The 72,089-nt window shown below is 42.6% G+C and overlaps 1 protein-coding gene across 1 annotated transcript; it reads right to left on the reverse strand.

Annotated features, from left to right (window-relative positions):
* Window positions 1-2,234: 2,234 nt before the first annotated feature.
* LOC149287686 (uncharacterized) lies at window positions 2,235-58,329 on the reverse strand. Its single transcript, XM_089492550.1, has 4 exons — window positions 58,162-58,329; window positions 55,306-55,871; window positions 29,924-29,934; window positions 2,235-3,146 (listed from the first exon to the last, which is right to left on the reverse strand). The coding sequence occupies exons 1-4, from the start codon at window positions 58,327-58,329 to the stop codon at window positions 2,338-2,340; spliced, it is 1,554 nt and encodes a 517-aa protein (XP_089348676.1). The 3' UTR covers window positions 2,235-2,337.
* Between the last annotated feature and the right edge of the window lie 13,760 nt (window positions 58,330-72,089).

Below are 72,089 nucleotides of genomic sequence, written 5' to 3' on the forward strand. Positions count from 1 at the left end.
TTTGGATGCTTCCATGAATCCTTTGCCAGAATCCTTTAGCTTTAATGCATGTCCACCAATATGAAAGAAGCTTCCCTCGGGTTCCCCGCATTTCCAGTACTTACTATTGCCAGTTTTGTATATCTGGTGGATTTTGGGGGGTCAGATACCACCTGTATAACATTTTGATGTAATTTTCTTTATAGTTTAGGCACAGAGTGAATTTATTTGGTCCTTTCCATGATTTTTCCCATTCCTCTATAGTTATAGTCTTATTTATATCACGTGCCCATCTTATCATGCTGTGTTTAATAATTTCACCCTCTAGATCTCTTTCTTTTAATAGTTTATAATATTTGGAAATGTGTTTACCTCTTTGGTCCATCATAATTTTATCTATTTCATTGTTATCCATCGTTAACTCAGGAGCTTTATTATCTGCCTTAAAACGATTGTTTAATTGGTTCTATAAAAACCAATCCTTCATGTTTCCTCTTTCATTACGTTCTTCCATAGATTTCATATTGTATTTTCCTTCTGGTGTTTGGTTTATTAAATCTCCGTAACTTAGCCATGGAGTATCTTTGTCCTTTCTTCTATTGTAATAGGCTTCTTGCAATGACACCCAAAATTGATGTCTCATTTTATACCATACTTTAAGCAATGATCTTCTTATAACATGATGTTTAAAAGTATTATCTTTTGATTTTGTATACCACATATATGCATGCATACAAAGATTCAGGTTAGCTTTTTCTATATTCAATAAAGTCTTGTTTTCTAATTTGAATCATTCTTCTAGCCATTTGAGACAAGCTGCATAATAATACAGCTTAAAGTTTGGTAAATTACATCCCCCCCCCCCCCGAAGCAAAAATCATTTACTAAGGCAACCATAACAGTTTCGACTCTGTATCCCATCCTGAAGCCAGTTTGAAATGGGTCAAGATAATTTGTCTCATCCAAGACTGCTTGGAGATGAAGAGCAACTGTCCTCAAAATTATGTTCGTTAGAAATTGAAGACAGGAGACCGGTCTGTAATTGTTCATGTCCAAGGGATCTAGGGAGGGCTTTTCCATGAACGGCCGTAACACCGCTTCTTTTAAACATGATGGAAAATAGCCCTAACTAAGAGATGCATCTATGATATATTTCAGGTGATATGAAAAGGGCAAGGGTTGGGAGGGCAAGTTCTCCTCTTCACACTTACAAGGAGCTTGGTCACATCCTCAGTACTCAGATTCAAACTGATCCAGTATGATCTTACTCATGGACACCTCACTTATAGCCTCCGCAATAATGCTGACGTCCAATTTGGCTATTATCTGAGAGACATTATCTGTGAAATAGTCATTTAATGCATCATAGTTAGCTGTGGAAGGCTCTAATAATGGGTTCCAGGAGGAAGGTGCCTGAAACAGGTCCCAAATCCCCCCCCCCCCCCCGGACTTCAGCAGTCCCTTTATGCTTCTCTTCCCTTGGCACTTTCATTCCTTTCAGATGCCCCAAAGACCCCTTCTCAGCATGCGCAGGGATCGTAAGGCCTTTGCTGCTGCTGCTGTTTATTCCATTGTCGGCCTTTGGAAGAAGGGAAGGACTACGGCCTTTTTTCCTTCCTTCCAGAATGGAGCCCAAGCTGCGGAGCTGGACTCAGGAGGGAAAGGCTGGGAAGTCTCTGCTTTGTACATATAGTTCTGTCTCTCTGAGTATATATGTGTGTTTGCCTCTGTTTTTATGTCTGGGAATGGAGCTGAGGGCTGAGGAGAGAAGAAAGGGTACATTTTGTGCAAATGCAGAATTTCTGTACATCAATGAGTCCAGTGTGTTGAAACAACAAAAACTTTATTTCAAACACATAATCAGAAATTCAGTGTTTAAGTCAGAGCTGCCCTCCCCAAACCAAACATTAAAACCCCAAAACCTAAAACATCACACTCGTCCAAACCTGCCCCTCCCTCCAATTCCCACAGTCTATGTCCCACAGATAACAAGGCCCCCTTTGCCCTTCCCAGAAAATAGCCCTTTCTGTTAATACCTGTCCCCAACTTTCTTCAGCCAACATCGAACAAATTCCAAATGCTATCATTCCCATAACTATTCTAACCAGCTGCAGCCAATCCCACCCCTCTGTTTAACTAACCTATTCCACCACTATGATCCCCACTCAAATTTATAAACGAAAGCAATAATCTATAATAAAGGCAATTAAAACCTCAAAATAACAAAATATAATTGAAAAACATAAACAGGCATATGGACACACAAACCTAACACACGAAATCACAAGGGCTTTTTCTTATCACCACAAGATTTAAAATATATTCTTTGTTTTGCTTCTTGATAAATATAATGTTAGTTCATTTCTGGAATTTGTGTGGCTTCTCTCCTGTGTGGATTCTCTGATGATTCACTAGGTTTGACTTCTGAGAAAAACATTTCCCACAACGCTGGCATTTGTATGGCTTCTGTCCTGTGTGGACTCTCTGATGATTCACTAGGTTTGACTTCTGAGAAAAACATTTCCCACAACGCTGGCATTTGTATGGCTTCTCTCCTGTGTGGACTCTCTGATGTGCCAATAGGTATGACTTTGAAGAAAAACATTTCCCACAATGCTGGCATTTGTATGGCTTCTCTCCTGTGTGGACTCTCTTATGTGCCAATAGGTCTGACTTCCGAGAAAAACATTTCCCACAATGCTGGCATTTGTATGGCTTCTCTCCTGTGTGGACTCTTCGATGCATGACAAGGACTGACTTGTAGGCAAAACACTTCCCACAATGTTGGCATTTGTATGGCTTCTCTCCTGTGTGGACTCTCTGATGTATCACTAGGTGTGCCTTTGAAGAAAAACATTTTCCACAATGCTGGCATTTGTATGGCTTCTCTCCTGTGTGGACTCTCTGATGTATCACTAGGTATGACTTCCAAGAAAAACATTTCCCACAATGCTGGCATTTGTATGGCTTCTCTCCTGTGTGGATTCTGTGATGTGCCAAAAGGTGTGACATCTGAGAAAAACCTTTCCCACAATGCTGGCATTTGTATGGCTTCTCTCCTGTGTGGACTCTTCGATGCATGACAAGGACTGACTTGTAGGCAAAACACTTCCCACAATGTTGGCATTTGTATGGCTTCTCTCCTGTGTGGACTCTCTGATGTATCACTAGGTGTGCCTTTGAAGAAAAATATTTTCCACAATGCTGGCATTTGTATGTCTTCTCTCCTGTGTGGACTCTCTCGTGAGTGACAAATTCTTCTGTAAAGGAGGACAATGACAGACAAGACTGAATGTCAGTGTTAAGAGAGGAAAGGGTTACGCCAAGATTTAGCCCCACGTTTATCCCTCCCTATTTGAGATTAAATTAATAATGTTGCTGTGAGTGACCTAAGCATGACCCTGTTCTAGATGTCCCCAAATCTATATAATGACTGTATCCTTACTCAGAGCTACCAAAGAAGAAATTGAAGGGGAACTGTCATGAGGAAATCAGTAGAAGCAGATGGTCAGGCATTTGAAAAATATTCCAATATATATATGTAAAAATACTTTGATTGAAAAGTGGCATCATTTCCTGTGAGACTCCCATAGAGTGTTGCAAGCTAACTGCAGAGGAAGCTTCATGCTGTGTGGCACCAGGAGATGACTCACAACCAATACAGTACACAGCTCACATGTGGATTGATGTGGGTTGGAGTTGTGTGTACAAGAGATTGTGAAGTTGATGAAAGTCAGAGAAGAGAGCTGGTACATATTTGTTTTCTATTGCAACGCAAGCTACAGAACCTCCAAGGACTTGGAGGAAATCAACTGTGTCTGTGAGTTATTTTTAAGTGTGGAAAGTGGTTAATGCATTGCCAATGCCTATATCTGGAGATTTGCTACTGTACTCTGCTATGTTATTATTGAACTCTGGGAGTGTTGCCTTCAGACTGTGCTATACATTGGCTTTGAATGGGACCAGAATTCAGAGCCAAGAAGGAGCTGAGAGCCGGTGTGATAATCCTTTTTGGCTGAAGTATTTCCACCAAGCACCCATTTAATTTAATTCAGTTTCAGACAATTCTTTCCCCACCCAAGAAACATGCTAAAGCAATTCCAAGTTATGGAACAACTTGCCGGAGGAGATCCGTCTTAACACCACCTTGGATGCTTTCAAGAAAGGACTTAAGACGGATCCCTTCCGGCAGGCTTACCCAGCTGACCTCTTGTAAAGAACTTAAGGAAAAATCCCACTTCTGATCACAACTGTGCATTTTAAATGATGTTTTTATTTGTCCCAAATTGAGTTTTAAGCGTTTTGTTGTTTTACTGTGTGTAAATTGGATGCTATTGTTGTTTTGTGGCTATTTTACGGTTGTAATACTGCCTCGCTCCATTGAGAGAGGCGGGTAAATACAAATAAAACATTATTATTATCAGTATAATCTGTGAGGTTGGTGGCTGCCTCCCAATCCCCAAGGCCCCTCTCCTGGTCCTTCCCAGAGGTCCCTTTCTCTCCGCACAGAGCTAGGCAATCCTGGCTTTGCTCCTGCCTCCCCCTCCTGGCTCCCATAGGCCTAGAATCATAGAGATGGAAGAGACTACAAGGGCTATTCAGTCCAACCACATTCTGCCATGTAAGAATCAAAGCATCCCTGACAGATGGCCATCCAGCCTCTGTTTGAAGATCTCTAAGAAAGGAGACTCCACCAAAATCTCAGAGGGAGTTTGTTCCATTGTCGAACAGACCTTACTGTCAGGAAGTTCCTTCTTATGTTGAAGTGGAATCTCTTTTACTGCAGTTTGCATCCGTTGTTCAGTGTTCTAGTCTCTGGAGCAGCAGAAAACAAGCTTGACATTACTTCAAATATTTAAACAGGGCTATCATATAACCTCTTAACCTTCTCTTCTCCAGGCTAAACATCCCTAGTTACCCAAGTCGTTCCTCATAGTTTCCAAATCCTGCACCATTTTAGTCGCCCTCCTTTGGACATGCTCCAGTTTCTCCACATCCTTTTTGAATTGTGGTGCCCAGAACTCGACACAATATTCCAGGTGAGGCCTGACCAAAGCAGAATACCATGGCACTATTACTTCCCTTGATCCTGACACTATACTTCTATTGATGCAACCTAAAATCGCATTGGCCTTGTTAGCTGCCACATCACACTGTTGACGCATGTTCAACTTGTGGTTTACTTGGACTCCTAGATCCCTTTCACACGTAGTGTCATTCAGCCAGGTGTCCCCCATCTTATATCTGTGCATTTCATCTCCCTCTTAAGCCTGATCCCCTTCCCTTTCTCCCTCCGCTCTCCAACCTTCCTTCTTGCCCATCTGCACTGCTTCAGTATTTCACCTTCACCATCTCTTTCCTGCCTTTCTGTTTTTCACATTCGCTCTTTCTCTCTATCACAGACACACACCAACAGAGTGTGATGCATAAAAGGGACACTTTGAGGCTCATTTGTTGAGAAAGGCAGGATAATCCATATGCAAATTACTCATTGGGAAAGGCAAAGCAAGGGGGCTGGGTCCTGGACTTCTGTTTTGGTGAGGATCAAGCACCAGGGAGCAGTATTAAGACATCTCTAAGACAGGGATGGGCTACTGTTGGGGATTGGGGGCGTCACATTGGCCCCCAGGGGATCTCAGGGGCAACCACACATTGTATTGCCTTAAAATAGGAATAATGTTTTGGGCCTCAGTATCCCATTGCATCCCTTTGGGGAAGTGAAGCAGAACCTCAAAAGGCTGGAAGAGGGCCAAAAAAGGAAACATACTCAGAGATGTGCTACCATTTCAATGAGAAATGCATTACTAGTAATCTCCATGCTGTCTTCCTACAAAATCCTAGCATTGGTGAGATATCTGGGGGCGGAACTTAGTTTCAGAATTAAAAAGTCCTTTGCTTCCACCAAAAGGTTTATTGAGAAACTCAGGCAGAAGGGTCCATTAATAAGTCTAAGCTGTCTCTGAAGTGTCTAAACCTTTTCCCTCTGTCATTAACTACCTTCACACTCCTCCCTTTTCCTCCCCTTCAGCCCCTAACCAGCCTGGCTGCCAAGGTACCGCTTGCCTTCTTCTTTCACCGTTCACATACGACTCTCCCCCTGGGGGCATGTCTTCCACCCAAAACTCACAAACCAGTCAGCTAAGAGCCTCCACAACTGCTTCCTTTCCCCAAGCCATTCTAGGCCCCATTATACTTACCAACTACTTAAAACTACTAGCATTTAAACTACTAACAATCCCCCCTAAACCCTAATACCATTCTGGATGAACCACAGAACCTGCTTCTGACAATTGGCAGTTTACAATACAGTATTTAGAATCCTTATAAAGTGGAGAGCAATAGTGCCTCACTAAACTACTAATTCAAATATTCTACAGGATGTTGCTATCACAATTAAACTACGCTTCAGAGGGATCTAGGACTCCTAGTAGACCACAAGTTGAACTTGGACCAACAGTGTGATGCGGCAGCTAAAAAGGCCAATGTGATTCTAGGCTGCATCAATACCAGTATAGTTTCTAGATCAAGGTAAGTAATAGTGAAGCTCTATTCAGCTTTGGTCAGGGTTTACTTGGAATAATCCTGTGTCCAGTTCTGGCCTCCGAAATTCAAAAAGGATGTTGACAGGTTGGAACATGCCCAGAGGAGGGTAACCAAAATGGTGAAGGATCTGGAAACCATAAAGCCCTATGAGGAGTGGCTTAGAGAACTGGGTATGTTTACCCTGGAGAAAAGAAAATTAACAGCGGATATGATATCCATGTTTAAATGTTGGAAAGGGTTGTATTGAGGATGGAGCAAGCTTGCTTTTTGCTGCTACAGAGAAAAAGAGACACCACAATGGATGCAAACGACAGAGAAAGAGGTTCCACCTAAACATTAGGAGGAACTTTGGGACAGTAAGAGCTCTTCGACAGTGGAATATACTTCCTTAGAGTTTGGTGGAGTTCTCTTCTTTAAACCAAGGCTGGATGGTGCTTGGAATGTGTATTCCTGCATGGCAGAAATGGACTGAACTGGATGGCCCTTGTTGTCTATTCGAACTCTGTGATTCTATAATGCTAGTGGATTCCGGTTCCTTACCCACAGAGGCCACATTCTGATAATTCTCCATCATTATATAATTGTACATAAGTCTCTGCTTCTTCGTCAACAGTTTCCATTCATCCTCAGTGAAATATACTGCCACATCCGCAAAGGTCACCTGCAACAGAAAATAGCCCTCATCCAGAGAGTGACTAAGCTAAAGGGGAGGAAAGCACACGGTGCATCCAAATAGTATTTGATCACTTTAGAATTCAGTCCAGGAAATAAACTTTACATTCTGTCAGCAAAATAAAAGCTACTGCTTTTGAGATCCAGTTTGTCTCGAATCTTTTTAATATTAATACACAATATAATTTAGACCATGGCTGGGATATTGATGATAGATTAGGATACTGACTATCCCAACACATACAGTACATTTACCCGACAATGAATTATGGTGCATTTAGACATTTCTTGACACATTTCAGAAGCAAACATCATTTTTAATAACAGTTCTGGGGAGCACTCTGGGCTTGAGGGCCATTGGGCCCACCCCATATTAAGATCCAGAGATGTTCTCCCATAGCCCCCAATATTTCACAGATTGTAAAAGCAAGACACATGTGGACAAGCAACCCAGAAGGCAGTAAAGATGGCCAAAGTTGTTTATGAGGAAGATCACACAAGCTAGGAAGGGCACAGCAGTTTGCCTTTGCATCAGCCTCCTGGGAAGGGCCATATCCTGCCTCCTTCTTTCCTCTCCTCTCCCCACTTTTGAGTTGGTGAGGTGCAAACTCAATTGCACTCAGGAACTGAAGAGAGCTGAGAACGGGAAAATTGGTAGGAGGAGAGGGCAACCGGGAAATTTTTAAAAGCCCCTGAAGTAGTGGGGTGACACAGGATTAAGCAGGACTTTCCCTGCCAAACTGGGACAGTATCGTATCTGCTTCCTTTCATAAACTGGCCCAGCAATGACACAGATGAAGCTAATAGGATAGTGACTCACCAAAGAGCTGTTGTACCTCGGCATCCTCTTTCTGTTGGAGCCCAACTCCCTCCACTTGGCCTCTGTGTCAGCCATCAGGTGGGCAGGGGGTCCTGGTGGCCCTGCACTTGGTCACTTACAGCAAGAGAGGCCCCAAAGCCGGGTCCAAGGGGTCCAAGATGAAGTTCCTGAGAAAAGAGACCAGGGTTAGGATTGGCTTGGCAAGAAACACTGCAGCACTCAAAGACACAGAGAACAGCATCCTACTGGTGACATACGCAGGTGACATATGCCTCCTTTGGGTCAATGCAGAGGTGGGCATCCCCTTCCTCCCTCTGTACCAAATAACACCATCTGGACCTAGCACAGATTCACTGCAGCTCTCATACACAACAGATACTCCATGCCTTCTTAGAGTGATGGGGGATTAAGGGATGAGGAATTGAAGAGGGCCCTGTTAATGTCCCATAGCTAGATGTGAAATGAGTGGCCATGGAGGGCAGAAGGTGACAATGCCTAGGAAGCTCCTCTGAGTCCCAGCCCTAGGAATGAGTGGCAGGAGTTAGTCCAGGGGGTTGAGGGGGCCTCCTTTCGCAAAGGGGGAGGCAAGGACTGGTGGGACCCTCCCCAGCTAGGGCCCAAAGGGAGGGTCTCTTTCCCACCTCTCTCTCCCAGCCCCCAAAGCCCAGCCTCCCCACTGGCCCTGGGTCCCCTGCCTCCCCTTCCTCAGAGCCTCACAGGCCCCTCCCTCCCTCCCTCCCTCTCCCCAAAATGGAGGATCAGAGGCACAAAGGGACACACAGTCCTCTTTTTGGCTCAAGGAACCTGGCCTCCTTCTCGCTCTGGAGCCTCAGAGAGAGAAAGAGGAACCTCTGTTCTGTTGGGGTGTGTGGAAAGACGCACTGTGTCCACCACGACCACCTGCAGAGTTGAACCACATCGACAGGATGCCAGGGAGAAGGAATCTGTGGAGATGTCTGCAAAGGTATTCTGGTCAAGAAGGAAATATTCCTTCACCACTGCAAACGGACATGAGCTCCAGGCTTGAGAAATAACCACAGAACAAGCCTTCACTCTTCATGAGGACTTTAACCTTCGTTTGCAATATTTACAATATATATATACACAGTGTATTGGACAACCATCTCTAATACACACTATTTACACAACCAACAATAATAACACAACCTGTGACGCAGCCACAGTAACACCATCCACAGAGAGGCAGTTGCTCTCACACACCAACTGTCTCACTCTGTCTCTCAGTGACAGTTAGGAAGGACAGTTGACAGTTGCATCAACATTGTGATGATGCACTGTTCGAATGGTGACACATATAACTGCCACTAGAGCTGTATATAACTTGCACAACAGCTCCACCTAGTGGCCACATCCATGTCATTTCCTGACATGTTCAACTGAGGCTTCAGAGAATGTTCCGGAACATAGATTCATAGAATTGGAAGAGACCACAAGGGCCATCCAGTCCAACCCCTGCCATGCAGGAAATCTCAATCATAGCATTATTCCCCACAGTCACAAGCAGCACAAAATGTCCACCAGAACACAAAATGGCTGACAGAAGCAAAAACGTCCACCGGGACACAAAATGGCCGCCAGGACACAAAATGGCTCCCTCTGCCTCAGTGCTTGGCAGTTGGAAGTTTGAGGCCTTCAGAGAACTCAAAATGCAGGATGAAAGGGCCCCAAAGTCGGAAGGGACCCCAAACAGGATTTCCAAACTTAACAACACCTAAAAATTAACCTGATGCTTCCATTGAAGTAGAAACCTGATCCCTCTCCCTCATTACAATCAACAGTGAAAGATATTAATATTAATATTAAGAATGCCCATTGTCCACAACTCAGCTGAGGTCTTGACCGGTCAGGGAGGCCAGTCCAGCTGCAGGTGGCCTCCGTCCGTCCTCCTTTCCTTCTGCATTCCTCCTCTTTTCCCCAGCATCAGGCCCTTTCCCAAGAAGGCTGCATCCGCACTATAGAAATAAGGCACTTTGACAACGCTCTCAGTGCTAGGGAATCCTGGGATTTTACCTTTGGGACACTTAGCGTTCTCTGCCAGAGAGCTCTTGTGCCACAACGAACTACAAATCCCAGGATCCCATAGGATGGAACCAGGAGAGTTAACACACTTTAGAACTGGATTATTTCTGCAGTGCACATACCGCCTGAGTCGGTTTCAAATAGGTAGAAGCACCTATGTCTTGTTTTTACCCTCCTAATAATGGTTTACCTTTAAAAAAATAAGTAGTTTGTTTTAGTCTCTAATCCTTATTTTTGTTGTTCTTGTTTGCTTCTATATTTGTTTGTTTCATTCTTGGTGATATGAGTTATTCTGGTCTGTCTCCTTCCTTCTTCCCTGAAAATCTATTAATAAGGAAACTGGGGAGGCTTTTAAAACCTCCCAAAGGAGCCACTTTTGGCCTTTTTTGGGGAACTAGCCTCCTCTTAGAAGCCAAAGCCCAATGTTTGTGAAGAATAATAATAAGGCTTGTATTAAAACTATCCTCCCATTTCTGATCCCTTTTAAAACCCATGTTCCCCAGAAGGAGCAGAGCTGCATAATACGAAAACCCTCTCAGAAAAGAGACACACTTCCTTCCTTTTGGCCCAAGGAGCCTGGTCTCCTTCTCTCTCTGGAGCCTCAGGAGAGAAAGAGAAGCCTCTGTTCAACTGAGGCCTCAGAGAAGGTTCCGGAACATTATTCCCCACAGTCACAAACAGCACAAAATGGCCTCTGGAACACAAAATGGCCACCTCTGTCTCAGCGCTTGGCAGTTGGAGGCCTTCAGGGAACCCAAAATGGAGGATGAAAGGGGCCCAAAGTCAGAATGGACCCCAAACAGGATTTCCAAACCTTGGCAACACCTGAAATGCCAAACTAAAAGTACATTCCCAGAGTTCCAGAACACTGAGCCATGGCAATTGCAGTGGTGCAAAACAGGAATGCCCAGGGAGGTGGCATTGATGATGATTAAGGGGTGGTGGCAGCCTGATAATATCATCATCACCATCACCATCACCACTTCCATTGCTCCAGTGTGAGAGCCACCATTAAAAGCATTAAAAACCCACTTGGGGATCCGATTCACACTCTCCCTCCTTCAGAGAGAGTGGCCCATGCCTGGAAGGCCTGCTGGGCCTCCTTCCTCCCCTCCATGGGGGCAGTGGCCAAAGCAAAGTAGACCCAAGCCAGGCCCAGCCAGCCCTCAGCACAGCAGTGAATCCTACCGCTTCCAGGCCTTGTCACTCTGCTGCCACTCTACTCTACTCTACTCTACTCTACTCTACTCTACTCTACTCCCTCGCTCTCTTCCTTCCTTCCTTCCTTCCTTCCTTCCTTCCTTCTCTCTCTCTGTCCCCTTCTCTGCTCCTCGTTCATTCTTCCGCACGCAAACCTAAATAGAGAGGCAGAAGCTCCTCCCCTTCTTCATTCTGGCCAATGGGGGAAGAGGAGCTGGAAGACCCCGCCCCCTGCCCCACCCTCACAGGCTCCTCCTGCAGTTAATATGGAAGGCAGGCAGTGTCGCCAACAAGCCTCGAAGATAATTCCCCGAACGTTTGGCCAAAACTCACCAAATCCCCCCAATATCTCACCAAATACTTATTTCAACTCTCAAAAGTACCATTAAAACCAACCACCAAAATCACACCAAAGGCTCTGAAAAGTACCCATTTTGGTGTGAAAGTCACCAGATTGGCAACACTGAGGGACCCTGGAGCCCCAGCCACACGGACACTGGCCAAAGGCACACATTCCCAAAGCCTAAGACCTATGAGATGGCAACACTATGCAGGGTTTTGTGTATCTTTTCAGAGAGGGTTTTCTTATTACAAAGCTCTGCTCTTTCTGGGGAACATGGGTTTTAAAAGGGATCAGAAATGGGGAGGATAGTTTTAATACAAGCCTTATTCTTATTCTTCACAAACATTGGGCTTTGGCTTCTAAGAGGACGATTGCCCCCCAAACAAGGCCAAAAGTGGTTCCTTTGGGAGGTTTTAAAAGTCTCCTCAGTTTTCTTATTAAGACATTTTTATGCATGAAGGAAGTTGACAAACTAGACCATCTCATATTACCAAGAATGAATCAAACAACAACAAAAATAAGGATTAGACAGAAAAACAAAGTGCTTATTTTTTGACAAGTAAAACCTTTATTAAGAGGGGAAAAACCAGACTTGGGTGCTTCAACCCTTTTACAACCAACTCAGGCTGTATCTGCACTGCAGAAATATTCCAGTTCGAAACTGCGTTAACTCTCCTGGTTCCATGCTGTGGAATCCTGGGATTTGTAGTTTGTTGCAGCACCAGAGATCCAGAGCCACCCCAAAATAAGCCTCTCCGGGGCTCTCCTGGCCCTCCTTTGCTTGAGAATACTATCTCAGGGAGTCTCTATATTAGAGCATCAGGAAAACCTTTAGGTATTGTGAAGGTTGGGAAATCCTGTTTGGGGTCACTCCCGACTTTAGGGACCTTACAATCTTCATTATGGGTTTCCTGAAGGCCTCAAACTGCCAACTGCCAAGTGCTGAGCAGAGGAAGCCATTTTGTGTTCTGGCAGACATTTTGTGTTCCAGCGGCCATTTTGAGACTGGCCCATTGTGACTTTATTCTGATGCTCCTTACTTGAAGCATGTATACTGTCCCATTGTGATCTCAGGCTGATGCTTCTTGCCTGAAGGATTGACTATGGCCCATTGGGACTTCAGGCTGATGCTTTATGGACTGAGACTGGCTAATAGACAGGACTGTTGTGATTCAAGGCTTGTGCTACTTACCTGAAGGATTAAGACTGGAATGAGACTGGCCCATTGTGACTTCAGCCTGAAGCACCTTCCCTGAAGGATTGAGAATGGCCCATTGTGACCTAAGGCTGATGCTCCTTCCCTCTTGCATTGAGTCTGTCCATTTTGATTTCAGGCTGGTGCTCCTTACCTGAAGCATTGAGACTGCCCCATTGGGATCTCAGAATCATAGAATCATAAGTTGGAAGAGACCACTGGGGCCATCCAGCCCAACCCTGCCATGCAGGAACTCTCAATCAAAGCATCCTCAACAGATGACCATCCAGTGTCTGTTTAAAGACCTCTAAGGAAAGAGACTCCATTGCACTCTGAGGAAGGAGTCTGTTCCACCGTCGAACAACAAACTGTCAGTTAGATCCTCCTAATGTTGAGGCAGAATCTCTTTTCCTGGATCTTGCATCCATGGTTCAGGGTCCTGGTCTCTGGAGCAGCAGAAAAAAAGCTTGCTCACTCTTCAATACGACATCCCTTCAAGTATTTAAAAGGGCTATCATATCATCTCTTAACCTTCTTTTCTCCAGGATAAACATCCCCAGTTCCCTAAGACATTCCTTATAGGACATGGTTTCCAGACCCTTCACTATTTTAGTCGTCCTTCTTTGGACATGCTCCAGTTTCTCAACACCCTTTTTAAATTGTGGGGCCCAGAACGGGACACAATATTCCAGGTGGGGCCTGACCAAGGCAGAATAGAGTGGCACTATTACTTCCCTTGATCTAGACACTATACTTCTATTGATGCAGCCTAAAATAGCATTGGCCTTTTTAGCTACCGCATTGCACTGTTGACTCCTGTTGAACTTGTGTCTACTTGATTCTTAGATCCCTTTCACACGTATTTTCATTCATCCAGGTGTCCCCATCCTATATCTGTGCATTTCATTTTTCTGCCCTAAATGCAGTACCTTACATTTCTCGGTGTTGAATTTGATTTTGTTAGCTTGGGCCCAGCTTTCTTGTCTGTTCAGGTCATTTTGAATTTTGATGCTGTCCTCTGGGGTATTAGCTACTCTTCCTAATTTGGTGTCATCTGCAAATTTGATAAGTATGCCCTCATTTCTGTCGTTCAAGTCATTGATAAAGATGTTGAATAGAACTGGGCCCAGGACAGAGTTGGACACCCCACTGGTCACTTCTCTCCAGGATGAAAAGGAGCCATTGCTGAGCATCCTTTGGGTTCGGCCAGTCAACCAGTTACAAATCCATGTAACAGTTACCTTATCTAGCTTGTTTCATGTTTTTGTTTTATATACTGTTTAATTTGGTCAACTGCTATTAAGGAACATAGCTATGAGATTCTATGATATGAAACCTTTTGATAAATGAACAGGTATTGCAATCCTATATATACGTATTATCAGACATAACTCCCGAGAATGTTAGCCTTTTGGATGCCAGAAGGTTCCTCTCATTCTTCAGAGCAAGAAGCAACACCTCAGCTGCCTTCTAGAAGATAAAGCAAAGAGTCTTCCAAAAGAACTGAAGCCTTGGGCAAGTCACACTCTCTCAGCCTCAGAGGATGGCCATGGAAACCCACTCTGAAGAAACCTGCCTAGAAAACCCCTTCAGAGACTCCCATAAGGTCACCATAAGACCTGGAAACAACTGGAAGGCAGACCCCAAGAACAACATTGGGAAATAGGTGCAAGCCTTGCCTTGGGCAAATGTAGTGACTGGGCTCGAGTCAATGGAGGTCTTCTTCAGGCAGTAAAGGGAGGTTTATGCAAATGCAGAATGACATCACTGCTACGGAAGGCTCTCTTGACCAATCAGAGAGCAAGATAAAGGTTCTTCTGGAAGCTTCCGTGAGAAGGAGATATAAGGCCTGAGAGACCAAGAGACATTTGGGGGAATTGTGTCGGTTGGAGATCGAGAGAGAGAGTTAAAGAGCGGATCTTGGAAGTTAGTCTCAGAATTGGACACTTAGGTTTATTTATTTGTTTAATAGCTAGTATGAATTGAACATTATATACTTACAAATATTGTAACTGCAAGATTCTTAATATCTTGAATGACTTATATTTCAGTTATATTTTGTTATTTATAGTAAATATCTACTACTGAACACTCCTTTTATACGTGTCTTGGATCGGCTGATGCTTGGGAAGATCAGTAAAGAAGGAGAAATAAGGTTCCTCAACTGGTCCCAGTGTGGGTTAAGGGAAACCCTTTTATAATTCTCTGGATGATGGCAGCGTGATTTCAGGAATTTAAGGGTCTTCTGGGCTAAGAGCCATAATGTCTAAATGTCTAATTAACAATTTGTAAGACACTTTGATAGCCTTTTGGCTGAAGAGAGGGGTATAAAACTATTATTATTATTATTATTATTATTATTATTATTATTATTATTACAGGGCCGCAGTTTGGCTGCTTGGACCACCGGAGATCATCACAGTGAGTCAGTTGGAAAAGCAAATCTCACTCCAGAAAATAAAGGTATTTCAGGAGTTTGCACTTTACGTCTTTCTGTAATAATAGCTACAAAACTGATAATAGCATTTGGGATATTTAGTTTTTTAATAAAATACTGCAGATTTAAATGTTGCTTTAAAACCTCTTTCCATCTGCCACCTTTGTGCTGGTTTTGGGGGGAAATGAGAAAGTGTTGGGAGGGAGGGACTGCCAACAGAATTAGGAGATGCATTGCAGGCTATAGACAATTTGTGGCCAAGAAAGGTCCAAAAGACACGGCAGCAATAGTCCAGTTTCAGAACGCTTTAACTGCCCTGGCCCAGTGCTAGGGAATCCTGGAACTGGAGTTTATTGTGGCCCCAGAACTCTCTGACAGAGAAGGCTCAATGTCTCACAAAACTACATTTCCCAGAATTCTCTAGCACTGAGCCAGGGCAGTTAAAGCGGTCTCAAATTGGATTATTGCTGCACTGTGTTTTGGACTTAGGTGACCCTTGGCAAGTCACACTCTCTCAGCCTCAGAAGATGGCAATGGCAAACCCTCTCTGAAGAAATCTGCCAAGGAAACCCCATGATAAGGTTGCCTTAGGGTTGCCATAAATTAGAAATGACTTGAAGACACACATGAAGAACAGGAAAAAAGTCTGCACTTATTTCTCAGGTTGTACATGGGAATGGGAGGCAGTGTGGTGCAGTGGTCTGAGTGTTGAGTTACAACTCTGGAGACCAGGGTCCATTGCCCCTGTCCACCATGAAACCAGCTGGGTCACTTGGGCAAGAAGTCACACTCTCTCAGCCTCAGGGAAGGCAATGGCAAACCTCCTCTGAACAACTCTTGCCAAGAAAACCCCAGGAGAGGTTCGCCAGAAGTCGGCAATGACTTGGAGCCACACCACAAAAAACTACAAAGCCTCAAGAAAGAGACAGTGTGGCTTAGTGGCTGGAGCATTGGACTATGACCCTGGAGACCAGGGTTCAAATGTATTCTTAGCCACAGAAACCCACTGAGTGACCTTAGGCAATTCACACTCTCTCAGCCTCAGAGGGAGGCACTTGCAAAACCACGTCTGGACAAATCTTGCCAAGAAAAGCCTGCGAAGGGCTTCCCTTATGGTCACCATAAGTCAGAAACAACTTGGAGGAGGCACACAATGACAAAAAGAGCAGTAATACCACTGACACAAGGCAGCTAGGAGAAGAAAGAAAGAAAGAAAGAAAGAAAGAAAGAAAGAAAGAAAGAAAGAAAGAATATGTGGGAGTTGTAGACCTCAGTTCATAGGGATTGGAGGGGCCTTACTGCAGGGCAGGGCTCCCTCCTCTTTCTGGCCATGTGGATGCTGGGAGATCCAGCCCAGGAAATACACTGTAAATCCCATTGGCAGTTTGCCCCAAATCCTTTATGAGGCCAAAAACCCCTTTGTTAGGAAGCGAACACTGAGAAGTTTATCGCACCGGGTTCTCGGCCCGGCCCGGCAGGAAACGGAAATGAGTGGGGGACGGATTTTACCGCACACATCCATCCCTCACTCGTTCCGTTCCCCCTCTCTTCCCTGCCCCTTCCGTTTTAGAGGGGACGCTTTTTGAGAACTGTTCAGAACAGTTCTCAAAAATTTCCCCCTCTGGAACGGATTAAGAACGGAAGAGAGGGGGAACGGAACGAATGAGGGACGGATGCGTGCGGTAAAATCCGTCCCCCACTCGTTCTGCACTCATCCCTACTCCTTCTGTTCCGTTCTCAGAACGCGTGGAAGGAACGCAGTGCGATAAAGTTCTGAATATCCCAGGAAGGCTCTATATCTCCCTCCAGGACCTCCTTCCACTCTTCCCCTCAGTCTCTCTCTCTCCCCTGAAGGCCTCAAACTGCCAACTGCCAAATGCTCAGGAAGAGGCAACCATTTTGTGTTCCAGCAGCCACTTTGTATTCTGGTGGCCTTTTGTGTTCCAGTGACCATTTTGTGTTCTGGCGGCCATTTTGTGTGCTGCTTGTGCCTGTGGGGAATAATGGTCCGGAACCTTCTCTGAGGCTTCAGTTGAACAGCCTCTCTCCTGAAGCTCCAGAGTCAGAAGGAGGCCAGGCTCCTTGGGCCAAAACGAAGGAAGTGCGTCTCTTTGTGTGTCTTTTGTGTCTCTTTTCTGAGAGGGTTTTCTTATTACACAACTCTGCTCCTTCTGGGGAACATGGGTTTTAAAAGGGATCAGAAATGGGGAGGAGAGTTTTAACACAAGCCTTCTTCTTCTTCACAAACATTGGGCTTTGGCTTCTAAGAGGAGGACTGTCCCCCAAAGAAGGCCAAAAGTGGCTCCTTTGGGAGGTTTTAAAAGTCTCCCCAGTTTCCTTATTAATAGATTTTCAGGCAAGAAAGAAGGAGACAGACCAGAATAACTCATATTACCAAGAATGAAACAAACAAACATACAAACAAACAAGAACAACAAAAATAAGGATTAGAGACTAAAGCAAACTGCTCATTTTTTAAAAAGTAAAACCATGATTAGGAGGGTAAAAACAAGACATGGGTGCTTCTACCCTTTTTCAACAGACTTAGGCTGTATCTGCACTGCAGAAATAATCCAGTTCTAAAGTGTGTTAACTCTTCTAGTTCCATCCTGTGGAATCCCGGGATTTGTAGTTTGCTGTGGCATGAGAGCTCTCTGGCAGAGAAGGCTAAGTGTCCAAAGGTAAAATCCCAGGATTCCATAGCACTGAGTGGTTAAAGCAGTGTCAAACTGTCTTATTTCTATAGTGCGGATGCAGCCTTCTTGGGAAAGGGGCTGATGCTAGGGAAAAGCACTTGGGACCTCTGGAGGTTTCAGCAGTTGATTTATTGCTGCAGGGTTTCTTGCCAAGCCAATCCTAACCCTGGTCCCTTTTCTCAGGAACGTCATCTTGACCTCCTTGGATACGGCGTTGGGGCCTCTGTTGCTGGAAGTGACCCAAGTGCAGGGCCACCAGGAACCCCCTGCCCACCTGATGGCCAACACAGAGGCCAAGCGGAGGGAGTTGGGCTCCAACAGAAAGAGGCTGCCGAGGTACAACAGCTCTTTGATGAGTCACTATCCTAATAGCTTCATCTGTGCCACTGCTGGGCCAATTTATGAAAGGAAACAAATAAAATACTGTCTGAGTTTGGCAGAGACAGTCCTGGTTAATCCTCTGTCACCTCATTATTTCAGGGGCTTTTAAAAATATCCCGGTTTCTCTCTCCTCCTCCCACTTTCCCCCTTCTCTGCTCACTTCAGTTCCTGAGTGCAATTGAGTTTGCAGCCTATTAACTCAAAAGTGGGGAGAGGAGAGGAAAGAAGGAGAAAGGATATGGCCCTTCCCAGGAAGCTGAGGCAAAAACAAACTGTTGTGCCCTTCCTAGCTTGTGAGAACTTCCTCTTAAACAACTTTGACCATATTCAGTGCCTTCTGGGTTGCTTGTGTCTTGCTTTTCCAATCTGCGAAATGTTGTGGGATATGGGAGAATATTTATGGATCTAAATATGGGGTGGGCCCAGTCGCCCTCAATCCCACAGTGCTCCCCAGAACTGTTATTAAAAATGACGTTAGCCTCTGAAATGTAGTAAGAAATGTCTAAATGCACCATAATTCTTTTGTGGCTAAATGTACTGTATGTGTTGGGTTAGTATCCTAATCCATCATCAATATCCCAGCCATGGCCTAAATTATATTGTTTATTTTTTTGTAATTTAGCTTTATTAATTATTTCATTTTCATTTCTAACATGTATTTCCCAAACAGTTCTAAAAACAAGTTCAATTACAGTCACAATTTCCAACATACAATACTCTCTTATCTTCTTTTCTTCTTTTTCTTCTTCACTTCCCAATCTGCTGTCTTTTGTGTGATATTTACCGTAGTCTTTCTGCTTCTTGCTAATATTACATACATTCCGTCTATTAATCAACAAATATTTTCCATATCCTCTCTCATGTTACTCCTGATTAACTTATAACAGTTTTTTCTCAGGAAGAGGGGAACAAATGAGGGAATGTATGTCCACATGTATATCTCCAAATTATATTTAACAAAAAAGCGTCCTCTCTAACTTTGATTTCCTTGAATATATTCTTTCCCCTGGTTCCTATTTATAATGCCCTTCTCCTTTTCCTACTATATTCTTTATTAATGTTAAACCTGGTCTTTACTGATACCCCATCTCTTTTCCCAGTATTTCGTAATTTGCTTCCAATCCTTTTCTATATTATCTCCTTTCTTATTCCCTAACATATAGGAGAGTTTATATATCTCTTTGATCTCACTGATTTTTAATAACCAGTCATCTATCCATAAATCTTCTTCTGGTTTCCACTTTTGGGCTATCATCGTCCTTGCCAATGTAATCAAATATAACATTATCCGCCAAAGTTTTTTCTCATCCTCACTTTTCAAGAAGTATGTCATATTTAACAGGTACAATTCTGTTTTTTTCTTAAATTTGATACCATATATTTGTTGAATTATTTTGTGTATTTCATCCCAAAACTTTCTCACTTTTTCACACTTCCACCACATGTGGATCATCGTAACCTTTTCTTTATGGCAATTCCAACATTTATCCGTTTCCCCTTCAAAGAGCTTTTTTATTCTAACCGGAGTATAATACCACCTATTACTACTTTTTAGGAAATTTTCTTTTAAGTCTTGGGATCTGGTAAAAGCATTTGTCCTTTTCCAGGCTTTTTCCCATGCCTCCAATGGAATTTCATGTCCCACGTCCTTTGCCCAATCGAGCATATATTGTTTTATTGGTTCGTTTTCCAATTCGCTCTCTCTAAATAGTTTATAATATTTACCTATTTTCTTTTCTTCCGTTTTCATTGTCAGTTCATCTAATTCCATTAATTTTATCTCAATTCCCACTGTCCTAATATCCTAATTGAACATCCTTTTTATTTGGTAATAACTATACCAATTTATTTCATTTTTTTCACCGGTCAATTCTTCTCTGGATTTCATAGTCATTTCTTGTTTTCCTTTTCCTTTTCCTTTTACTAAATCTATATATCTGCGCCAATATTTCCCAGAGTCCCATCTATTAGCAAACGCCTCTTGCGTTGACACCCAAACAGGTATTTTGAAATAGAAAATTGCTTTTATTTTCCTCCAAGTCTCCAACAAGGCTCTGCGAATCGGGTTATTATGAAAGTCTCTGTTAACAGTAATTTTGTTATACCATAGGTATGCGTGCCACCCGAATCACAGATCTGGACCTTCCAAATTTAATGTTTGTGTATTATTTAGCCTAATCCAATCCTCTAACCAGAACATATTACATGCCCATCTATATAGCTTTATATCTGGTATGGCACATCCTCCTCTCTCTTTTGTTTCTTTTAAATTTGTCCATCTAATTCTGGCTTTTCCCCCATTCTAAATAATTTTTTTAAAATTCCTTGTTCCATTGCTCCATAATCTTTGCTGATATGCTAATTGGTAAATTAATAAAAAGAAATAAAATCTTGGGTAAAATTACCATTTTTATGGCAGCTATTCTGCCGAGGATCGGTAAGTTTAACTTTGACCATCTGCACATTTCTTCACTAACCTTTTCCCACCTTGTCTTTTAGTTGTTGTCAGATAAGTTCATGTTATTATTGGACAGCCAGATTCCTAGATATTTAACTTTATAGGCCACATCACATCCTGTTTTTTGTTTCAGTACTCCTTCTTCCTGTTTGCTCATATTTTTTGATTTTATCACTGATTTTCCTTTATTAATCTTAAATCTTGTAAGTTTACCAAACCATTTTAAATCACCCATAACATCTTCTATATTATTTAGCGGATCCTCCAATATTACAACTAAATCATCTGCGTAGGCTCTAACTTTCACTTCCTCTTTCTTTATTTTTATTCCCTCAATCCTTGGATTATTTCTAATTTTGTTCATTAAGAATTCTAATACAGTTATAAATAATAACGGCGATAGCGGGCATCCTTGCCTTGTCCCCCTTTGTATACCAAATTCTTTTGTTAATTCTCCATTAATTTTTAAACAGGCTGTCTGGTTTTTATAGATTTCTTTCCCATTATTAACAAAAGCTTCTCCCATATTCATTTGTTTTAATAATTCAAACATAAAATTCCAGCTAATGCTGTCAAAAGCTTTTCCGCGTCGACAAATAATAAAGCAGCCTAAATTATATTGTTTATAATATTGCATATTATATTGAAAATATTTGAGACAAACTGGATCTCAAAGGCAGTAGCTTTTTTCTTGCTGACAGAATTTAAAGTTTATTTCCTGGACTGAATTCTAAAGTGATCAAATAGTATTTCTGATGCACCATGTGCTTTCCTCCCCTTTTGCTTAGTCACTCTCTGGATGAGGGCTATTTTCTATTGCAGGTGACCTTTGCGGATGTGGCTGTATATTTCACTGAGGACGAATGGAAACTCTTGACAAAGAAGCAGAAACTTATGTATAATCATATAATGATGGAGAATTATGAGAACGTGGCCTCTGTGGGTAAGGAACCGGAATTCACTAGCACTATAGAATCATAGAGTTGGAATAGATCACAAGGGCCATCCAGTTCAACCCACTTCTGCCATACACATTCCAAGCACCATCCAGCCTTTGTTTAAAGACCTCCAAAGAAGAGGACTCCACCAAACTCTAAGGGAATATATTCCACTGTACACCCAACTCCAACCCACATCAATCCGCATGCAAGCTTTATACTGTACTGGTTGTGAGTCATCTCCTGGTGCCACACAGCATGAAGCATCCTCTGCAGTTAGCTTGCATCATGCCATGTGCTCTGACTCAAGACTCTATGGCAGTCTCACAGGAAATGATGCCACTTTTCAATTAAAATAGTTTTACATATATTTAATGGAATATTTTTCAATGGCCTCACTATCTGCTTCTACTGATTTCCTCATGGCAGTTCCCCTTCAATCTCTCCTTTAGTATCTCCTATAACAATACAGTCATTATATGGATTTGGGGGCATCCAGAACAGAATCATGCTCAGGTCACTCACACCAATTTTATTAATTTAATATCAAATAGGAAGGGGTGAACGTGGTGCTAAATCTTGGGGTAACACTTTCCTCTCTTAACACTGAGATTCAGTCTTGTCTGTCATTGTCCTCTTTTACAGAAGAATTTGTTAGTCACAAGAGAGTCCACACAAGAAAGAAGTCACATAAATGCCAGCATTGTGGGAAATGTTTTTCTTCAAAGTCACACCTAGTGAGACATCAGAGAATCCACACAGGAGAGAAGCCATGCAAATGCCAGCATTGTGGGAAATGTTTTTCTTCAAAGTCATACCTATTTACACATCAGAGAGTCCACACAGGAGAGAAGCCATGCAAATGCCAGCATTGTGGGAAATGTTTTTCTTCAAAGTCATACCTATTTACACATCAGAGAGTCCAAACAGGAGAGAAGCCATACAAATGCCAGCATTGTGGGAAATGTTTTTCTTCAAAGTCATACCTATTTACACATCAGAGAGTCCACACAGGAGAGAAGCCATACAGATGCCAGCATTGTGGGAAATGTTTTTCTTCAAAGTCATACCTATTTACACATCAGAGAGTCCACACAGGAGAGAAGCCATACAAATGCCAGCATTGTGGGAAAGGTTTTTCTTCAAAGTCAGACCTAGTAAAACATCAGAGAGTCCACACAGGAGAGAAGCCATACAAATGCCAGCATTGTGGGAAGTGTTTTTCTTTGAAGTCAAACCTAGTGATACATCAGAGAGTCCACACAGGAGAGAAGCCATACAAATGCCAGCATTGTGGGAAAGGTTTTTCACTGAAGTCATACCTAGAGAGACATCAGAGCATCCACACAGGAGAGAAGCCAAACAAATGCCAGCATTGAACTAATATTTTTTTCAAGAAGGATTGCAGAAAATTTATTTTCAATCCAGTGGTGAAAAGGCCGTTACGATTTGGATTGTAATGTTTGACTGTCCGTATGTCTGTGGTTTATCTGTGCATATGTCTGTTTATCTTTTAAAGTTACATTTTGTTAAGTTTAGGTTTTAATTGTCTTTACATTCTGCCCTTGGCTTAGGTGGGAGATCCATTCCGGAACACCCCCCCCCCGCCAGATAAGCAAAATACCGCACATGCAGCCATATTCAAGTGAATGGGGCTTGTGCATCTGGTGGTGCCATGGCGCCCATGCGCCATGGGCCCGCACCTCCATCATCCGAATGAGACGCCCCGCCACTTGTGCTCCCATGTGGCTTTCACCATATACTGAATGCCGCATATGAAGCAGGTGTACTGTAATATAGATAACTGTTTTGGATTATAAACTTGGCTGGGGATTATGATTTGTGGTATAGCTTACCTAGATGGGGGGGGGGGGGGCTGGGATGTTTTACAGCTGGCTAGAATAGTTATGGGAATGATTAAGAGAAAGGAGTTAGTTTCTGAGAATGGCAAAGGGGGCCTGGTTAACTGTGGGGCATAGTCTCTGGGAATGGGAGGTGGGGGCTAGGTTTGGAAGAGGGTGGGATTTTAGGTTTTGGGGTTTCAATGTTTTCTTTGGCTTGGGGAGGGTGATTCTGGCTTAAATGCTGGATTTCTGATTATGTGTTCTCAATAAAATTATTTGTTGTTTCAACACGTTGGACTCTTTGATGCACAGAAGTTCTGAATTTGGACAAAACACACTTTCTTCTCTTCTCAGTCCTCAACTCAGTTCCCAGCCATAAGAAGAACAGAGGCAAACACATCCTCCAAGTCTCCTCAAAGGAAGAAAGTGTATGAAAGTGTATGAGAAAAGGGGGCAGGGGGCCCTTGAGGAGAGGCATGGCCATGGGGGGAGGGGCAGGGTCATTTAGATGAAAAGGGGGCTTTGAGGAGCCCCTCTCTCCTGGAAAGTAGGGCAGAGGACAGACCCTCCTCCCTTCCTCTTCATTTGGGAGGAGATGAGGGCTGGCAAGCCCCTTTCTTTGGTCTTCCAATGGGGCACCCTCTTCATCTCTGGGGGGCTGGGATGGGGTTCAGAAGCAGGGAGGCTCCCAGTCAAAAGACTTTTGTGACAAACAAAAAGCATCAGACAGCATAGGCTTCAATAGCATTGGAAACAACAGTTTTCTGGGGGGAAGGGGTTTTCTCTGGGGGAAGGGGACTCTGTCTGTGGGGCAGAGAAGAGCCCAGATTTAGGCCAAAGCCAAGAGCTGGCAGACGGAGGGAGCTCAAATCCCCTTCTGGGGAGAGGGACACCCCCCTGGCAACTAGGCTTAGAGGCCTACAGGATCTGGATTACCCCCCCCACACACACACACACACATCCTTTACTTACCCTTCACAACAACCCTGCAGAGGAGGGCCAGCAGAGAGATCAATGGTCCTCCTCCTGGGAACATACAGAAAGGGCATGAAAGCCATTGTTAGTTCTTTGCCTGAAAGATCCCTTCCTTGAAGGGATGGAGGTTAAAGGAAGGAAAGTGCCAAGGAAAGAGAAGGCATAAAGGGGGCATCTAGATAGGAATCCCTCGGTAGCCATTTGGGGGAAAGGGGCTCTGCCTCTGGACAGAGAGACGGAGAATGTGCTCATTTGGGAAAACGTTAGGGTGCCTATATTGGGCCACCATCCCCTCTGCCTGGAGCCTTCTTCTGCAAGCCCCATAGACAGGGAAGATCTAGATCGTGCCCTCCCCAGGAAAGGAAGCCCCCACCCTTTGCAGCCCCATAGACGGAGGGGAGATGATATTATAAGCGCCAATATTATAATGAAGATTACTATGTATTGTAGGAAAGAAATGGCAATATCTGGGGAAATATATACAAATGGCAAGAATAAGAAGGGATCCCAAATCCTGAGAGCAGCCCCCAAGCAGCCCTCTCCTGCCTTCCCCCAAATGCACCTGAGAGGTCCGTGGGACAGCAACCAGGGCCTCCCCAGAAGATCCCAAAACCAGGACAGGTTTCATGCAGGAAAGTAGAGGAAGATCGGTTGCAAAATACGTATCTGGCACATTTTTTGAAGGAGGAAGAACTAGAGTATCTCAGATGACAGCCTGCTCCATTGTGGCTGAGGAAGACCTTTTGTCTTGAAAGGTCCTCCATCAATTCCCAAAGACAGGGATAATGCCACTTATTTAGTTTCAGTTCATCTATTTTAGCAGGTCACCTGGAGCAGAGATATTGGAGGCAGTTTGTGTCTTGTAATTGTTCCTTTTGTTGTTTTGTTGTAGTCCATTCTTATCGATGTGTATTGTCATTGTATTGAAGCCTTTGTGTACCTGTACTCACAATTGCCCTTGTTTATATTATTTTTTGTAGATATTATTCTGTATTACCTAGATTAGTAGGTGATTCATAGTAATAAACTTAAGTTAGCTCCTACATTATCATTTTTTAGATGTTATTCTGCATGATATCAGTATGTTATTCAGACTAGGTAAATTGAAGCTGATTTGTGTATTATAATTGCTCTTTGTACATAGACCTTTTCTTCTCATTACATAGCATTACCTTGTCATTACTTGTTTCATCTTCACTTGGGGACCAATAAACCTATTTGGACCTAGTCCTCCCCAACTTGGTTTGGTTTCCCCCCAATAACACCCTCCCCCCCAAAAGGAAAGGAGACCCTAAAAGGGAGGTGTGGGTTTCTGATCTCTCTTTCCTTCCTTTGTTCTTCATTAATTTATAATTAATTCTTAAAATGTCATTGAAAACTGGTCTCTTTCAGCAGCAGGCCTGTCCTGGCAGTTTTCTAAAACTGTAAACTTTGATCAGTTTAAAAGGTAGATGGTTTAATACATCTGTGTCTTCTTTTTCTTTTCGATGGATGGATGTTTGAACTGAAGTTGTCTTCTTAACTGATATTGTGTATTGTTTGGTCTGTCATTGTTCCCTGCCTCCATCCATGGAGAAATGCAGATAAGAAATAATAATAATAACAATAATAATTCTTTCTTTCTTTCTGAAAAGCTCTCCTTTGGCCCTGAAAGAAGATCCCAGGTAAAGATGGGGCAGGAAGGAAGGAAGGAAGGAAGGAAGGAAGGAAGGAAGACAAGTTCCCATAAAATCAATACAAGCAACCTCCTCTTTTTCTGTTGGAGCACTAGTATGTTTTTCCTTTTTGCCCCATTGAAAAGGCGTCTCTGGTTTCCACTGGTTTCCAGTATTGAATGTTCTTCTCCATGGACAAATCCTTGAACATTTTCAAAGGCATTAAACCCCTGTCATCTCTCTTCTTGTGTTGGAATAGCATTGGGCTGGGAGGGAGGCAGAGATGGGGGAGCTTTGCAGTCAAATGTGGGGGAATATGTTTGTGCATCAGGACACCCCCCTCCCTCAGCAAAACAGGGAGGGAATAGGAGACCCTTTGTTTTATTCACCCAAATCCTCCTCCTCCTCAAAAAAGCCCCCCCCCTCCAAGCCCCCCACATGCCACCGCTTTCTGCAGCCTTCAACCCACACTTTTGCTGCCCCAACATGGTGACTTCAGGGAATTTACTGTCAGGAAGTTCTTTCTAATTTTGAGCTGGAACCTTTTTTCCTGGAGTTTGCATCCATTGCTCCATTTTGCTGTTCTCTGGAGGAACAGAAAACAAGCTTGCTCCCTCCTCAATATGATGCTCAAATATGTTCAACAGGGCTTTCATATCCCCTCTTAACTGTCTCTCTCATCCAGGCTAAACATACCCAGCTCCCTAAGTCTCTTCTCATAGGGTTTTATGGTTTCAAGACCCTTCACCATTTTGGTTGCCCTCATCTGAACACACTCCAGCTTCTCAACATCCTTTCCGAATTGTAGTGCCCAGAACTGGACACAGGATTATGCCAGGTGAGGCCTGACCAAACCAGTGTCCTATATCTGTGCATGGCATTTCATCTCCCTAAGTGCAGTGCCTTACATTCTCCCTGCTGAAATTGATTTTGTTCATTTCGGCCCAGCTTTCTAATCTATTAAGGTTACTATGGATATTGATCCTCTCCTCTGGGGTATTAGCTACTCCTCCTAATTGGGCCTCATCTGTCAATTTGAGAAGCAGGCTCTCTGTTCCTTCATCCAAGTCCTTGATAAAGATGTTGAAAAGCTCTGGGCCCAGGACAGAAACCGGTGTCACCTCTGTGGCCCAGAACAGCACATAGATGTAGAATGCCTTAATATTTAATAGTAAGGAGCAATGTGCCAGCATGGTGTAATGGACTCTGGGAGACCTGGGTTCGAGTCCTCACTTTGCCATAGAAACTTATTGGCTAGCCTTGGGCAAGTCACACTCTCTCAGCCTCAGAGGAAGACAAGAGCAAACCCGCTCTGAACAAATCTTGTCAAGAAAACCGTGTGATAGGTTCACCTTAGGGTTGCCATACGTTGGCAACACCGAGAAGGCACACAACAACAACAACAAAATGACAAACAAATACCTCTTGTTCTTGGAAGAGATTTCCAACGATGCCTTGCTTTCCAGCTGGGAAAAAGAGAAAAATTCCAGAGGTTCCCATTTCCACTAAGATTAGGAGCTCCCTAATTTCCATGGAAGAGGTTTCCTAAGGCATGTGCCAGGACAGAGGGTGGGGGGGGGAGGTGGGTTCATCGTGGGCAAATTACCGTTTGTCAGCTGAACTTGGGGCTCAGGGTCCCTAAGAAGAGGAGGTGCCCAGGACCCCCAGAATCCCCTCTGAGCCTCCAGGAGAGCAAGACTCAGGGAAGGGCCAGTCTGCGAGGGGCTGAGAGCCGCTTGGACAAAACCTTGAGGGCACCTTATTTATTTATTTATGGTATTTATACCCTGTCCTTCAGCCCTAAAAGCTATCAGAGAAGCTTACAATTATTATTTTTAATTAGACTCTTCCCTGCCTTCAGGCTTACAATCTAAAAGACACAACACAAAAGGAGAAGGGAATGGTGGAGGGAAACGAGATGAGGTCCAGTGGTTCTTCTCTCCCTCTGAGGCCTGGACCAAGGCAGATGGACTGGAGGGAGGACTCTTCTTCTTCAGGCTAGCCCTGATGGAGCTGGGCCTGCCTGGTCAACTCCCTCTCACACCGGAGGATGGCAGTTATGGATGGAGGATTCTCTTCCTTCAGGTTAGCCGTGATGGAGCTGGGCCTGCCAGGTCAACTCCCTCGCAGGCTGGAGGATGGCAGCTATGGAGGGATGACTCTCTTCTTCCAGGCTAGCCCTGATGGAGCTGGCCAGGATTGGTTTCAGGGTCTGGCAGGAAGAGAAAGGGACAGACCTCTCAGCCGCTTGAGGTTATTGGCTGTGTTTGCAGAGTACTCCAACAGGAATGTGGATTTCAACAGGTCCTGTGAAATGGTTCCTTTGGTCTGATGCCCAGAGAATTACACCACAAGGATTCTACTTTAACTGATATGACAACACTGTAGGGAATCCCGCAGGCTTTGAACATTTGGAAGGGATACTTGGAGTTTTCTGCAAGAACGTTCTAGTGCCGACTACACTACAAATCCTAGGATCCCGAAAGATGTAGTCTGAACAGATAAAGCGGAATCAAAGGGTTCTTTCAAACTACACTGTTACAGCACTATTTCATTTTTGAGTTTTAATGCCTACATGCTATGAAATGGTGGGATGTGTAGTTTGGGAGGCACTAGGTCTCTCTGGCTTGGATTTCTAAATGCCTCTCTCTATGCTGCAAATCCCGCATGGATTGGGGTTAGCTCATCCCCACATGAAAGAGCCAGCCTTTGGGGACTGGAAAGTACAGAATGGCCTCTTTGGTCTGTCTCCTTTCCCATCCTAAGATGGGTTTCTGAGGACAAACCAGTCTTTATTTTTTGCCTCTGAAGAACATCATAAGCCGATTCTCCTCCTTCTGCCATAAGCTCACCTTGCGCTAGCCCTACTAAGCAGCCAAATAAGCCAAGGTTCTAGAAAAAGTCCAGCGAGCCCTGTCATTGTTCTCTTTGCAGCCCAGCTTTCCTTCCTTTCTGGGTCCTGTGCTGCTAGATTGACCCAAGCTTTCTTTTAGAGCTGTAGCTTTTGGTATAAAGTTATCAAAGGGGAGTTTAAGACGCTTCAGTTGATTCCCAGTTTTTTGTCTAAAAGTTCATACACTGAGATAACAGTATGGGTTGTTGAAAGGCATTCTTTGGCCACAAAGTCTGGAGAGCATGGTTGCTGTTCAATATGTTGTTTCTTCTCAGCAATGAGTAAATCCTCAAGGACAGGCTCCTCTGCCCCATTTGGCTCCAAGGATGGAAATTCCCCTGCGATGGCTCCAGGCAAAGAGACGGCGCTGTTGCCGGACGCTCTAGCTTTCCTTAAGCCGCGCGTCTTGTCTCTCCACTTACGGTACGCCGCTTCCAGCTTCGTTTGCAAGGCGTTTCTGAGCGTCCAGGAGACTAGGAGCGGTTTGGACACAGTTTAGAAGCGGTTTAGTCGTCGTTAGGCAGAAACCCTTGAAGTGTTTGTGCAATGACTGGGCTCCAATCAATGGAGGTCTTCTTCAGGCAGTAAAGGGAGGTTTATGCAAATGCAGAATGACATCACTGCTATGGAAGGCTCTCTTGACCAATCAGAGAGCAAGATAAAGGATCTTCTGGAAGCTTCCGTGAGAAGGAGATATAAGGCCTGAGAGACCAAGAGACAGTTGGGGGAATTGTGTCGGTTGGAGAGCGAGAGAGAGAGTTAAAGAGCGGATCTTGGAAGTTAGTCTCAGAATTGGACGCTTAGTTTTATTTATTGTTTTAATAGCTTGTATGAATTAAATATTATATACTTACAAATATTGTACCTGCAAGACTCTTAATATCTTGTATGACTTATATTTCAGTTATATTTTGCTATTTATAATAAATACCTCCTTGGAGTATCTACTACTTGACGCTCCTTTTACACGCGTTTTGGCTTGGTTGATGCTTGGGAAGATCAGTAAAGAAGGAGAAATAAGGTTCCTTAACCGGTCCCAGTGTAGGTTAAGGGAAACCCTTTTATAATTCACTGGATGATGGCAGCGGGATTTAAGGAATTTAAGCGTTTGCTGGACTAAAAGCCATGATGTCTAAATGTCTAATTAACAATTTGTAAGCCACTCTGATAGCCTTTTGGCTGAATAGAAAGGTATAAAATTATTATTATTATTATTATTATTATTATTATTATTATTATTATTATTACAGGGCCGCAGTTTGGCTGCTTGGACCACCGGAGATCATCACAGTGAGTCAGTTGGAAAAGCCCATCTCACTCCAGAAAATAAAGGTACTTGAGGAGTTTGCATTCTACGTCTTTCTGTAATAATAGCTACAAAACTGATCATAGCATTTGGGACATTTAGTTTTTTAAAAACAAATATGGCAGATTTAAATGCTGCTTTAAAACCTCTTTCCATCTGCCAGCTTTGTGCTGGTTTTGGGGGGAAATGAGAAAGTGTTGGGAGGGAGGGACTGCCAACAGAATTAGGAGATGCATTGCAGGCTATGGACAATTTGAGGTCAAGTAAGGTCCAAAACACACGGCAGCAATAGTCCAGTTTGAGAGCGCTTTAACTGTCCTGGCCCAGTGCTAGGGAATCCTGGGAATTGGAGTTTATTGTGGCACCAGAGCCCTCTGACAGAGAAGACTCAATGTCCCACAAAACTACATCTCCCACAATACCCTAGCACTGAGCCAGGGCAGTTAAAGCAATCTCAGATTGGATTATTGCTGCAGTGTGTTTTGGACTTAGGTGACCCTTGGCAAGTCACACTCTCTCAGCCTCAGAGGATGGCAATGGCATCCCCTCTCTGAATAAACCTGCCAAGGAAACCCCATGATAAGTTTGCCTTAGGGTTGCCATAAATTGGATTAGACTTGAAGACACACATGAAGAACAGAAAAAAGTCTGCTATTATTTCTCAGGTTGTACATGGGAATGGGAGGCAGTGTGGTACAGTGGTTTGAGTGTTGGGTTACAACTCTGGAGTCCAGGCTCCAGTGCCCCACTCCTCCATGAAACCAGCTGGGTCCCTTGGGCAAGAAGTCACACTCTCTCAGCCTCAGAGAAAGGCAATGGCAAACCTCCTCTGAACAACTCTTGCCAAGAAAACCCCAGGGAAGGCTCCCCAGAAGTCGGCAATGACTTAGAGCCACTTCACAAAAAACTACAAAGCCTCAAGAAAGAGCCAGTGTGATTTAGTGGCTGGACCATTAGACTATGACCCTGGAGCCCAGGGTCCGAATGCCCTCTTGGCCACGGAAATCCACTGAGTGACCTTAGGCAAGAAGTCACACTCTCTCAGCCTCAGAGGGAGGCACTTACTAAACCACTTCTGGACAAATTTTGCCAAGAAAAGCCTTCAATGGACTTCCCTTAGGGTCACCATAAGTCAGAAACAACTTAGAAGCACACAACGACAACAAGAGCAGTAACAGCACTAACACAAGGCAGCTTGGGAGAAAAGAAGGAAGGAAGGAAGAAGGAAAGTAACAAAGAAAGAAAGAAAGAAAGAAGACTTGGGAGTTGTAGTCCTCGGTTGAGAGGGATTGGAGTGGCCTTACTGCAGGGCAGGACCAGTGTTGGGAAGAAGCCTTGAACTTATTTCCTGGCATGTTTTACCAAAATCCATGGAATCCACCCCATATTACACGGAATATTCAGTCAAAATCCCTTGAAAGTTCCCGTAATGTTAATAATAACAATAATAATAATAATAATAATAATAGGATTTATTTATATTTTTATTAATATGGTGGATCTTTAGCAAATAAATGTAAACCTAATTGAATAAAAATAATTGTAACTTATTTCAACTCTCAAAATTACCATTGGACCAAACAAAGAATCTTTCAGTCCTTCTAATACATTTAAGATACTTATTTGGACATGAAGGGGGGACAGGAAGATTTATGCAAAATAGAAACGTGTTCAGCTGCAACCGCACTGCAGAAATAATCCAGTTTGACACCCCTTTAATTGCCCAGGCTCGGTGCTATGGAATCCTGGGAATTCTAGTTCTGTGAGACATTGAACCTTCTCTCTCAGCAAACTCTGGTATGATAACAAACTACAATTACTGGGACTTCATAGCACTGGGCCATGGCAGTTAAAACGGTATGAAACTGGATTGTCTCTGGAGTGAAGATGGAGCCTGAGTTGGTTCTAAGACACACTGCAGAAATAATCCAGTTCAAGACCACTTTAGCTGCCCTGGCTCAGTGCTAGGGAACCCTGGGAATTGTAGTTTTGTGAGAGAGAGCTCTGGTGCCACAATAAACTACTATTCCCATACATCTGAGGAAGTACGCTTAAGTCTAGGAAAGCTCATGCTGCCAACTTTTCTTTTAGTGAGTCTCAAAGGTGCTACACGATCTATCTATCTATCTATCTATCTATCTATCTATCTATCTATCTATCTATCATCATCATCATCATCACCATTATTATTATCATTATTAAATTCAAATGCAGCTGAAAAAGTGGACTTAAATTGGCAATGCTGATATACTGTAGAGACTCTTTCTCTGGGGCTGTGATCTGGAAGCATGGAGGCAATTCCCTTGTCAAATCAGGGAATCCTGGGAATTGTAGTTTGTTGTGACACGTATGTATATATACAGTATATGTATGTGTATATATGTCTGTGTGTGTGTGTGTGTGTGTGTGTATATATATATATATATATATATAATGTGTGTATATGTGTGTCTGTATGTCTCTGTGTGTGTGTGTGTGTGTGTGTGTATATATATATATATATAATGTGTGTATATGTGTGTCTGTATGTCTCTGTGTGTGTGTGTGTGTGTGTGTATCTGTGTGTTCAACTGAGGACTCAGAGAAGGTTCTAGAACATACTCCATAGTCACAAACAGCACACAAAATGGCTGCCAGAACACAAAATGGCCGCCAGTGTGGCTGGGGCTCCAGGGTCCCTCAGTCCCTCCTGCCTTGTTCCATATTAACTGCAGGAGGAGCCTGTGAGGGTGGGGCAGGGGGCGGGGCCTTCCAGCTCCTCTGCTCCCATTGGCCAGATTAAAGAAGGGGAGGAGCTTCTGCCTCTCTATTTAGCTCTGCGCGCGGAAGAGTGAGTGAGAAGGGGACAGAGAGAGGGAAGGAAGGAAAGAGAGAGAGAGAGAGAGAGAGAGAGAGAGAGAGAGAGAAAGAAAAGGAGGAAGGAAGGAGGCAGAGAGAGAGGGGAGAGGGAGCAGAGGGACAAGGCCTGGAAGTGGTAGGTTTCACTACTGCACTGAGGCCTCCAAGTGCTGAGCCAGAGGTGGCCATTTTGTGTTCTGGCAGCCATTTTGTGTTCTGGCAGCCATTTTGTGTTCTGGCAGCCATTTTGTGTTCTGGCAGCCATTTTTGCTGCTTGTGACTGTGGGGAATAATATTCCGGAACCTTCTCTGAGGCCTGACTTGAACAGAGGCCTCTCTTTCTCTCCTGAGGCTCCAGAATCAGAAGGAGGCCAGGCTCCTTGGGCCAAAAGGAAGGAAGTGTGTCTCTTTGTGTGTCTTTTGTGGCTCTTTTCTGAGAGGGTTTTCTTATTACACAGCTCTGCTCCTTCTGGGGAACATGGGTTTAAAAAGGGATCAGAAATGGGGTGGAGAGTTTTAATACAAGCCTTCTTCTTCTTCTTCCTCTTCTTCTTCTTCTTCTTCTTCTTCTTCTTCTTCACAAACATTGGGTTTTGGCTTCTAAGAGGAGGCTAGTCCCCCAAACAAGGCCAAAAGTGGCTCCTTTGGGAGGTTTTAAAAGTCTCCCCAGTTTCCTTATTTATAGATTTTTAGGCAAGAAGGCAGGAGACAGACCAGAATAACTCATTTTACCAAGAATGAAACATAAAACAAACAACAAAAATAAGGATTATAGACTAAAACAAACTACTTAATTTTTTAAAGGAAAACCATTATTAGGAGGGTAAAAACAAGACATCGGTGCTTCTATCCTTTTACAATCGACTCAGGATGTATCTGCACTGCAGAAATAACCCAGTTTGAAACTCCTGGCTCCATTCTATGGAATCCTGGGATTTGTAGTTTGTTGTGGCATGAGAACTCTCTGGCAGAGAAGGCTAAGGGTCTTAAAGGTAAAATCCCAGGATTCCATAGCACTGAGCAGTTAAAGCGGTGTCAAAGTGCCTTATTTCTATAGTGTGCATGCAGCCTTCTTGTGAAAGGGGCTGATGCTGGGGAAAAGCACTGGGGACCTCTGCAGGTTTCAGCAGATGGTTTATTTATTTATGATGCACTGATTTCACATCTATCTATGGGGACATAACCAGGGGCATCTCTAATTCCCCATCCCCTAATCCCCCCCCCCCCACTCTAATAAGGCATGGAGTATCTGTTGAGTAGGGGAGCTGAAGTAAATCTATGCTAGGTCCAGGGAGCTTTGTTTGGTGCAGAGGGAGGAAGGGGATGCCCACCTCTGCATTGGGCCAAACGAGGCATATGTCACCTGCGTATGTCACCAGCAGGATGCTGTTCTTTGTGTCTTTGAGTGCTGCAGGATTTCTTGCCAAGTCAATCCTAATCCTGGTCCCTTTTCTCAGGACCTTCATCTTGGCCTCCTTATACACGGCTTTGGGCCTCTCTTGCTAGAAGTGACCCAAGTGCAGGACAACCAGGATCCCCCTGCCCACCTGATGGCCGAAACAGAGGCCAAGCAGAGGGAGTCGGGCTCCAACAGAAAGAGGCTCCTGAGGTACAACAGCTCTTTGGTAAGTTGCCATCCTTACTAGTAGTTTCATCTATGTCTGGTCCGGCTCATGAAGGCAAGCAGAGAACATACTGTCCCAGTTTGGCAGAAAGAGTCCTGGGTAATCCTCTGTCACCTCATTTTTTCAGGGGCTTATAAAATGTCCTATTTCTCTCTCCTCCTCCCACTTTCCCCATTCTCCTCAGGTCAGTTCAGTTGCTGAAAAATTTGTTCCAAGTTCAAATGAGTGTTCATCCCTTCCACTCAAAAGAGGGGAGAAGGGAGGAGAGGAGGAAGCAGGGTCTTGCCCTTGCCAGGAGACGGAGGCAAAAGCAAACTGCGGTACCCTTCCTCGCTTGTGTGATCTTTATCATACAACTTTGTCCATCTTGACCACGTTCTGATGTTGCTTAGCCACATGTGTCTTGCTTTCCCCATCTGTGAAATGCTGGGGGATATGGGAGAATATGTCTAGGCCTAAACTGAGGGTGGGCCCAGTGGCCCTCAAACCCAGAGCACTCCCCAGAACTGTTTTTAACAATGAAATATACCTCTGAAATTAGGTGAGATATGGCTAAATGCACTATAATTCATTGGTGACTAAATGTACTATACATGTTGGGATAGTCAGTATCCTAATCAATCAATAATATTCCAGAAATGGCCTAAATTATATTCTTTATTATATTGTATATTATATTGATAGGATTCGAGACAAACTGGATCTCAAAGGCTGCAGCTTTTTTCTGGCTTGCAGAATTTAAAGTTTATTTCCTGGACTAAATTGTGAATTGTTGAAAAATAATTGCAATGCACCATGTGTTTTCCTCCGCTTTTGTTTAGTCACTCTCTGGATGAGGGCTATTTTCTGTTGCAGGTGACCTTTGCGGATGTGGCGGTATATTTCACCGAAGAGGAATGGAAAATGTTGACGAAGAAGCAGAAACTTATGTACAGTTCCGTTATGATAGAAAATTATGAGAATGTGGCCTCTGTGGGTAAGGAACCTGAATCCATTGCCCTTCCTGTGAAGACTGAGGGCCCTTTCATAATCTACTGTCAGAGCGCTATGATTCCCCTTTAGAATGATAGAATCAAAGAGTTGAAATAGACCACAAGGACCATCTGGTTCAATCTTCTGCCATGCAGGAACAGACATTCAAAACACCCCCGAGAGATGGCCATCCAGCCTCTGTTTAAAGACCTCCAAAGAAAGAGACTCCACCAAACTCTGAGGGAGTATATTCCACTGTTGAAGAGCTCTTACTGTGAGGAAGTTCCTCCTAAAGTTTAAGTGGAATCTCTTGTCCCTGTGGCTTGCATCCATTGTTCCATGTCCTTTTCTCTGGAGTAGCAGAAAGCAAGCCTGCTTCATCCTGAATATGACATCTCTTCAAATATTTGAACAGGGCTGTCATATCCACTCTTAACCTTCTCTTCTCCAAGCTAAACATATCCAGCTCCCTAAGTTGTTCCTCAGAGAGCATGGTTTCCAGATTGTTCAACATTTTGGTTTCTTTCTTCTGGACATGCTCCAGCTTCTAAACATCTGTTTGAACTGTGGTGCCCAGAACTGGACACAGGATTATTGCAAGTGAGCCCTGACCAAAACAGAATAGAGTGACACTATTACTTTCCTTGATCTTGACACTATACTCCTATTGATACAGCCTAGGATCACATTGGCCTTTTTAGCTGCTGCGTCACACTGTTGACACATGTTCAACTTGTGTTCTACTACCATTCCTAGTTCCCTTTCATATGTAATTTAACTGTCATAACAACTTCCTGTGGAATCTTGGAATTTCTAGTTTTAGTGAGGCACTATTGTTCTCCACTTTGTAAGGATTCTCAATATCCAATCCTAAACTGCCAATTCTGGAATTTTGTGGGAAGGAGCCATGGAGATTAATGCTTTTTGCCTCCAAATGGTCCTTATGCCATTCCTGATCAAGTTTCCTGGCTTTTGTAGCCCCTCTTCCAGCCTTTTTTGGCTCTGAAGAGGCTGTTTTAATGCTCATCCCTGGCACTTGACCCTCACTAATACCAAAAACCAGGTATCAGACCCCTTGTTCTGTCTTTCCTAATGCATTAGTTGTATATTGATTGCCCTGCCTTTCTCAAGAAATGAACCTCAAAGTGTCCCTTTTATGCATCACACTCTCTGGATGTGTGTCTGTGATAGAGCAATGGAGGCAATGTGAAAAACAGAAAGGCAGGAAAGAGATGCTGAGGGTTAAATGGTAAAGCAGTGCAGATGAGCAAGAGGGAAGGTTGGATATCGGAGGGAGAAAGGGAAGGGGATCAAGCCTCTGGGAGCCAGGAGGGGAAGGCAGGAGCAAAGCCAGGATCGCCTAGCTCTGTGCGGAGAGGAAGGGCCAGGAGAGAGGCCTTGGGGATTGGGAGGCAGCCACCAACCATTCAGATAATAATAATAGGTTTTATTTGTATTTACTTGTAAAATAGCCACAAAACAACAATAGCATCTTTTTACACACAGTAAAAAAACAAGTTGCTTAAAACTCAATTCGGGACAAATAAAAACATTGTATAAAATGCACAATTGTGATCAGAAGTGGGATTTCTCCTTAAGTTTTTTTGCAAGAGGTCGGGTGGGTAAGCCTGCCGGAAGGGATCCGTCTTAAGTGCTTTCTTGAAAGCATCCAAAGTGGTGATAAGACGGATCTCCTCCGGCAAGTTGTTCCATAACTTGGGGGCCATGGCTATGTACGCTCTGTGGGAAGTTGTTCTTAGCCTGACCTTTGGGTAATCTAATAAAGTCTTCCCAGATGTTCTGAGAGTATGGGGCAGATTGTGTAGGGAGAGGCCTTCCCTCAAGAAGCTCGGGCCCAAGCCATGTAGGGCTTTAAAAGTAATAACCATCACTGTGTATTGCACCTGGAAGCTAATTGGCAGCCAATAAAGAGATTTTAGAACTGGTGTTATATGGTCTGACCTAGATGTTCCGGTGACCAATTTGGTGCAGCATTTTGAACTAATTGAAGCTTCCGAACTTGGGACAAAGGTAGCCCCTTGTAGAGCACTGAACTTAAGAACTGAACTTGAAATCAGGCCCTTGTTTTCATACATATTAAGGGTTCCATTTAGCAATTATAAGCAATGTCTATGAAGAGAGGAAAGAGTAACACAAAAACTCCTTTTTCTCTAATGTTTCTTTTCCATCCTAAGCTTGCTTAGCTCCGTGGTTGATTCCAGAAACCCTTTGTCACTCGAAATGCTGGAGTCTGGGGAGGACACTCCCAAGAGCTATGCTTTTAGGGGAATTTCATACTTAGCCCAAAGGAGAGATTGGGGCAACAGTGACCTCGGGATTCATCCCAACTATAGCAGGCCCAGAAGCACACAGAACTCCAGAGGCATTTCAAATAGGTTTTTGTGTTTTATTTAGGGGAAAAGCAAAATACACGCATACACAGACATATACACATATAGGTGTTTACACACACACACACAAGAACTGAGTAACAAAGGTGGGAGTGGCGAATACTTTGAGGCTTTGCAAATGGTAATACATTGCCTAGATGGATCTTGATTCCAATTGCTGAGGGTCCAGAAAGGGGAGAGAAGTCAGTAAGTCCTGTGGCAAGTGGGGCTGGCGAGTGTAGTGAGATGTACACCAATGGACTATCTGTCTGCAAGTGGACTGAAACTAAAGAACAGCCGGTTGGGGCTGATATTTATACTGAAGTCGTTGCTTGGGGGCAGAAACCGAGCATTCAAAAAGGTTTAAATTGCTTTAGGATGTTTCCTGGGTGGGGAAAGAATTGTCTGAAACTGAAATAAATGCAATGGGTGCTTGGTGAAATACTTCAGCCAAACAGGATTGTCACACTGGCTCTTAGGTCCTTCTTGGATCTGAATTCTGATCCGATTCACAAGCCAGTGTATAGCACAGTCTGAAGGCGACACTCCCAGAGCTCAACAATAACACAGCAGAGTACAGAAGCAAATCTCCAGATATAGGCATTGGCAATGCACAAACCACTTTCCACACTTAAAAATTACTCACACACAGTTGATTTGCTCAAAGTCCTTAGAAGTTCTTTATCTTGAATTGCAATATAAAACAAATATTTACCAACTTTCCTCTCTGACTTCTATCCATTTCACAATCTCTTACACACCCAACTCCAACCCACACCAATCCGCATGTGAGCTATATACTGTATTGGCTGTGAGTCATATCCTCGTGCCAAACAGCATGAAGTGACCTCTGCAGTTAGCTTGCATCATGCCATGTGCTCTGACTCAACACTCTATGGCAGTCTCACAGGAAATGATGCCACTTTTCAATTGAAATAGTTTTATATACATTTAATGGAATATTTTTCAACGACCTGACTATCTCCTTCCACTGATTTCCTCATGGCAGTTCCCCTTCAATCACTTCTTTAGTAGCTCCTATGAGTAAGAATACAGTCATTATATGGATTTGGGGGCATCTAGAACAGGGTCATGCTCAGGTCACTCACACCAACTTTGTTAGTTTAATCTCAAATAGGGAGGGGTGAACGTGGGGCTAAATCTTGGGGTAACACATTCCTCTCCTAACACTGATATTCAGTTTTGCCTGTCATTGTCCTCCTTTACAGAAGAATTTGTCAGTCACAAGAAAGTCCACACAAGAAAGAAGCCATACAAATGCCAGCATTGTGGGAAATGTTTTTCTTCCAAGTCATATCTATTGGCACATCAGAGAGTCCACACAGGAGAGAACCCAAACAAATGCCAGGATTGTGGGAAATGTTTTTCTTCCAAGTCATATCTATTGGCACATCAGAGAGTCCACACAGGAGAGAAGCCACACAAATGCCAGCGTTGTGGAAAATGTTTTTTTTGGAAGTCAGAACTAGTGAGACATCAGAGAGTCCACACAGGAGAGAAGCCATACAAATGCCAGAGTTGTGGGAGATGTTTTTCTTCAAAGCCATACCTATTGGCTCATCAGAGAGTCCACACAGGAGAGAAGCCATACAAATGCCAGCATTGTGGGAAATGTTTTTCTTCAAAGTCATACCTATTGGCACATCGGAGAATCCACACAGGAGAGAAGCCATACAAATGCCAGCATTGTGGGAGATGTTTTTCTGATAAGTCAAGCCTAGTGAAACATCAGAGAGTCCACACAGGAGAGAAGCCATACAAATGCCAGCATTGTGGCAAATGTTTTTCATTGAAATCAAGCCTAGTGAGACATCAGAGAGTCCACACAGGAGAGAAGCCACACAAATCCCAGAAATGAACTGACATTATATTTGTCAATAAGCAATACTAAAGAATATATTTTAAATCCTGTGGTGATAAAAAAGGCCCTTGTAATTTCGTGTGTTAGGTTTGTGTGTCCATATGTCTCTTTATATTTTACAATTATATTTTGTGGAGTTGAGGTTTTAATTTCCATTAGTATAGATTATTGCTTTAGTTTATAAATTTGAGTGGGGATCATGGTGGTGGAATAGGTTAGTTAAACAGAGGGGTGGGATTGGCTGCAGCTGGTTAGAATAGTTATGGGAATGAAAGCATTTGGAATTTGTTCGATGTTGGCTGAAGAAAGTTGGGGACAGGTATTAACAGAAAGGGCTAGTTTGTGAGAATGGCAAAGGGGGCTTTGTTATCTGTGGGACATAGACTGTGGGAATTGGAGGGGGGCTAGGTTTGGAAGAGGGTGATGTTTTAGGTTTTGGGGTTTTAATGTTTGGTTTGGGGAGGGCAGCTCTGACTTAAACACTGAATTTCTGATTATGTGTTTGCAATAAAGTTTTTGTTGTTTCAACACACTGGACTCATTGGTGTACAGAAATTCTGCATTTGCACAAAATGTACCCTTTCTTCTCTCCTCAGCCCTCAGCTCCATTCTCAGCCATAAAAACAGAGGCAAACACACATATATACTCAGAGAGACAGAGCTATATGTACAAAGCAGAGCCTTCCCAGCCTTTCCCTCCTGAGTCCAGCTCTGCAGCTTGGGCTCCATTCCGGAAGGAAGGAAAAAAGGCCGTAGTCCTTCCCTTCTTCCAAAGGCCGCCAGCGGAATAAGCAGCAGCAGCAGCAAAGGCCTTACGATCCCTGCACATGCTGAGAAGGGGTCTTTGGGGCATCTGCGCATGCAGACTCTCAGCCCCTGAAGCTGCTCTAAGTGTGGGAAGTGGGGAGAGCCCTCATTCATTTGGGGGAATCTCATGGTTCTGGGATCACGCTGAAAGGGCCTTGGACCCCCTTGAAGCGATGTATGTTAAAAGAGGAGAAGGAAGGAATAAAGGAATGAAAGTGCCAAGGGAAGAGAAGCATAAAGGGACTGCTGAAGTTGGGGGGGGGGGTTGGATCTGGGACCTATTTCAGGCACCTTCCTCCCGGAACCCATTATTAGAGCCTTCCACAGCTCACTATGATACTTTAAATGACTATTTCACAGATAATATCTCTCAGATAAGAGCCAAATTGGACATCAGCATTATTGCAGAGGCTGTAAGTGAGGTGTCCATGAGTAAGATCATACTGGATCAGTTTGAATCTGCGTACTGAGGATGTGGACAAGCTCCTTGGAAATGTGAAGAGGAGAACTTGCCCTCCCGACCCTTGCCCTTTTTATATCACCTGAGATATATCATAGATGCATCTCTTAGTTAGGGCTATTTTCCATCATGCTTAAAAGAAGCGGTGCTACGGCCCTTTATGGAAAAGCCCTCCCTAGATCCCTTGGAGATGAACAATTACAGACCGGTCTCCCATCTTCCATTTCTAACCAACATAATTTTGAGGGCAGTTGCTCTTCATCTCCAAGCGTTCTTTTTCAAACTGGCCTCAGGATGGGATACGGAGTCGAAACTGTTATGGTTGCCTTAGTAAATGATCTTTGCTTCAAGGTGGGATGTAACTTACCAAACCTTAAGGTGTATTATTATCCAACTTGTCTCAAATGGTTAGAAGAATGGTTCAAATTAGAAAACAAGAATTTATTGAATACAGAAAAAGCTGACCTGAATCTTGGTATACATGCATATATGTGGTATACAAAACCAAAAGATAATGATACTTTTAACCATCATGTTATAAGAAGATCATTGCTTAAAGTATGGTATAAAATGAGAAATCAATTTTGGGTGTCATTGCAAGAAGCCTATTACAATAGAACAAAGGACAAAGATACTCCATGGCTAAGATATGGAGATTTAATAAACCAAACACCAGAAGGAAAATACAATATGAAATCTATGGAAGAACTTAATGAAAGAGGAAACATGAAGGACTGGTTTTTATAGAACCAATTAAACAATCGTTTTAAGGCAGACAATAAATCTGGGTTAACGATGGATATCAATGAAATAGATGAAATTATGATGGACAAAAAAGGTAAACACATATCCAAATGTTATAAACTATTCAAAGAAAGAGATCTAGAAGATGAAATTATTAAACACAGCATGGTAAGATGGGCACGTGATATAAATAAAACTATAAGTATAGAGGAATGGGGAAAATCTTGGAAAGGAACAAATAAATTCACTCTGTGCCAAAACTATAAAGGAAATGATATCAAAATGTTATAGAGGTGGTATCTAACCCCCCAGAAACCCACCAGATATACAAAACTGTCAATACTAAGTGATGGAAATGCGGGGAACCCGAGGGAAGCTTCTTTCATATTGGTGGAGATGCATTAAAGCTAAAGGATTCTGGCAAAGGATTCATGGAACCATCCAAAACATTCTGGATATAAATATTCCCTTTGAACCAAGTGTAGTTTTACTAAACATGACACACAACATAAAGTCAGTAAAATACAATAGAATTGTTTTATATATGGTCTCATGTGCAAGGATCTTATTTGCTCAAATTTGGAAATCTACAATTAATCCTTCTATCAAAGATTGGTTGATTAAGATACATGAAGCTAGAAATATGGATGTAGTATCTGCCTTACTAAGAGGGAAATCAAAAGGATATTTAGAAATGGAATGGAGTTGTCTTAAAACATTTGAAGAAAAAGGCGATACCATTCTGTTAAATTAATAGTTAATATTTGGTCGATATTTGGTAATTTAAATACTATCATGGGAATATCTCAGTGTAATAAAAAATTTTGAAAGTAAAAAAAGGAAGACCCACATCATTGTTGTGGGGAGTGCCACACACCAAGTTGTATAGCCACATTCTGTGCTCTCCTGGCCTTTCTGCAGTGGAGCCATTGACAGTTTGAGGGTGGCGACACGCTCCAACGCTGCAATGGTCAAAGGAAGTGTTTAGACTTTGCTTGTTGTTTCTTGCTCCCTTCACCCTTAAATGTAGGGGCCATTCAGACTACATTTTACCCTGGTTCCCAAACCGGTTTAAAAGTTCGAAGTTCACACTCACACCAATTTTAACACAACTCTGTCAGGGGCTTGCACAAGAGATCCAGGGCAAATCCCCTTAGTGTGGTTTTCTGGAAGCGGACTATGGACCCTTTCCTTTTGAAAACAACTGGCTCTTCCCTGCTGCCGGCAAATATGAACTCAGCCCCAGTCATGATCAGATCAAGTTCAGGGGGTAGATGACCCCGATTGAGGTAAAGGGTAGTAGGAACTTGTTTCTGGGGAGATTCAATATGGGGGCACCTGGATCTGCCCAGTTCTGTCCAGGGCAAATGAGGGAGTGGGAATGGGGCCTTTGTGAAGGTGGGGGGACTGGCCTTCCTGGTGCTGGGCCTCCAGGTGAGCGATGCATTGGGCAAGGAGTCCCTTTCCTCATCGCCTGCAGCCTCTGGTTCCGCTGGAGGCAGGGCCTCTTCTCCAGCATCACCTGGAACAATGGACCAGAACAATGGACAGCAACAGATGGATGTGTGCATGTGTGTTTCTGCATATACATCTGTACATCTGTGTGTGTATATATATTTATATATATATGTGTGTGTTTGTGTAGGCATCTCTATCTAAGTGCATTCATACCTTTATGAGCCTATATGTGTGTGTGGGTGTGTGTGTGTATGGAATGTTTCAAGTCTATAGATCTTGCATACAATGACCATAGATACATCTATACATACCCATAGATATCTGTCTGAACGTCTGCATGGGTACGCAAACGTATATATATATATATATATATATATGAGAGAGAGAGAGAGAGACAGACAGACAGAGACAGAGAGAGAGAGACAGAGAGATATGCCAGCACATGTTGGATCATATATATATAAAAACACATTTATATATACTCTTCTACTTGCATACAATTTAAACATAAGCAAATGCATGGAGAAATATGTGCATGTATATATCCCCCAGGTTCTGGTCAATATCAGCATGTGTATATAATTATAATTGTGTATATGTTTACTTCCGCTCATAACAGCATAACTGCCCTGCAATTACTGTAATTGGAATGTTTATACTTTGTGATGTTTTTATGATGTGTATTTTACACATGATTGCCTCCTCAGGGCTGCCATTGGCTGGAATCCCAGTCCCTCCCACCATCCCTGACCCTGATTGGCTGGAATCCCAGTCCCTCCCACCATCCCTGACCCTGATTGGCTGGAATCCCAGTCCCTGCCTCCTTGTGTTCCAGCAGCCATTTTGTGTTCTGGTAGCCATTTTGTTTTGCTTGTGAATGTGAGGAATATTGTTCCAGAACCTTCTCTGAGGCCTCAGTTGAACAGAGGCTTCTCTTTCTCTCCTGAGGCTCCAGAGAGAGAAGGAGGCCAGGCTCCTTGGGCCAAAAGGAAGGAAGTGTGTCCCTTTGTGTGTCTTTTGTGTCTCTTTTCTGAGAGGGTTTTCTTATTACACAGCTCTGCTCTTTCTGGGTTTTCCTCGGAAGTCACACCTAGTGAGACATCAGAGAGTCCACACAGTAGAGAAGCCACACAAATCCCAGAAGTGAACTAACATTATTTTTTCAAGAATTAATATAGAAAATACATTTTCAATCCAGCAGTGAAAAGGCCCTTATGGTTTTGTTTGTAAGGGTTGTCTATCCATATGTCTGTGGTTTGTCTGTGGATAAGTCTGTTTATGTTTTAAAGTTATATTTTGTTAAGTTTAGGTTTTCATTGCTGTTAGTATAGATCATAGTTTATAAATTTGACTGGAGATTGTAGTATAGGTTAGCGAAATAGAGGGGTGGGATTTGTTGCAGCTGGCTCGAATAGTTATGGGAATGTTAGTTTTTGCAATGGGTGAGATGTAGGCTGAAGAAAGTTGGGGGCCGATATTACCAGAAAGGGGGTTAGTTTCTGGGGGTGGCAAAGGGGGTCTTGTTACCTGTGGGGCATAGACTGTAGGAACTGGAGATGGGGGCTAGGTTGGGAAGAGGGTGGTGTTTTAGGTTTTGGGGTTTTAATGTATAGTTTGGCTTGGAGTGGGCAGTTCTGGCTTAAACACTGAATTCCTTCTATGTGTTCTCAATAAAGTTCTTTGCTATTTCAACACACTGGACTCTTTGATGCACAGAAGTTCTGCATTTGCACAAAATTGACACGTTCTTCTTTCCTCAGCCCTCAGCTCCATTCCCAGCCATAAGAACTGAGGCAAACACACACGCACTGAGAGAGAAAGAGATATATGTACAAAGCAGAGTCTTCTCAGCCTTTCTCTCCTGAGTCCAGCTCTGCAGCTTGGGCTCCATTCCGGAAGGAAGGAAGGAAGGAAGGAAGGAAGGAAGGAAGGAAGGGCGTACTCCTTCCCTTCTTCCAGAGGCCGACATTATTATAGAGGCTGTAGGTGAGGTGTCCAGTAAGTCAGTGAATAAGATCATACTGGATCAATTTGAATCTGTGAGTACTGAGGATGTGGAGAAGCTCCTTGGAAGTGTGAAGAAGACTACTTGCCCTCTCAACCCTTGCCCTTCATGGCTAGTCTTCCAAGGAGGAGATGAACTTAGGACTCATCTGAGATGTATCATAGATGCATCTCTTAGGGAGGGCTATTTTCCATCTTGCTTAAAAGAAGCAGTGCTTCAGCGTCTTCTGAAAAAGCCCTCCCTAGATCCCTTGGACATGAACAATTACAGCTCCATCTTCCATTTCTAAGCAAGGTGATTGAGAAGGAAGTTGCTCTTCAACTCCAAGCATTCTTGGAAGAATCAGATTATCTAGATCCATTTCAAACTGGCTTCAAGATGGGATGCGGAGTTGAGAATGCTATAGTCGCCTTAGTAGATAATCTTTACTTGAGCACCGACAGATGAAGTGTGACCCTGTTGAAGCTTTTGGATCTCTCAGTGGCTTTCAATACCTTCGACCATGGTATCGTTCTGGAAAGCCTGAGGGAATTGGGGATCGGGGGCAATGCATTGCAATGGGTCCGGTCCTATCTCTCAAACAGATTCCAGAGATGCTTGGGGACAGTTGTTCCTTTAAAAGGGGGTTTAAATTTGGCGTTCCTCAGGGCATCATCTTGTCACTAATGCTGTTTAACATGAAACCACTGGGAGAGATCATCTGGAGACATGGAGTGCTATCAGTACGCTGATGACACCCAACTATATCTCTTCATGCCCCAGACCTCTGCATCAACTAAGGAAGGCATCTCCCCTCTGAATGAATGTCTTGGGGCAGTAATGTGCTGGATGAGGAGAAACAGATTAAAACTGAATCCAGATAAGACTGAGGTACTTGATGGAGATCCTAATCCAGGTATGGAGGTTTGTCAACCGGTCCTGGATGGGGTCACACGTCCCCTAAAAGACTGTGTTTGCAGTTTGGGGGTGCTCCTGAATTCGTTGCTCCAGATGTCAGTTCAGATAAATGCGATGGCCAGGAGTGCCTGTTATCAGCTTTGGTTGATATGCCAATTGCGCCCCTTCCTGGAACCTGTAGACCCGAAAACTATCATGCATGCTCTAATAACCTCACGTCTTAACTTCTGTAATGCGCTCTACCTAAGCTACCCTTGTACCAAGTCTGGAAACTTCAACTAATCCAAAATATGGCTGCCAGAGTGGTCACTGGAAGATCTAGAGGTGACCATATCACACCTATATTAAAATCTCTTAATTGGCTGCCTATTAATTTCAGGGCACAGTACAAGGTCTTGGTTATAACCTTACTTACGGGATCGCCTTCTCCCATACAATCCGCCCCACACATTGAGGTCCTCTGGTAAAAATCTTGCTACCACTGCCTTCTTCTGAGACTGAGAAAGTGTAACTTGCCCAAGGGCAGCCAGTGAGTTTCTTTCTTTCTTTTTTTTTAAATAATTTTATTGGTAGAATGAAATTAATAAATTGATAAAATATTGATTAAATTCGCCTTACAATACTATATAAAAAAGACTTTTACATTATATTCCCCATACATATAATATATCCCTTTATATTCCATTCTTTACTACTTTATCTAACTTTACTTCATATTTCTTTTCATCATATATGTTTCATAATTCCCCCCTTCCCCCAAGTGCTCCCCATCCCCTGAGCCTAATATCTTCTTATTACTCTATCTCCAGAATTGTAACTCTTCCTCTGGTGGTAAAACACCTCCTTCTTTTCCTAAAACTTTTTGTACAAATGTTTTCCATATTGCTTCGAAATCATTTCTCTTGATTATTCCTCTTCTAAACTTAATTTCACTAGTTAACTTATCATTAATTGCTATTTGCCAAATCTCTCTATACCAATCTTGCATTTGTAAATCTCCCTGGTCTTTCCACTTTTTTGCTATCATTAATCTCGCCGCTGTTAATAAATTTGTAATTAGATCCTTTATAACTTGGGTGCAGTTAATTTTATCATATAAAGATAATAACGCTATCTTTGGACTAAATTCTAAATCAATTTTTGTTATTTCTTTTATCTCCTCAAATACCATTTGCCAGAATCTCCTTACGGTTCTGCAACCCCACCACATATGCATATAAGTGCCTATCTCTTGACACCCTCTCCAACATAACCTTGAATAATTCTTATTTATATGACTTAACCTTACAGGCGTTAAATACCATTTCCAAATTATTTTGTAGTAGTTCTCTTTGATTCGTATAGAATAAAATTTTAAATGGCGTTGATTCCAAATTTTCCCCCATTCGTGGTCATTTATTTTTTGTACTAAATCATCCTCCCATGTTGTCTTTAAATAATCTTCTTTCTCATTATATTTGAATAATAATTTATATATTTCACTTGTGACCCCTTTCAAAGTTTCATTTGCCTCTATACTTTCTCTTTGCCTAATCAACTGTTCAAATTTTGTGTATTCTCTAATCTCTCCTATATTTTTCTCATACTTCTTTGTCCATTGTTCCAATTGAATACAATTATACCAAGTTAATTTTGATCCTTGCAATTTCTCCTTTATTTTCCCTTTCTCCCTCATAGTCTTCATCCATTCTCTTATCCTATATATTTCTTGACCTTTTACTAATTTCCCTACTTCTTCCTTTAAATTTACTGGAAAATTTTTTAGCATTATAACTGGTGTTAAAGGTGAAATAGCTGGCATTAGTTTTTCTTTATTTTTTTTCCAAATTTCTAATATATTCTTTAAAAAGGGGTTTTCTATTTCCTTCATTTCTTTCATAGTAAGTTCTTTAAAAATTATATTTTCCAATTTTTCCTCTATTCCTGTTGTTTCCATCTCTAACCAATCTAATTCCCCTTTCTCTATGATTCCATCTATAATATATCTTATTTGGTTTGCATTATAGTACAATTTTAAATTTGGGAGACCCAAACCTCCTTCTTTTTGGGGTTTATACCAATATCTTTTATTAATCCTTGCTTTTTTATTCCCATTACAATAGTTATTCACTAATACTTGCCAATTTTTAATTTCAACCTCTGATATTTGTATTGGCAACATCCTAAACAAAAAATTAATCTTAGCCAGAATTTTCATTTTTATTAATGCGATTCTACCGAACCATGATAATTTTATATTTTTATATTCTTCTAATTTCCTTTTAATTTCTATTCTTAATTTTTTATAGTTCTGATCCTCTAATTTGTGTAGATTTTTTGTAATTTTTATTCCTAGATATTTAATTGTATCTTTTACTTTTATATCTATCTTTCCATCCTTTACAAATTCCTGTTCTTCCGTTTTTGGATAATTGAACAACATTAGCTCTGATTTATTCCAATTGACTCTTAGTCCTGTCATTTGTCCAAACTCCTTTAAATGGTTTTTCACATTATTCATTTTTTCCAAGGGGTCTCTAATTGTTAATAGAGTATCATCTGCAAATAAACTTATCTTATTCAATTTTCTCATCCCAATTCCTTCCAGATTTTTATCCTCCCTAATAATATTTGCTAATATTTCAATAATTATTGCAAATAAAACCGGGGAAAGAAGGCATCCTTGCCTTGTTCCTCTAGAAATTGAAATTTGTTCTGTTATTCCATCATTTATTGATACTACTGCTGTATTATTTAAATATAACTGATCTATCAATCCTCTAAACTTTTCTCCCATACCTAATTTCTTCAATGTTATTTTTAATGCTGGCCATTCCACACAATCAAAAGCTTTATAAATATCTAATGCCATTATTCCTGCTTTCTGCTTTCTTTTCTCTATTATATTTATTTTATTCAATACTCTTCCTATTAAATTTGACATTTGTCTTCCTTGCACAAATCCACATTGATCATTTTGAATATATTTATATATAAACTTATTCATTCTTTTTGCCATTATGGCTGTTAATATTTTAGCACCTGATTGATAAGGGATATAGGTCTGTATGAGCCTGGATCTGACAAATCTTTATCCGGTTTTGGAATCAATATTATCACTGAGTGGTCCCATGATGGTGGGATCCTTTCTCCATTTAAAATTTTATTGTATAACACTTCTAATTTAGGTATTAAAACCTTTTTAAAAGTTTTATAATATTCTGGTCCTAATCCATCCATTCCTGGTGATTTCCCTCCTTTTAATTTATCTATCACTTCTTCAATTTATTTTTTCGAAACTGGTTGTTCCATTATTTCTTTATCCTCTTCTTCTATCTTTGTTCTCCAATTTTTCTCTATATATTCCTCAATTTTGTCAATTGAACTATCCCCTGCTGTATATAAATCTTTGTAGTATTCTTCAAATATCTTTATCTTTTCTTTCATCAGCATACATTTTTTCCCTGTTTTGTCCTTTATAACCCCTATCAGATTTTTCTCTTTCTTTTTTTGTGTTAATCTTGCTAACATTTTTGAATTTTTGTTACTATATTCAAAAAACTCCCTCCGTAAATATATCAAATTTTTCTGGATCTGATCTATTTCTATCTTCTCTAATTCCTTTCTTTTCGCTTGCAGTTTTATATATATATATATTTTTACTTCTATTCTTTATATAATCCTTATTTAATTTTTCAATTTCCGTTTCCAGTTTCATTTTTCTCTCTTCCTTTTGACTCCTTACCTTGCATGTTTCCCTAATACAAATCCCTCTTGCCACTGCTTTCATAGTATCCCATAATAAAGCTTGAGAAATCTCTTTGTTATTAATATCCCATATAACCTGCCATTCTTCCTCTATTTTATTCACTATTTCTTTATTATTAAGTATGCTAGTGTCTAACCTCCATCTTTTTGCTTCTCTATAATCTTTTTTAATTATGAAATCCATGTTTGCTATTCCATGATCTGTAACTTTTATTCCTTCTATTTCACTATTTAATACCCTTGACATCATATTTTTGGATACAAAAATGAAATCTATTCTAGAATAATTTTTATGAACCGCTGAATAGTAAGTATAGTTCTTTTCATCTCCTTTAATCAATCTCCATACATCTTTCAATTCTTTCCTATTCATGATCTTGTTCAAAGGTGTAATCTTATTAAGTCTGTCCCTTATTGTTGGGTCTGATTTATCTTTAACCTTATCCATGACCATATTGAAATCTCCTGCCATAATTGTGTAATCTCCCTGCATATCCTCCATTTCCTTAAATACTTTTTCATAAAATTCCATTTGATTTTCATTTGGAGCATACACATTTACCAACAAGTATTTTTCTCCCCCCATCGTTCCTTGCACCAATACAAATCTTCCTTTTTCATCTGACTTAACTTTTAGTATATCAAACCCACATTTCTTAGATATTAAGGTTGCTACTCCTCTTGCTTTAGAAGTACCATATGCTTTTTCATATGTGGCAACCCAGTTCATCTTCAATTCCGACGATCCTGATTTCGCTTGGTGCGTTTCCTGAATAAAAAAAATATCCGCTTTCTGTTTTTTCATTAATGATTCAATCCTTTTCCTTTTAATTACAGACCCCAGTCCTTTCACGTTTAATGTTGCTATCCTTATTTTGTTATCCATGTTGCTATTCTACCTCTTCTACCTAGGCTCTTCAGTGCACTACCCCTACAAACATTTCCCCCCTCCCTCCCTCCCTCTCCCTCCCGTCCCTCCCCCCCTTCCCCATTTAACCCACCTATCCCTTCTTCCCCTCCTCCATCCCCAAGGTCTTAGACCTCGCCCATGGCTTCTATTAGCCCACCAGGAGGGGGGGAGAAAGAAGCCATCTCTCCGATGTGTGGTCCATTTCTTCCTCCTGGTTGTTTATTATTAATCTCTCCTGTCATGTCCTTTTAAAAAAAAATAAGAAAGTGAAGAAAAAGAAGAAAAAGAGAAGATTATAGAATAGCAAAAAAGTCAACGTCCTTGTCCTTGTTTTCTATCATTCCTTGGCTCCTCCAGCTGCACCCTTGTCGCTCTCTCCTCCTTGCTTGGCCAGATCCAATTGCTCCAACAGCTGCACTCCTTGCTCCATGGAGAAAATCTTGTGCTGCTTTCCTTTCCATTGAAATTTCAAAAATACAGGATAGCCCCAACTGTATCTTATTCCACTTTTTTGCAGAACTGCAATACAAGGCTTAATGCTTCTTCTCCAACTAATAGTCTCTGGACATAAATCATTGTAAATTTCAATTGTGGTGGTTCCATATTTCAGTTCTCCTGAGAGTTTCCTGATTTCTTTCATTAACTGATCTTTCTTGTAAAAACTTGTTATTTTCATGATTACATCTCTAGGGGTCAAGCCCCTTTTAACTGTTGATGCTCTGTGTAGTCGTTCCACTTCCTCCTCTGCCCAAGTCATCTGAGGGACAATGCTTTGTAGCCATTTAAGGATTTCTGTTTTTAATGATCTGGATGTTTCATTTGGCAACTCAGGAAAGCCTCGAATGCGGATATTATTCCTTCTGTTACGATCCTGCAAGTCAATAATTTTCCTTTCCAGCTGGTCCAATCTGGTTGAATGTTCCAAAGTTATTTTTTTGTTGATCTTTCTGTTGACTTTGTATTAATTGGACTTTTTTATCCACTTGTTCAATTTCTTTTGTAATCATCTGAAAAGATTTGTTCATTTCACCCATAATTGTCTTAGTTATAGTTTCTGTTAAAATAGCATTATTTTTAATTATCAACTCGTTCATGGTCTCAAAACCTTTGTTTTGGTTTTCAGTGAGAGTTTTTTCTAACCATATCTTTATTTCTTCTTGTTTTGGCTCTGTTCCCGGAACTTCGCCATGTTCTTTAGGTCTAGCTCCATTTTTTCCCACCGCCTCCATAGACGTTGTCTTTTTCATTTCTTTATTACAAGTTCCAAGCTTCTCTTGTGAACTTATTCTTTGCAAACGACTATAAGCCTTATTGGAAGGGTGTTGTTTAGACTCTTTTCCCCAGTTTATCACTGTTTGTTTGAGTTCCTTATTTTTCTTTTGGCTTTTAGACATCTACCAGCAATCCAAGCGTCCGCTCGGCTGACAAACCTCTAGCCGGCAATGCCGTATGTAAGATTGCTGTTTATTTCTCTTCCTTCCCTTTAAAACTTTAATTAAACAGTTCCAATCTGCTCTCTTCCCTTTCCAATATATTTATTTGCAGTTACTCACAGTTTTTTTTCTCATTAGGAGAGATTTTTTTAGCTTTTTAGGCTTTGCTTTCAGGAGCAGTCGATCTTAGCTGCTCACACCATCGCTCGTGGCTCCTCCACCCCTTCCTCTGCCTTTTGAAGAACGATGGTCCCACTTATATCTGATCTCAACAACATTGGAGCAGAAGTGGGCCTTCCTTTGTAATAGGATTCCCTTTCGAGGACTGAACGGGTGCAAAGAAGGTCTCTCTGTCTTCTGAGTCCATCCCTGTTTTTATGTAATGTTGCCCTTTTACATCCCATCTGACCTTGAATTTTTTAAGTTGGTTTTTAAGGTTTAAGAAAAAACAGAATTAGTGACAGGACGACGCCCCGAGGAACGCCAGATTTAAGCTCCCTTTTAGAGGAGCAACTGTCCCCAGCATCTCCATCTGGAATCTGCCTGAGAGAGAGGACCAGAACCACTGCAACGCATTGCCCTTGATCCCCAATTCCCTCAGGCTTTCCATAAGGATGCCATGGTCGATGGTATCGAAAGCCTCTGTGAGATCCAAAAGCATCAACAGGGTCACACTTCACATGTCGATGCTCAAGCAAAGATCATCTACTAAGGCGGCCATAACAGTTTCGACTCCGTATCCCACCCTGAAGCCAGTTTGAAACAGGTCCAGATAATTTGTTTCTTCCAAGACTACTTGGAGATGAAGAGCAACTGCCCTCTCAATCACCTTGTTTAGAAATATAAGATGGGAGACCGGTCTGTAATTGTTCATGTCCAAGGGATCTAGGGAGGGCTTTTCCATAAACAGCCGTAACACCGCTTCTTTGAAGCAAGATGGAAAATAGCCCTCCCTAAGAGATGCATCTATGATATATCTCAGGTGAGTCCTAAGTGCATCTTCTCCTTGGAGGACCAGCCATGAAGGCCAAGGATCCAGAGGGAAAGTTGTCTTCTTCTCATTTCCAGGGAGCGTGACCACCTCCTTAGTACTCACAGATTCAAATTGATCCATTATGATCTCTTTCACAGAGTCACTGGACACCTGACCTATAGCCTCTGCAATAATGCTGGCATCCAAGTCAGGTCTTAGCATTTAAAGCAGGGGTCCTCAAAGTCCGGCCCTCCAGCTGTTTTGGACTTCAGCTCCCAGAATCTCAGATCATTGGCCAAGCTGTCAGGGAGGGCATTATGAGGTAGGAAGGAAGTTTGCATGTGGATGGTGATTGGCTGAGGGACAAAGAGGAAGGAGGAGCCTTTGTAGGGCTCTGGAAGTCTATTCAGATTGACTGTAGACTACTGAGGTAGGAAGGAAATTTGCATGTGTGCGGTGATTGGCTGAGGCTTCTGGGAGATGAAGTCCAAAACCCCCTCCCCTCCATGGCCATGACTCTCTCCAATGGTCCCCACAGCGTCTATTCTCATAATAACCCCCAAGTACCTGGGACCCAAGGAATCCTCCTAGTAGGGGGCAGGGAATGAAAGAGGGAGAGGAGACCTGGCAGGCCCCCTGCCTATCTTTGGGAGAAGAAGACGGGTTTCCTTCCTTCTTATAACCCCCCAAGAGCCCCCCAGAAGACCCTCCAACCATTCCTCTGAATGAACAAGGGCTCTCCCCACTTCCCTCCCTCCCTCAGAAAGGACTGTGAGGGCAGCCATGGCTTCAGGAGCTGAGACTGTGCATACATAGATGCCCCCAAAGGCCCCTCCTCAGCATTCGCAGGGATTGCCAGGGCCTAGCTGCTGCTGCTTATTATGCTGGTGGCCTTTGCAGGAAAGGAAGGTATGCGCCAGGGGTTCAGCAGCCTCCCCTTCCTTCCCTCATTTCTTCCTTTGAGGAGATTGCAATGGAGGCCAAGGTGCAGAGCTGGACTCAGGAGGGAAAGCCAGTAAAGGAAGGCTCTAGTTTTGAAATATAGCTGTCTCTGTGTATCCTGTATGTTTGTGTGTTTCTGTGCACATATGTGTGTGTGTGCCCCTTCTGTTCTTATGGCTGGGAATGCAGCTGAGGACTGAGGATAGAAGAAAGGCTCAGTTTTGGGCAAATTCAGAACTTCTGTGCATCAAAGAGTCCAATGTGTTGAAATAGCAAAGAACTTTATTGAGAACACACAGAAATCCAGTGTTTAAGCCAGAACTGCCCACTCCAATCCATACAATACACTAAAACCCCAAACGTTCAACATCACCCTCTTCCAAACCTAGCCTCACCCCCAATTCCCACAGTCTATGCCCCACAGGTAACAAGGCCCCCTTTGCCATTCCCACAAACTAGCCCTTTCTGTTAATACCCCAAAATTTTCTTCAGACAACATCTCACACTTTACAATCCCATAACTATTCTATCCAGCTGCAACAAATCCCACCCCTCATCTACCTAATCTATACCACAATCCACAATCCACGACAAATATACAACCCAAAGTAATTACCTATACTATTAGCAATTAAAACCTAAACTTAACAAAATATGACTTTAAAACATAAACAGACATATGTACAGACAAAGCTAATAAACAAAATCATAAGGGCCTTTTCTTATTACCACAGGATTAAAAATATATTCTTAGTACTCCTTCTTGACAAATATAATGTTAGTTCATTACTGGGATTTCTGTAGCTTCTCTCCTGTGTGGCCTCTCTCATGTTTCACTTGGGCTGACTTGTCAGAAAAACATTTCCCACAATGCTGGCATTTGTATGGCTTCTCTCCTGTGTGGACTCTCTGATGTGACACTATGTGTGACGCACAAGAAAAACATTTCCCACAACGCTGGCATTTGTATGGCTTCTCTCCTGTGTGGACTCTCTGATGTATCATTAGGATTGACTTCCGAGAAAAACATTTCCCGCAACTCTGGCATTTGTATGGCTTCTCTCCTGTGTGGACTCTCTGATGTTTCACTAGGTCAGACTTCCAAGAAAAACCTTTCCCACAATGCTGGCATTTGTATGGCTTCTCTCCTGTGTGGACTCTCTGATGTATCATTAGGATTGACTTCCGAGAAAAACATTTCCCACAATGCTGGCATTTGTATGGCTTCTCTCCTGTGTGGAATCTCTTATGTCTCATTAGGTGTGACTTCTGAGAAAAACATTTCCCACAATGCTGGCATTTGTATGGCTTCTCCCTGGTGTGGACCCTCTGATGCATGACTAGGATTGACTTGTACGCAAAATATTTCCCACAATGCTGGCATTTATGTGACTTCTTTCCTGTGTGGACTCTCTCATGACTCAAATGTTTTTCTGTAAAGAAGGACAATTACAGATGAGACTGAAAATCAGTTAAGAGAGGAGGGTGTTATCGCATGATTTAGCCCTCATTAACCCCTCCTTCTTACAGATTAAATTAATAAAGTTGCTGTGAGTAACCCAAGCCTGACCCTGCTGCTTATGCCCCTAAATCCATTGAAAGCTTGCATTCTTACTCCTAGGAGCTAGCAAAGAAGAGACCGTATGGGAACTGCCTTGAGGGAATCAGTGGAAGAAGATAGTCAAAGGACTGTTGAAAAAAAAATATTCAATGAAACATGTGCAAAAATACTTTGATTGACAGGTGGCATCATATCCTGTGAGACGGCCACTGAATGCTGAGTCAGAGCCCAAGGCATGATGCAAGCTAACTGCAGAGGATGCTTCATGCTGTTTGGCACCAGGAGAGGACTCACAACCAATACAGTATGCAGCTCACATGAGGATTGGAGTGGATTGGATCGGAGTTGTGTGTACAAGGGATGGTGAAGTTGATGGAAGTCGGAGAGGAGAGCTTGCAAATATTTGTATTATTTTGCAACTCAAGATAGAGAACCTCCAAGGATTTCGATGAAATCGACTGTGTTTGTGTCTTATTTTTAAGTGTGAAAAGTGGTCATTGCATTGCAGATGCCTATATCTGGATATTTGCTTCCATACTCTGCTATGATATTTTTGAGCTGTATTTGGTGCATCACCCTCAGATTGTAGCGTACATTGGCTTGTGAAGGCGATCAAAATTCAGAGCCAACAAGAATCTGAGAGGCGGTGTGCTAATCCCTTTTGTCTGATGTATTTGCATCAAACACCCATTGCATTCAGTTTGTTTCACACCATTCTTCCCCCACAAAGGAAATATTCTAAAGTGATATAAACCTTTCTGAACCCTCAGTTTCTGCCCACAAGCACCAATTTCAGTATAAATATCAGCCCCGACTTGCTGTTCTTCGGTGTCAGTCCAGTTACAGATAGACACTCTGTTTGTTTTCATGGCTAAACACCTCAATGCACTCACCAACCCCAATTGTCATGGGAACTACGGACCTCTCCTTATTTCAAATCCTCAACAGTTGGAATAAAGATCTGGATAGATAACTTATCACCATTATCAAAGCCTTACATCTATTCATCACGCCCACCTTTGAGTGTGTGCATGAACACTTCTATGTATGTGTCTGTGTGTTTTGCTTTCCCCCTAAATAAAACACAAAAACCTATTTCAAATCCCTATGAAGATCTGTTCAATTCAGGACCTGCTATAGATTGGCTGAGTCTAGAGGTCACTATTGCCCCAGTAAAACTATTTTGCTCTATTGAGCTAAGTACCAAACTCCCCTAAAAGCATAGCACTTGCGTCCCACAAAATTCCAGAATTGGCAGTTTACGATTGGATATTTAGAATCCTTACAAAGTGGAGAACAATAGTGCCTCACTAAAACTAGAAATTCCAAGATTCCGCAGGAAGTTGTTATGACAGTTAAATTACGTGTGAAAGGGAACTAGGAATGGTAGTAGAGCACAAGTTGAACATGTGTCAACAGTGTGCTGCAGCGGCTAAAAAGGCCAATGTGATCCTAGGCTATATCAATAGGAGTATAGTGTCAAGATCAAGGGAAGTAATAGTGCCACTCTATTTTGTTTTGGTCAAGGCTCACTTGCAATAATCCTGTGTCCAGTTCTGGGACGACAATTCAAACAGATGTTGAGAAGCTGGAGCATGTCCAGAGGAGGGAAACCAAAATGGTGAATGGTCTGGAAACCATGTTCTCTGAGGAACGACTTAGGGAGCTGGGCATGTTTAGCTTGGAGAAGAGAAGGTTAAGAGTGGATATGACAGCCCTGTTCAAATATTTGAAGAGATGTCATATTCAGGATGGAGCAGGCTTGCTTTCTGCTACTCCAGAGAAAAGGACATGGAACAATGGATGCAAGCCACAGGGACAAGAGATTCCACTTAACCTTTAGGAGGAACTTCCTGACAGTAAGGGCTCTTTAACAGTGGAATATACTCCCTCAGAGTTTGGTGGAGTCTCTTTCTTTGGAGGTCTTTAAACAGAAGTTGGATGGCCATCTCTTGGGGGGTGCTTTGAATGTCTATTCCTGCATGGCAGAAGACTGAACCGGATGGTCCCTGTGGTCTGTTTCAACTCTTTAATTGTATAATTCTAAAGTGGAATCATAGCTCTCTGACAGTGAATTATGAAAGGGCCCTCAGTCTTAACAGGAAGGGCAATGGATTCAGCTTCCTTACCCACAGAGGCCACATTCTCGTAATTCTCCATCATCACATTACTGTACATATGTTTCTGCTTCTTTGTCAACATTTTCCATTCCTCTTCGGTGAAATATACCGCCACATCCGCAAAGGTCACCTGCAACAGAAAATAGCCCTCATCCAGAGAGTGACTAAACAAAAGGGGAGGAAAGCACATGGTGCATTGCAAATATTATTTGATCACTTTAGAATTCAGTCCAGGAAATAAACTTTAAATTCTGCAAGCCAGAAAAAAGCTGCAGCCTTTGAGATCCAGTTTGTCTCGAATCCTATCAATATAATATACAATATAATAAAGAATATAATTTAGGCCATTTCTGGAATATTATTGATTGATTAGGATACTGACTATCCCAACATGTATAGTACATTTAGTCACCAATGAATCATTTAGCCATATCTCACCTAATTTCAGAGGTATATTTCATTGTTAAAAACAGTTCTGGGGAGTGCTCTGGGTTTGAGGGCCACTGGGCCCACCCTCAATTTAGGCCTAGACATATTCTCCCATATCCCCCAGCATTTCACAGATGAGGAAAGCAAGACACATGTGGCTAAGCAACACCAGAAGGTGGTCAAGACGGCCAAAGTTGTATGATAAAGATCACACAAGCGAGGAAGGGTACCGCAGTTTGCTTTTGCCTCCGTCTCCTGGCAAGGGCAAGACCCTGCTTCCTCCTCTCCTCCCTTCTCCCCTCTTTTGAGTGGAAGGGATGAACACTCATTTGAACTTGGAACAAATTTTTCAGCAACTGAACTGACCTGAGGAGAATGGGGAAAGTGGGAGGAGGAGAGAGAAATAGGACATTTTCTAAGCCCCTGAAAAAATGAGGTGACAGAGGATTACCCAGGACTCTTTCTGCCAAACTGGGACAGTATGTTCTCTGCTTGCTTTCATGAGCTGGACCAGACATAGATGAAACTACTAGTAAGGATGGCAACTTACCAAAGAGCTGTTGTACCTCAGGAGCCTCTTTCTGTTGGAGCCCAACTCCCTCTGATTGGCCTCTGTGTCGGCCATCAGGTGGGCAGGGGGTCCTGGTGGCCCTGCACTTGGTCACGCCCAGCAAGAGAGGCCCAAAGCCGTGTCCAAGGAGGCCGAGATGAAGGTCCTGAGAAAAGGGACCAGGATTAGGATTGACTTGGCAAGAAATCCTGCAGCACTCAAAGACACAAAGAACAGCATCCTGCTGGAGACATACGCAGGTGACATATGCCTCCTTTGGCCCAATGCAGAGGTGGGCATCCCCTTCCTCCCTCTCCACCAAAGAAAGCTCCCTGGACCTAGCATAGATTTACTTCAGCTCCCCTACTCAACAGATACTCCATGCCTTATTAGAGTGGGGGGGGGGGAATTAGGGGATGGGGAATTAGAGAGGCCCCTGGTTATGTCCCCATAGATAGATGTGAAATCAGTGCATCATAAATAAATAAACCATCTGCTGAAACCTGCAGAGGTCCCCAGTGCTTTTCCCCAGCATCAGCCCCTTTCAGAAGAAGGCTGCATGCACACTAGAAATAAGGCACTTTGACACCGCTTTAACTGCTCAGTGCTATGGAATCCTGGGATTTTACCTTTAGGACACTTAGCCTTCTCTGCCAGAGAGTTCTCATGCCACAAAAAACTACAAATCCCAGGATTCCATAGAATGGAGCCAGGAGTTTCAAACTGGATTATTTCTGCAGTGCAGATACATCCTGAGTCGATTGTAAAAGGATAGAAGCACCGATGTCTTGTTTTTACCCTCCTAATAATGGTTTTCCTTTAAAAAATTAAGTAGTTTGTTTTAGTCTATAATCCTTATTTTTGTTGTTTGTTTTATGTTTCATTCTTGGTAATTTGAGTTATTCTGATCTGTCTCCTTCCTTCTTTCCTGAAAATCTATTAATAAGGAAACTGGGGAGACTTTTAAAACCACTTTTGGCCTTGTTTGGGGGACTAGCCTCCTCTTTGAAGCCAAAACCCAATGTTTGTGAAGAAGAAGAATAAGGCTTGTATTAAAACTCTCCTCCCCATTTCTGATCCCTTTTAAAACCCATGTTCCCCAGAAGGAGCAGAGCTGTGTAATAAGGAAACCCTCTCTGAAAAGAGACACAAAAGACACACAAAGAGACACACTTCCTTCCTTTTGGCCCAAGGAACCTGGCCTCCTTCTGACTCTGGAGCCTCAGGAGAGAAAGAGAAGCCTCTGTTCAACTGAGACTCAGAGAAGGTTCCGGAATATTATTCCCCACAGTCACAAGCAGAACAAAATGGCTGCCAGAACACAAAATGGCCGCCAGAACACAAAATGGCCACCTCTGGCTCAGCACTTGGAAGCCTCAGTGCAGTAGTGAAACCTACCACTTCCAAGCCTTGTCCCTCTGCTCCCTCTCCCCTCTCTCTCTGCCTCCTTCCTTCCTCCTTGTCTCTGTCTGTCTGTCTGTCCGTCCGTCCGTCCGTCCGTCCGTCCGTCCGTCCGTCCTTCCTTCCTTCCTTCCTTCCTTTCCTCCCTCCCTCTGTCCCCTTCTCACTCACTCTTCCGTGTGCAGAGCTAAATAGAGAGGCACAAGCTCCTCCCCTTCTTTAATCTGGCCAATGGGAGCAGAGGAGCTGGAAGGCCCCGCCCCCTGCCCCACCCTCACAGGCTCCTCCTGCAGTTAATATGGAACAAGGCAGGAGGGACTGAGGGACCCTGGAGCCCCAGCCACACTGGCGGCCATTTTGTGTTCTGGCAGCCATTTTGTGTGCTATGGAGTATGTTCTAGAACCTTCTCTGAGTCCTCAGTTGAACATGCATAAACACACACAGCTACACACACACACACACAGAGACATACAGACACACATATACACACATTATATATATATATATATACACACACACACACACACACACACACAGACAGACATATATACACATACATATACTGTATATATACATACGTGTCACAACAAACTACAATTCCCAGGATTCCCTGATTTGACAAGGGAATTGCCTCCACGCTTCCAGATCACAGCCCCAGAGAAAGAGTCTCTACAGTATATCAGCATTGCCAATTTAAGTCCACTTTTTCAGCTGAATTTGAATTTAATAATCATAATAATAATGGTGATGATGATAGATAGATAGATAGATAGATAGATAGATGATAGATAGATAGATAGATAGATAGATAGATAGATAGATCGTGTAGCACATTTGAGACTCACTAAAAGAAAAGTTGGCAGCATGAGCTTTCCTAGACTTAAGCGTACTTCCTCAGATGTATGGGAATTGTAGTTTATTGTGGCACCAGAGCTCTTTCTCACAAAACTACAATTCCCAGGGTTCCCTAGCACTGAGCCACGGCAGCTAAAGTGGCCTTGAACTGGATTATTTCTGCTGTGTGTCTTGGAACCAACTCAGACTGCATCTTCACTCCAGAGACAATCCAGTTTCATACCGTTTTAACTGCCATGGCCCAGTGCTATGAAGTCCCAGTAATTGTAGTTTGTTATCATACCAGAGTTTGCTGAGAGAGAAGGTTCAATGTCTCACAGAACTAGAATTCCCAGGATTCCATAGCACCGAGCCTGGGCAATTAAAGGGGTGTCAAACTGGATTATTTCTGCAGTGTGGTTGCAGCCGAACACGTTTCTATTTTGCATAAATCTTCCTGGCCCCCCTTCATGTCCAAATAAGTATCTTAAAGGTATTAGAAGGACTGAAAGATTCTTTGTTTGGTCCAATGGTAATTTTGAGAGTTGAAATAAGTTACAATTATTTTTATTCAATTAGGTTTACATTTATTTACTAAAGATCCACCATATTAGTAAAAATATAAATAAATCCTATTATTATTATAATAATAATAATTATTATTATTATTAACATTACGGGAACTTTCAAGGGATTTTGACTGAATATTCCGTGTAATATGGGGTGGATTCCATGGATTTTGGTAAAACATGCCAGGAAATAAGTTTGAGGCTTCTTACCAACACTGGTCCTGCCCTGCAGTAAGGCCACTCCAATCCCTCTCAACAGGGGACTACAACTCCCAAGTCTTCTTTCTTTCTTTCTTTCTTTCTTTTTTCTTTGTTAGTTTCCTTTTTCCTTCCTTCCTTCTTTTCTCCCAAGCTGCCTTGTGTTAGTGCTGTTACTGCTCTTGTTGTTGTTGTGTGCTTCTAAGTTGTTTCTGACTTATGGTGACCCTAAGGGAAGTCCATTGAAGGCTTTTCTTGGCAAGATTTGTCCAGAAGTGGTTTAGTAAGTGCCTCCCTCTGAGGCTGAGAGAGTGTGACTTCTTGCCTAAGGTCACTCAGTGGATTTCTGTGGCCAAGAGGGCATTCGGACCCTGGGCTCCAGGGTCATAGTCCAATGCTCCAGCCACTAAACCACCGCTGGCTCTTTCTTGAGGCTTTGTAGTTTCTTGTGGAGTGGCTCTAAGTCATTGCTGACTTCTGGGGTGCCTTCCCTGGGGTTTTCTTGGCAAGAGTTGTTCAGAGGAGGTTTGCCATTGCCTTCCTCTGAGGCTGAGAGAGTGTGACTTCTTGCCCAAGGGACCCAGCTGGTTTCATGGAGGAGTGGGGCACTGGAGCCTGGACTCCAGAGTTGTAACCCAACACTCAAACCATTGCACCACACTGCCCCCCGTTCCCATGTACAACCTGAGAAATAATAGCAGACTTTTTTCTGTTCTTCATGTGTGTCTTCAAGTCTAATCCAATTTATGGCAACCCTAAGGCAAACTTATCATGGGGTTTCCTTGGCAGGTTTATTCAGAGAGGGGATGCCATTGCCATCCTCTGAGGCTGAGAGAGTGTGACTTGCCAAGGGTCACCTAAGTCCAAAACACACTGCAGCAATAATCCAATCTGAGATTGCTTTAACTGCCCTGGCTCAGTGCTAGGGAATTCTGGGAAATGTAGTTTTGTGAGACATTGAGCCTTCTCTGTCAGAGAGCTCTGGTGCCACAATAAACTCCAGTTCCCAGGATTCCCTAGCACGGGGCCAGGACAGTTAAAGCGCTCTCAAACTGGACTATTGCTGCCGTGTGTTTTGGACCTTTCTTGGCCGCAAACTGTCCATAGCCTGCAATGCATCTCCTAATTCTGTTGGCAGTCCCTCCCTCCCAACACTTTCTCATTTCCCCCCAAAACCAGCACAAAGCTGGCAGATGGAAAGAGGTTTTAAAGCAGCATTGAAATCTGCCATATTTGTTTTTAAAAGACTAAATGTCCCAAATGCTATTATCAGTTTTGTAGCTGTTATTACAGAAAGACGCAGAGTGCAAACTCCTCAAGTACCTTTATTTTCTGGAGTGAGATGGGCTTTTCCAATTGACTCACTGTGATGATCTCCGGTGGTCCAAGAAGCCAAACTGCGGCCCTGTAATAATAATAATAATAATAATAATAATAATAATAATAATAATAATTTTATACCTTTCTATTCAGCCAAAAGGCTATCAGAGTGGCTTACAAATTGTTAATTAGACATTTAGACATCATGGCTTTTAGTCCAGCAGACCCTTAAATTCCTGAAATCCCGCTGCCATTATCCAGTGAATTATAAAAGGATTTCCCTTAACCTTCACTGGGACCAGTTAAGGAACCTTATTTCTACCTCTTTACTGATCTTCCCAAGCATCAAGCGATCCAAGACACATGTAAAAGGAGCGTTGAGTAGTAGATACTCCAAGGAGATATTTATTATAGATAACAAAATATAACTAAAACATAAGTCATACAAGGTATTAAGAATCTTGCAGGTATAATATTTGTAAGTATATAATGTTCAATTCATATAAGCTATTAAATAAACCTAAGCGTCCAATTCTGAGACTAACTTCCAAGATCCGCTCTTTAACTCTCTCTCTCGATCTCCAACCGACACAATTCCCCCAACTGTCTCTTGGTCTCTCAGGCCTTATATCTCCTTCTCACGGAAGCTTCCAGAAAGACCTTTATCTTGCTCTCTGATTGGTCAAGAGAGCCTTCCGTAGCAGTGATGTCATTCTGTGTTGGATGTGGGATTCCAGCCAATCAGAGCTAGGGATGGTGGGAGGGACTGAGATTCCAGCCAATGGCAGCCCTCAGAGTGTCCTCAGGAGGACTTCTTCTGTTCCTAAAAGAGCATTGCACTCATGGCTTTGAGACAGGACTGGTCCTCCATTTTGATGCAGTGAGGCTCCTGGTGAAGGCAGTTGGTTTGGAGCCATGATGAAAGGAAGCCATTCCTAATGACTGAATAGTGGTCTTCCTATTTCTATTCCCAGGGAAGGGAAGAGGGCCCTGGAGTGTTCTCTGCCTTGGATCGAAGGAGAACTTGGCCTCCAGACAGACTAGAAATCAAACACAGACATAAATCAATGGATAATAAAGGCTGCCCTAGACTTCTGTCAGTTCAGTGAAGCAGATTGGGAAGACCTCCAGGGAAGAGCCTCCATTGCTAAACACAGTCTCCATCAAGGAGAAATCTAGAGGATCAGGGACCAAGATTGCAGCCTTGTCTTCCCCTCTCTCACCATTCATGAAGATCCAAGGAGCCAAGGAAAAGGAAGGGAGGATATCCCAATGTATCCCACTCTGTTGATATTCTGAAGGGATCAATCATATTTGGGATGCTCCGTGTTCTTCCTCCCCTTTTGCTCAGTCAGTCTCTGGATGAGGGCTATCTTCTGTTGCAGATCTCCTTCCCAGACGTGGACGTCTTCTTCTCTGAGGAGGAAGGGCCACTCTTGAGTCCAGAGCAGAAGTTTCTGTACAATGAGGTGATGATGGAAACCTATGGAAATGTCTCCTCTCTGGGAAAGGAACTTGGATCCATTGCTCTTCCTTCAGAACAGGGGGCCTTGCATGCTACATACATGGCTTTATGATTCCACTTTAATGGTCAAAGCAACATCCTGGGAATCTTGGGATTTGTACTTTACTTTACGGAGCCACTAGAGCTCTCTAGTTATGATTGTAAATGCCCTTTGCTAAACTGCAAATCTTAGGATATCCTAGGAAAGAACCATGGCACTTGATATCTTTTGGCCCCAATGCTCTTCATTACATCCCTTAGCAAGGTTTGAGGCCTTTTTGATCTGTGTTTCAGTGTTTCTATGTTCTGGAGAGGCCTCCAGTATCCTCTTGGGAAGAAGGCCAAAGTCTAGCTCTGTTTGGACAGGAAAGTAACTCAGGGAAAGCCCTCAATAGAGCCAGAAGAGGTGTCCATAAAACAGCTACAAGAGTATTGTCAGGCAGCCATGAATCTGAAAAACTAACAACTAAACAAGTAAACTGGTGGGAACCAGCTCAAATCCTTGTTTTGAGACATTTTAAGGTATTCCATGTAGCAATTATGACTCATATCTATGAGGGCAGGGAAAGGGAACACTAAACATCCGTTATCTCTCTTGTTTCTTTTCATAGTAGAGCTTGCTTAGATCCATTGTAGATTCCAGAGACCTCTCCTCTCATGATGCTGAGATGACTATTTTCTGTCTTTCCTCTTCTTTGTAGAAGAAGTTGTGGCTCACCAGAGAATCGACATTCTGGAGAAACCATACAAATGCCAGCAGTGTGGAAAATGAATAGCTTGGAGGTTTCACCTTGTTTTACATCAGAGAGTCCACAAAGGAAAGAAACCACACAAATGCCAGCGGAGTGGAAAATGCTTTGCTTGCAAGTCAACACTTTTCAGGCATCAAAGAGTCCACACAGGAGAGAAACCATCCAAATGCCAGGAGTGTGGGAAATGATTTCCTCAGAACTCACCTTATGGAACATCAGAGAGTCCACACAGAAGAGAAACTACAAATGCCAGCAGTGTGGAAAACGCTTTGCTTAGAAGTCAGACCTTTTGAGACATCAAAGGGTCCACACAGGAGAAAAACCATCCAAATGCCAGGAGTGTGGGAAATGATTTCCTCAAAACGCACCTTATGGAACATCAGAGAGTCCACACAGAAGAGAAACTTTACAAATGCCAGCAGTGTGGAAAATGCTTTGCTTAGAAGTCAGACCTTTTGAGACATCAAAGGGTCCACACAGGAGAAAAACCATCCAAATGCCAGGAGTGTGGCAAGTGTTTTGATTCAGGTACCAACCTTACATGCCACCATAGCATTCATATAGAAGAGAAGCTATAGAAAAGAAAGACTGTGGAAAAAGTTTTTCTCAGAAGTTACACTTTTAGAGGCATCCAAAAATCCACATTAGGGACAAAGTGTGCAAATGTTAGTGGTTGAAAATACTTTTTTGGAGAAGCAGCCTTCATATATTTTGTTGTATTTTGTAAAGGTCTATTGCAATCTTCATTTATACTACTTCTGCTACAAAATTGTTGGTTTGAAAGTATCTTGCCCTTATAGGGACATTCAATAAACCTTTGCATTAATTGAAGCATTCTCATTCTTCGTTTCATATCTTGAATCTGTGAAAGACAGCATTAATTATGGAACATCAGTATTTATTAAAAATATTTTTTTTATTAAAAGTCAGAAACAATAAACATAAAACTTAACTCATCAGACAACAAAAATACAAATAAAACACACTAATACCATGGAAATATATCACTTCCATTCCTCTCTGTTGGTTCTTATATTTATGTATACCGGCTTTTATATAAACCTTATTCATAATAAAAAATTTGTTTTGCATATATATGTCTTAAAAAGGTGGTTTTTATATTTCCTTACTTTATTTTATATCTATTATTCCTTTATTTCCTTATATACATACATATTAATCTATACTTCTATGTCCTTATCCTTGATCATATATTTGTATGTATGTATCTGAAGTCGAAATCTATATCGCAGTCTATCGTATTACATTATCTCAGTCTATCTAACCCCCTAAATTGCATCACCATTGACATTTCTTGTTATTTAATTTATTTTGCATGTCTTTCTTTGTATACCTTTTAAATCTTATCTATCACAACATAATTTTATATATTCAGATATTCACATACTTACACAGATCTCAAGTGTTATTTTTCACCAAGTTCCAGTACAAGGTGTTGGTTATAACTTTTAAAGCCCTACATGCAAAATTGCATCTATTCAAATTCCCTCTGCAGAAAATGTACTTTTCATTCAGTTCCTTGACTGTTTGTGTTAACTTTTCCAATAGAGCAAAGTTCCATATTCTTACATACCATGAGATGACGTTTAATACATTTCCTGATTTCCACTATTGTACTATTAACTGTCTAGCAGCTAAAGGTAAAAGTACAATTGAACCCAGTTATGTGACAACTGAGCATCAGAACCAGAGGAAATGTTCAACAGTGCAATATATATATATATATATATATATATATATATAATTTGAAATAATATAATTTTTTGAAACCCACTACTGAAGGCAAGTGATCAAAATTCACCTCCCATCCCTGCACACTGTAATGAACCTTTACTGAGCCATCCTATATTGCAGTGGTTCCCAAACTTTGTTCCTCCAGATGTTTTGGACTTCAGCTCCCAGAATTCCTGACTTTGGACCAAATTGGTGGGTGCTTCTGGAAGCTGAAGTCCAAAACACTAGGAGGGCCAAGGTTTGGGAAGCACTGCTATAATGGATATCAGTTCTTGTAAGGCCAATGGGACCTACTCCTACTTAAGCAAGCCCTGGATTGCAACCTCAGCCACGAATTCAGACATTCCCTGGTACTATCATTCCAATGGGAAGTAACCTTAAAGGTAACAATCAAGGCAACAAATAAAAAATAGGAAAATATATATTTTATTGGAAATAAATAAATAAATAAATAAATGTGAATATGTTTTAAGAATACTAATGAAACTAAAGGCAGGATAATTTCCCAAGATTATGAATGAAAGGATAGATTCAATCACGGTTGCCCTGAGCCTGCAGGACCTAAGCAAGGTGATTGATAAAGAAGGTGAGATTTGGAGGTCTGTCATTTATAGGGTCCCCATAAGTCGAAGTTGACTTGATGACAGTTGACCACAAATGAACGAATGTCTCCCTAATTGTAGAGTGGGAAGCTATTCAGTGCCTAAATAGAGTTCTTTTAGTTTTAAGAGTCCTCAGCCTAAGGGTAGCCGTAGTGGTCGGCAATCGCCATTTCTTTCTCCCTTTCCCTAAACCTGTCCCTGCCCAGCTTGGTCCAGCAGGCCGCCTCTGCCCTCTCCCTCTGGGCCTGGCGCTTCATCTTCTCTCGGATGGGCCACTGCTCCTCCGTGATGGGCTTGGAGACCTCCAGGTCAGGAGGGGGTGTCCTCCATGGGATGAAGGTGTCCCCTTTGTAGGGTGGAGATGGAGGAGGGTCAACAGGGAGAAGGTCACTTCTTCTGGCTGGGGGTGAGGAAGATCTGCAGGTAGGCCTCCAAATCTTCTCCATGGTCAAAGCTGGCCCAGAATGGAGAGTTGTCGTTTTGGAGTGACGCACTCTGTTTCTTCTGGTTTGGAAAGGCTGAGAAGAAGGCGGCTTGGGATGAGGTATCTGGGTTGCAAAAAAGGGTATGTCAGCAGGCTTGAGTAGGGCTGGCTTCCTTGTTGCTGGTGGTGGCGACTGGGAGCAGAGAGCTTCTGGTAGCCTCAGCTGTGTGGCTTTGGTTGAGGTCCCTGCGTACGGCCATGATGGCACATAAGGGAAAGGCATCTGTTTCGGCAGAGCCGGCTTCATTTTGGGTAAGGTTGGCTGAGGCAAGGAAGATCCTGGTGGCTCCGCTACTGATCTTGAGCTCGAGATCTGTGGTATTTTGGGCAGCGGCTTCCCCATGCCTCCCCCCAAGAAGGCCAGTATAGGCAGGGGTTTCTCTGCAATGGCTCCCGATGGTGGCCTCTTTCCCAAGGGGTAGAACACATGGACGGACTCCATCATTTGCAGAGCCAGACTTCTCTTGGGGATTGTCTTGGGTGGTTCTGCTGCTACCGTTTTCACATCTCTCTTCTTCCCTTGAACGCCTCGGACAGGAGCATTAGGCTTCCCTTTGCCTTGATCAACAGACAAACCTTTCTCAGATTTTATGACTTGGGGCTTTGCATTTGGAGCAGCCATCACCATCGCCTTGTCCTTGGCTCCTTGTTTCTGCTGGGGCAGCTTTTTCCTTTGGAGATTCCCTTCCTTGTCTCCTGGTTTCAAAAAACAAAAGTCCTTTTTCTCACTCTGCAAAGAGATCAGTGGTGGCTCTGGAGATTTAGGAACCTGGGACTTATCTGGGTCCAACTTTGGCTTTTTTTGGTAATGTTTCTCCTTCTGTGGACATTGTTTTTCTTTTCTTGCTGATCTTAGATGGTTTTGAATCATCTGTTATTTTGTGAGTTTTAGAACTGAGTTGCTTTTCTGCAGCCAAGATGTCTTTGATTTCTTGAGGCTCCGGAGCAGTTGTTGGGGTTTTCTGAAGAGCAATGCCTTCTGGTTGAGGAGATGCTTTCTTGGCTAGAAACCCATGTGGCTTCTGGCTCACCTTTCCAGCATCTTGCTCCTTATGCTTAGCCCCTTCTGAGCCCACAAGGAGGCCTCCATCACAGGAATACTGTTCCCCAGAAGAGGGCCTTGCTGCTGAAAGAGAGGAACACAGAACCATTTTATCCCAGTTCCCTAGCCCATATCTATCAGCAAAGGCCCATCAGGGCAAAGCTCTGAGGGCAAAAAAGGCATGTAGGACAAGGCTGGAAAAAAGCCTTTCTATGGAGATTTTTGTCACTCCCAACCCCACACCTCCCTTATGTAGATTTTTTTTGGGGGGGGGCATTCATGGGATCTTGCTACCGTCATGATGACATATTGTTAGTGAATATGGAGCAGTTACTGATCAGTAATTCTAGGTTATGGATCTATAACTGCATTACAGAAAACCAGCCCTATTTTTCAGAACTCGTAGTGCCCTTTCAGCCATGTCCTTCTATACTTATTGCAGTGTGTGAAGTGGTGAGTCTTTGGTATCTGCTGGGAGTAAGTTCCTCCATGGATACCAAAATCCCTGGATGCTTAAGTTCCATTATATATAATGGTGTCCCTCATACAAAATGGCAAAATCAAGCTTTGTTTTTGGATGATGATGATGATTTTGGAATAATTTCAAGCTGTGGATGGTTGAATCCATGGATGCAGAATCCACAGATATGGGGGGCTTGCAGTGTATGCAGACACATACAGAGAGACACATACACACACTGTGTTTTAATATGTTTTAGTGTTTTAGCCATTTAAATCATATTTGTAATAAAGCTGACATTTACCATATATACTTGACTATAAGTCGATCTCATGTATAAGTTCAGGGCAGGTTTAGGGGCCAAAATGATGGATTTTGATATGACCCATGGATAAGTCGAGAGTAAGACTTAGGGTCATGTACCAAAGGATCTAAAGGATGAAGCAAGGGAAAATAATGCCAAAGAGCTTACAATATTGCAGTATGCATAACTGTTTCTGTTCACACTAAAGGATAGATGGATGAGAGACTAGAGGAAGATTGGTGCTTCCAGGAAGATTACACTCTTGTGTTTCCCCAGGGGATGGTTTCTATTTTTATGAGAGTTAAAGTACAGTATGTACTTTGATCTGTGAATAAGTCGACTCAGATTTTTGGGGTCATTTATTTAACTAAAATTTCTAGACTTATGCATGAGTATATACTGTAATTCCTTTTTTAACTTTTGTAGATTAATGTTTTAGTTGGGTACTTTTAAAAATTATTCTAAGCCACCTTGGATCCCATTTGGGGAGAAAGGCAGGATATAAGTACAATCAATCAATCAATCAATCAATCATCTGGCTCTTAGAAGGTGTCAGCAGAAGGAAAGCACCCCCCGGACCAGCCCATATCTCCCAGACCTAATCTATATGTTCCAGAAAGAGAGGCATCTACCTTCAGAGTCTTCCACATTCATGGTTTTTGATGGTGAGGCTGCAGAAGGTCCACTGGTCACAGGAGGGTTCTGGACAAGGTTGGCTTTTGCTTCTTCCAGAAGGGAAACAACGCTGTTGTCCGGGAACGCCTGCAAATTGGGATTTCCCTCTGTGAGGGGAATGGGGGCCAAAGTTGCCTGGGAGTAAAAAAAGAGGCCTGTCTTGTCCTGGAACAGGGCTGGCTGAACTGGAAAGTGCCTCGGAAGTTGGATCAGTACCAGCTGGAGTCTGGGTACGGGATGCAGGTGGGAAACATACAACTGCTCAATGACACGTCCAACTATTGGAAGCTTTTCACAGGGAAACATCCTAAGCATAGGCCTGGGAAGCCGGCTTCTTCTCCCTCTGTCCTGGAGGGAAAGATAAGGTGCAGCTTGGGTAGGAAAATGAAGCCCGAATGCTCCTTGCTGCTGAGGGTGAGGCACATAGTCAGAGCTAAAGGCTTCTTCAGGGTTCGGCGGAACGGACTCAACCTGGACAGAAGTGGCACTCAGTGATGGAGGTGAAGTTGCACTAATGCTCCAAGGAGCTTGCCCTCCATTTGCTCTTGGCATGGTCATCACCACTGAGGAAATGCTCTGAGATGTTTGGGTTGAACCCTCGGCTGGCTGTGTGTTTGGCGACTGATCTGTAATACACACAAAGGAAGAAGACAGGCGCATCAATGGTGGCCCTTCCTGATCAGCCATAAGAAGACACATGACCTAAACTACACCAATTGATTATGCCATTGCATTTAGTGGGACTTGAGCATCCATGGATTTTGTTATGCACAAGGTATTCTGGAAACCAAACCTCAGTGGATGCCAAGGGCCCACTGTATTTCTATAGTGTAGATACATCCTAAGAGAAAATAAACCAGGGGGATTGGGTCGATCCATCTTGCAACAAAGAGACCCCATAGAACTAGGACCACCTTAACATTCCAGAGTAACCTCCGGATCCTAGGAGGCCAGAGAATGTTTTTATGCAACATGGATTCCAGAGCAACAGTCAGTTGCCTAGAACTGAACTGAACTGAAGGTGCCTGGAGGACTAATGTCTGGTATGCAACTCAAACCAAAACAAGAGT

The sequence above is a fragment of the Sceloporus occidentalis genome, unplaced genomic scaffold (genome assembly GCF_023333645.1).
Source record: "Sceloporus occidentalis isolate IW3139 unplaced genomic scaffold, rSceOcc1.0.p SCAF_57, whole genome shotgun sequence".
Classification (NCBI taxonomy): domain Eukaryota; kingdom Metazoa; phylum Chordata; class Lepidosauria; order Squamata; family Phrynosomatidae; genus Sceloporus; species Sceloporus occidentalis.

What these genes read in the sequence shown, in the direction of transcription:
- LOC149287686 (XM_089492550.1), bottom strand. Translation starts at nt 58,329, where the DNA reads ATGTGCTTTCCTCCCCTTTTGTTTAGTCACTCTCTGGATGAGGGCTAT. An exon ending in TGATGGAGAATTACGAGAAT is followed by an intron (nt 55,872 to 58,161) that starts GTGGCCTCTGTG and finishes TTGAGTCATGAG; the next exon opens with AGAGTCCACACAGGAAAGAA.